The sequence below is a fragment of the Nicotiana tabacum genome, chromosome 22 (assembly GCF_000715075.1).
Source record: "Nicotiana tabacum cultivar K326 chromosome 22, ASM71507v2, whole genome shotgun sequence".
Taxonomy (NCBI): Eukaryota; Viridiplantae; Streptophyta; class Magnoliopsida; order Solanales; family Solanaceae; genus Nicotiana; species Nicotiana tabacum.
This window is the reverse complement of record NC_134101.1, coordinates 5605060-5677148: the sequence shown is the minus strand read 5'-3', so window position 1 is coordinate 5677148 and position 72089 is coordinate 5605060. Positions and strand designations below refer to the sequence as shown.

At 39.0% G+C, this 72089-nt stretch overlaps 1 protein-coding gene across 5 annotated transcripts; it reads right to left on the bottom strand.

Annotated features, from left to right (window-relative positions):
* Positions 1-22780: 22780 nt before the first annotated feature.
* LOC107787993 (uncharacterized) lies at positions 22781-31988 on the bottom strand. Of its 5 annotated transcripts, none has more exons than XR_001648514.2 (8): positions 31721-31988; positions 29977-30912; positions 28489-28660; positions 27649-27806; positions 26706-26772; positions 24750-24851; positions 23196-23492; positions 22781-23021 (listed from the first exon to the last, which is right to left on the bottom strand). XR_001648514.2 is itself a non-coding variant. In XM_016609631.2 (7 exons), exons 3-6 carry the CDS (start codon positions 28618-28620, stop codon positions 24753-24755), a joined length of 456 nt encoding a protein of 151 aa, XP_016465117.1. In that variant the 5' UTR covers positions 28621-28660; positions 29977-30912; positions 31721-31988; the 3' UTR covers positions 22999-23492; positions 24750-24752. The 5 variants fall into 5 exon arrangements, 3 of the variants coding, with proteins under 3 accessions (XP_016465117.1, XP_075100384.1, XP_016465118.1); XR_012705085.1 differs by having other exon boundaries at positions 29977-30909; XM_016609631.2 differs by having other exon boundaries at positions 22999-23492.
* Between the last annotated feature and the right edge of the window lie 40101 nt (positions 31989-72089).

Sequence of the window (72089 nt, the reverse complement as noted above, 5' to 3'; positions counted from 1 at the left end):
TTGCGTTAGGGCACCTATTTGCAAATGACTCAGGTTTACTAGTCTGCGTCACCAAAGATCGGGTAAGGGCTCAAATTACCTCGATTAGAAGGTGTTAGGCACTCCTCGAGGTCCACAATGGTGGGTCCCAGTTGAACTCAAATCATGTGAATTAATCTAAGAGAAAAGAATCAATTTGGATAAATAAAGAACTATTTTAACAGGAATGGGGGGAGGGGGTCCTATGTTTTTTAGCCTAACGGATCACCCCATGCAACATAAATAATACTTCGTAACTCCCTCAAGACGGGGTGTTACTCATATTATTCAGCGGGCACAGACTATCATCTCCTGCTACCTGATTACTATCTTTAAGTTGTTTACCTAAAGCACTCTATTTGATTCTAAGTCGTACCCTATGCGTGCACTACCCGTCCCTTGCCTATGGCCCAGGAGGCGTTTGGACCTCTATTTTGGATAGTTCTAGACTTAACTTAGGTTGCTCAAAATGATAAAACTAAGCGACATACAAAACAAGTTGGACCTTCATGTAAAAGCAAATAAGGGCTCAAGTTACCCTCCACACTTAGGCAGCAAATGCACGCAAACAAATTAGGCGTTTTGACAGTTTCAACAATTAAAGTTGTTAGGTCCTATAGACATGATTTCTATGTGATTCTGGATTTTAATCATGCGAGCAGTTATGCAAAGTATAATTCCTGCGTGACTGCACAATCGCCTACTGATTATGAGTATAAGCGGTTAAAACGTATAGACATGCTATCTAGGTAATTTACGCAGTATTTAGCAGTAATAAACACGAGATATATTCAGAATTACTCTGTTTGTCCCTATAGGCATGCTTTCTACTGGTGTTCATCGAGACAGTGTTTTTTAAAAGTCTACTTTTAGCACTTAGTGCAGATAGGGATTACCCTATAGACATGATACGTACCTTTGATGACTGAAACTGGTTTTAGTTCTTATAGGCATGTATACTAAATGAGCAAGTATGATAATAGCATATCAATCAATTAAGAACCCTATAGGCATGACTTCTAAAAAATGCAGATTTGTAGAGCATAAATATCCCTATGATCATGATGCCTAATGAATATGCTGCAATGCAAATTGAACTTTGGTTACTTTATTTCCTATAGGCATGGTATCTAACATATAGAGGCAAAATAGATTAGACGGATTAAACACCTATAGGCAGGTTATCTACCACACACAGTAACAGAACATATTCGAGTAAAGTAAACACCTATAGGCAGGTTATCAACACACAATAGCAGAACGTATTTGAATAAAGTAAACACCTATAGGCAGGTTATCTAATACATAATAGCAGAACGAGCAATGTAAACACCTATAGGCAGGATTTCTACCCATTCTTATGCAAAATGTTAAAATAAACCCTGTTTCCCAATTTACTAACATCCCAATTATTATTACAAATAACTATTACAGACCATATTTTAATGAATAGATTACAAAGTATATAAAACTATAGGAAGCCTGCAGCAGGCCCAAATGCACCTGGACAGGCCAGGCCTTCAACTCATAGTGGCTCCAAAAGCCTATGTTTATAGATACACCATAACCATCAGTGAATGATTCACCTATATCTCAAGGATAAGCATACAGAACCAAATCTCTAGTGTTTCAGAGTTTCCAAGGGCTTCAAGAACCCAGGGCAGGGCTCACACTAGAGAAGAATGATCAGAATAGTTCAAAGAAGACTAGGGACCAAATCCTAGTGTGTCAGAGTTCACGAGGGTCTCATATGTACCCTGAGCAGTGTTCTCACACTAGGGAGGCCAAGGGACATAACCTAAATTGCTTTAGCTTTCAGCCAGCAAAGAGTGAGAATTCAGGAGAGTAAGATGGGATTAGGGGGTACAGAATCACACATAGAACACAAACAAATAGCAACACATTTGAACCTAGGCAGACTTAATTCAGTTTTTAGAAGTTAACACAGTCACATGCTAATAAGAACAGTTCATAAACATGTTCACAGTGATAACAAAGACTGCAGATCAGACTAAGTCACAGAAAGAAAGCTCAATAATTAACAGTAGGCCAGGAACACACTAATTAGTATTAGGAACTGATTAAACAATTTAGCATAGGTATCATAACATAGTGAGCACAGAACCAAACGAATCACATGGTAACAGGTTCAACAAATAAACTGATGAATCTATTAAAGCACACATAATTAACCAGTCCTTAAGAAAAGGTATCAAAACATTTTTTACCCTAAAAGACAACCCTAAATAACACAGAGGTAGGCAGATTTCACTAATCGATTCAACTAAGTTCAACGCGACTATAAGTAATAGCAATTAGGGTAACATGGTTTAATGGCAGCAACACATTAAACAAGTAATCATAATGGAATAGCAAAGGATTCAATAACTCACCAGTTAAGGTGAAACAGGGAAAAAGGAATCCAACAATGTAGCAATTGTCTCTAACAGAAGCAGAACAATTGAGGATTTCTGGTCTTGGCTTCCAGCCGGCCAGGAATCAAAAGCACAGAATGTTAGTGTCAAAATCCAATTTCATCTATAGGTCGTGATGGCGCCCAACACTACAGCTAGGCAATCCAACTTAATAAATTAAGCATATATTGACAAAATTTAAAACCAAGAAAATAATAAAACCCAAATTCTACCAATGTGTGTGCCAAGACCTGGTGTCACAAGTGTATGAGCATCTAGTAGATTATACAAAACCTCAAATACTGTCTGAAATAAAAATAGACAGAATGAAAAAAATACAAGGAGAGACACTAGTAGCTGCAGAACAGCTCAGAAAGGCAGCTCACCATTATGTCCCTGGATAACGTGGGTGTAAGACGATAGGTCCCCCACTAGTACTTTACCTCAGGTCCTGCACAAAAAGTGCAGCAAGTGTAGTATGAGTACGTAAACAACGTATACCCAGTAAGTATCAAACCTAATCTCGAAGTGGTAGAGACGAGATGGCTGACTTTGACACTCACTATGGGTCAATAAGAATAATTGAAATACCACTAGGATATTTAAATCAGCATGATTTATAGAATTTAAAATAATTTATTTAATCAGCGAAAATAATCAAATTCCTTCAAATGCAACAATTCTCAATATATTAATTAAATTCCTTAAATTCAAATAATTTTTAATTTATCAATTAAATCACATTTATAGGAATGACAATTATTTCCTTAACAAACAGGCATAACAATTCATTAAATTCCATAAATTTTCAAATTTATTAATTGGCTTCGCAAACTAAGGTATCGTGTGATTATTATTATTAAGCACGATTTCTGTCGAGGACGTACGGCTCGATCCAGAGTGTCGTGTACACTGCCGAGGGACGTGCGGCACAATCCATAGATGCATCTATCCTGCCGAGGCGTTCACCCCGCTCCACAAGAAAGGAGGACATTTTATTATGTACCTCCAAGAAGAGAGTATATTTATTAAAGATAAATTCGGGAGGAAGAACCATTTTTTATAACAATTAATTAATTTAAACAGAAAATCAAGCATATGAGATTTTCATCCTTTAATATCTTTATCTAATAATTCACAATATATTCATATATATCAATTAATATTAATTAAACAAATAATACAATTTACACAAGTAATTCATGCTTTGAGTCCTAAACTACCCGGACATTAGCATTTATAGTAGCTACGTACGAACTCTCATTACCTCGTGTGTACGTAGCCCCCGCAATTAGCAACAATTATTTAATTTAATCCCTATGGAGTAATTTTCCCCTCACAATATTAGACAAGAGACTTACCTCGTCTCAAAGTCCACTTTCCGATTATCGCGTCGCGTAAAATTCTCGATTCGATGCCGAAAAATCCGAAACTATCCAAAAGTTATATAAAATAATTAATATATGTTCAATAATTCAAAATTCATCTATTAAATAAATTACCCCATCCAAAATGGTAAAATTCCTAAAATTCACCCCGGGCTCACGTGCTCGGATTCTGGAAATTTTCGGATGGAAACATTACCCATAATCTCAAGAACTTAAATATATAATTTCTATCCAATTCCATAACTTATTTTCGTGGTTAAAATCCCATTTTTATAAAAATCTAGGTTTTTCATCTAAACCCTTGATTTCTAAGATTTACTAGTTATAATCTACCAATAATCTATGTATTTAACTCAAAGGGTGTAAAATTAACTTACCTCCAAGTTGTTAGTTGAAATCTCCTCTCAAAAAGCTCCAAAATCGCCCAAGAATGGAAGAAAATGAGCTCAATATGACTGAGCCCCGATTTTTAACACAATCTGCCCAACAGTCATTTTCGCACCTGCGGACAGTGTACCGCACCTGTGGCTTTCGCACTTGCAGAAATCCTCGCAGGTGCGAGTCTCACTAGCCTTGGCCAAACTCGCATCTGCGCACACTGCTTCGCACATGCGCGTTTGCAGGTACGCCAAAATTCCGCATCTGCGGCAATGGCCTCCCCTTCCCTTTTCCGCTTCTGCGAAGAAATCTCGCATCCACGAGTGCTGCGCCTGCGAGCTTCTGTCGCATCTGCGAATGTCGCACCTGTGACTGGCCAAGCGCAGGTGCGAGTCTGACAGTAGCTGGGAGCTTCAGTTTTGGCTCCCAACTTCCAACTTGGTCCGAGCCTCGTCCGATTGACATTCGGGACCCCTGGGACCAACGCTCGAACTCTCGGAATGCATAAAACAACATCAAATCTAAGAATCATACCCTAAACCAAATTGATTCAAACTTAAGAATTTCAAGTTCTTCAAATTACTTCTAATGTGCCGAAATATACTTAAACTACTCGGAATGACACAAAATTTTGCGTGCATGTCTTAAATCACTATACGGAACTATTCCCAAACTCGGAATTCCAAATGGACTTCAATTACTCGAAAACCTACCCCAAACCAAATTTAAAGAATTTTAAACTTTCAAATAGTTGATTTTTACTATTAAGTGTCAAAACGCTCTCGGGTAATCAAAAACCCGATGCGGACATACGCCCAAGTCCAAAATCATCATACGAACCTATTGGAACTGTCAAATCCCGATTCTGGGGTCGTTTTCTCAAAATGTTGACCGAAGTCAAACTTGTCCATTTAAGGTTAACTTAAGAAACCAAGTGTTCCGATTTCAACCCACACACTTTCGAATCCCGAACCAACCATCCCCGCGAGTCATAAATTAATAAAAGCATGTTCGAGGAGTTTTATTTTAGGGAATGGGTTTATAAAAGTTAAAATGACCGGTTGGGTTATTACATTCTCCACCTCTTAAACAAACGTTCGTCCTCGAACGGGTTTAGAATAATACCTGGAGTGCTAAATAAGTATGGATATTTGCTCCGCATGTACTCCTCGGCCTCCCAAGTCACTTCCTTGACTGGTTGGCCCCTCCATTGGACCTTTACTGCAGAAATCCTCTTGGACCTCGGCGAACTTGTTTATTAACAATGGCAAATGACTCTTCTTCATAACCCAAACTCTTATCTAGCTGAACTGTGCTGAAGTCCAACACATGTGATAGGTCAGCATGATACTTCCGGAGCATAGATACATGAAAAACCGGATGCACTCCCGATAGACTGGGAGGCAATGCAAGCTCATAAGCAACCTCCCCAACTCATCTCAACACCTCAAATGGGCCTATAAACCTTGGGCTCAACTTGTCCTTCTTCCCGAATCTCATAATTCCCTTCATCGGTGAAACCTTCAAGAGAACTTTTTCACCTACCACAAATGATATATCACGTTCTTTCTAATCCGTGTAACTCTTCTATCTGGACTGTGCTGTACGAAGTCACTCCTAAATCAACTTTACCTTTTCCAAGGCATCCTTTACCAAATCAGTACCATATAACTTAGCCTCACCGGGCTCAAACCATCCAATAGGTGAACAGCATCGACGACCATATAAAGCCTCAAATGGAGCCATCTCGATGCTGGATTGGTAACTGTTATTATAAGCAAACTTGGCCAAAGGCAGGAAACGATCCCACTGACCTCCAAAGTCAATCACACATGCCCTGAGCATATCTTCCAAAATCTGAAATGTCTGCTCTGACTGCCCGTCAGTCTGCGGATGAAAGGCTGTGCTGAGCTCTACACGGGTCCCTAATTCACTCCGTACTGCTCTCCAGAAATGTGAAGTAAACTGAGGGCCTCTATTTGATATGATGGAAATTGGCACACCGTGCAACCGAACTATCTCCTGAATATAAATATGGGCCAACCTCTCTGAAGTATACGTAGTCACAACAGGAATAAAATGTGCCGACTTGGTCAACCTGTCAACAATCACCCAAACTACATCAAACTTCCTCAAGGTCCGCGGCAACCCAACTACAAAGTCCATAGTAATTTATTCCCATTTCCACTCCGGTATGGTCATGTGCTGAAGTAGGCCACCTGGCCTCTCGTGCTCATATTTAACTTGCTAGCAATTTAGACACCTAGCCACATACTCAACTATGTCCTTTTTCATTCGTCCCCACCAATAATGCTGCCTCAAGTCACGATACATCTTCGTAGCACTTGTCTGAATAGAATACCGGGAACTGTGTGCCTCTTCCAGGATCTTTTTCCTCAGTTCATCCACATTAGGAACACACAGACGATCCTGGAGTCGTAGAACACCATCCGCACCAATAGTAACTTCCTTGGCACCACCTCGTAGTACCGTTTCTCGAAGAACCATTAAGTGTGGGCCATCATACTGGCGAGCCTTAATCTGTTCAAATAGTGACGACTGAGCTACAACACATGCAAGAACTCGGCTAGGCTCTGAAATATCCAGCCGCACAATTCTGTTGGCCAAGGACTGAATATCCAAAGCTAATGGCCTCCCCTCTGCTGAAACAAAAGCCAAACTACCCATACTCTCCGCCTTTCTACTCAAGGCTTCTGCAACCACATTTGCTTTGCCCGGATGATACAGGATAGTAATATCATAATCTTTTAGTAACTCAAGCCATCTGCACTGTCTCAGATTTAGGTCCCTCTGCTTGAACAAATGCTGCAAACTGCGATGATCAGTGTAAACTTCACAAGAAACCCCATAAAGATAATGCCTCCAAATCTTTAGAGCATGAACAATCGCAGCTAATTCCAAATCATGTACTGGATAATTCTTCTTGTGGGGCTTCAGCTGACGTGAAGCATATGCAATAACTCGCCCTTCTTGTATCAATACACAACCCAAGCCAACGCGTGAAGCGTCGCAATACACTATATACATTCCTGAACCGGAAGGTAACACTAATATTGGTGTTGTAGTCAATGCTGTCTTGAGCTTCTGAAAGCTTGACTCACAATCATCGGGCCATCGGAACTGAACACCCTTCTGGGTTAATTTGGTCAAAGGTGTTGCAATAGATGAAAAACCCTCCACAAACCGACGATAATAACCTGCTAAACCCAGAAAACTCCTGATCTTATTCACTGAAGTGGGACGACGCCAATTCTGAACTGCCTCAATCTCTTTGGGATCAACTTTAATACCTTCGCCCGATACAATATGTCCCAAAAATGTTACAGACTCGAGCCAAAACTCATATTTAGAGAACTTAGCATATAGCTTTTATTCCCGCAATGTCTGAAGCACTACTCTCATATGCTGCTCATGTTCCTCCTTACTGTGCGAGTAGATCAAAATGTCATCAATGAAGACAATGACAAATGAATTAATATATGGCCTGAATACCCTGTTCCTCAAATCCATAAACGTTGTCGGGGCATTAGTTAAACCGAAAGACATTACCAGAAACTCACAATGACCATATCTAGTACGGAAAGCAGTTTTCGGAACATCCGAATCTCGAATCTTCAACTGATGATACCTTGACCTCAAGTCGATCTTAGAGAACACCCTAGCACCCTGCAACTGGTCAAATAGGTCATCAATACGTGATAACGGGTACTTGTTTTTAATAGTAACTTTGTTCAATTGGCGATAATCAATACACATTCGCATTGTGCCATCCTTTTTCTTCACAAATAATACCGGTGCACCCCAAGGTGATACACTCAGTCTGACAAACCCTTTGGCTAGTAACTCTTCAAGCTGTTCTTTCAACTCTTTCAATTCTTTCGGAGCCATGCAATACGGTGGAATAGATATAGGCTGAGTATCTGGATCCAAGTCAATACAGAAATCAATATCCCGATCAGGTGGAATACCTGGAAGATCTGAATGAAATACATCGGAGAACTCCCGAACTACTGGCATTGAATCAATAGCCAGAGTCTCTGTAGTAGTATCTTGAACATATGCTAGATAAGCCAAACAACCCTTCTCAACTATGTGTTGAGACTTTATAAAAGAAATAACCCGATTAAATGAACTAACCGACGAATCCTTACACTCCAGCCTAGGCAAAGATGGAATAGCCAAGGTAACAGTTTTGGCATGACAATCTAGAATAGCATGATATGGAGATAACCAGTCCATACCCATAATAATTTCAAAATTGGTCATCTCGAGCAATAAGAGATCTGCTCTAGTTTCATAACCACATAATGTAATAATACAAGACCGGTAGATCCGGTTCACAATAACAAAATCGCCTACATGAGTGGACACATAAACATGAGTACTCAAGGACTCATAAGCAACACCCAGAAATAGAGCAAATAGAGATGACACATATGGATACGCAGATCCTGGATCAAATAATACCGAGTTATCATTGCCACAAACACAAATAATACATGTAATCATGGTATCTGAGGCCTCTATATCTGGTCTAGCCGGAAAAGCATAGAACCGAGCTGGAGCGCCAACTGGCTGGCCTCTGCCTGGCTGACCTCCACCTCTAGGACGGCCCTACCCACCTGTCCTCCACCTTTTAGTGGTCGGACTACTGGTGGAGCAACTGGTCCGGTAAGCATAGGTTGTTGACACTGCTGTACTGGTCTACCCTGAAGCCTGGGGCAAAACCTCCGCATGTGATTGGACCCTCGCACCCGTAACAACTCTTCGGTGCATTGGGCTGCTGACTAAAAGTCTGGCCCTGGGGACCAGAATACCCACTGGAAGGGTGGAATATATCTGTCCAGGAAGATACGGGTGAACTTGTCCCAACTCATGGGAGGAGAATCTGCTGGTCTGCCAAGAACATAAGACTGTCACCATCTATGGGCTCTGCCCTCTAACTGAAAAGTAGCAAAGTCTACCCATGAGACTCCAATATCCTCATGTTGTACAGTCTGTCCCTGCAATGATTAATGAAGTCATGTGGATCCTCATGTCGCTCACCCCCAAAGACAGGAGGATGTAGTCTAGTCCATCTGTCCAATAGTTTCTGAGGATCAGCGGCTATAACTGGCCTGGGCTCAGGTGTAGCTGCAGTCACTAGTTGGGCTCCTCCTATGGGTAGTGCACCCTGGGTCTGATATATAGCAGTTGCCTGTCCATGAGCCTGCGCGGTAGGGGTCTGTGCTCCCCCGCCCGCCTGAGATGTGGCTGGGTCTGCAGGAAATAAACTGGCCTGAGTCATATTGTCCATGAACCGTAGGATACGACCCATGACATCTTGAAATCCCGGTGTAGATGTGAAATCCACTGGAGCTGGCTCTGCCACAAGCACCTTATCCTGCTCCTCAACAATGGGGTTCTCTGCTGGACCCATTGGCGGCATAACTAGAACATTCCTGGGACGTCCTTGCCCTCTACCATGGGCTGGAGCCCTCCCTCAGCCTCTAGCAACTGGGGGAGTGGCTCTTCCCTGGTCTGGAACCTCATTCGAGCGCGTTCTCACCATCCGAGAGAGAATAAGAGAAGGACATTTAGTACTACATTAATTGCACGATGGAATATGAAGAAAGGTAATTTCCTAACACCCTATAGCCTCTCGAAGATAAGTACAGACGTCTCCGTACCGATCCGCAAGACTCTATTAGGCCTGCTCATAACTTGTGAGACCTACGTGAACCTAGTGCTCTGATACCATGTTATCAACGCCCAATTTCACCTGTAGGTCGTGATGGCGCCCAACACTACAGTTAGGCAAGCCAACGTAATAAATTAAGTATATATTGATAAAATTTAAAACCAAGAATATAATAAACCCAAATTCTACCAATGTGTGTGCCAAGACCTGGTGTCACAAGTGTATGAGCATCTAGTAGATTATACAAAACCTCAAATACTGTCTGAAATAAAAATAGACAGAATGAAAAAAATAAAATGAGAGACACTAGTAGCTGCAGAACGGCTCAGAAAGGCAGCTCACCACTATGCCCCTGGATAACGTGGGTGTAAGACGATAGGTCCCCCACTAGTGCTTGCCTCAGGTCCTACACAAAAAGTGCAGCAAGTGTAGTATGAGTACGTAAACAACGTGTACCCAGTAAGTATCAAGCCTAATCTCGAAGTGGTAGAGACGAGATGGCCGACTTTGACACTCACTATGGGTCAATAATAATAATTGAAATACAATTAGGATATTTAAATCAGCATGATTTACAGAATTTAAAATAATTTATTTAATCAGCAAAAATAATCAAATTTCTTCAAATGCAACAATTCTTAATATATTAATTAAATTCCTTAAATTCAAATAATTTTCAATTTATCAATTAAATCTCATTTACAGGAATGACAATTAATTCCTTAACAAACAGGCATAATAATTTATTAAATTCCAAAAATTCTCAAATTTATCAATTGGCTTCGCAAACTAAGGTATCGTGTGATTATTATTATTAAGCACGATTTCTGTCGAGGACGATACGACCTGATCCAGAGTGTTGTGTACACTGTCGAGGGACGTGCGACACGATCCATAGATGCATCTATCCTGCCGAGGCATTCGGCCGCTCCACAAGAAAGGAGGACATTTTCTTATGTACCTCTGGGAAGAGAGTATATTTATTAAAGAAAACTTCGGGTGGAAGAACCATTTCTTTTAACAATTAATTAATTTAAACAAAAAATCAAGCATATGAGATTTTCATCCTTTAATATCTTTATCTAACAATTCACAATATATTCATATATATCAACTAATATTAATTAAACAAAGAATACAATTTACACAAGTAATTCATGCTTTGAGTCCTAAACTACCCGGACTTTAGCATTTATAGTAGCTACGCACGGACTCTCGTCACTTTGTGTGTACGTAGCTTCCGTAATTAGCAATAATTATTTAATTTAATCCCTATGGGGTAATTTCTCCCTCACAAGATTAGACAAGAGGCTTACCTCGTCTCAAAATCCACTTTTCGATTATCGCATCGCGTAAAATTCTCGATTCGATGCCAAAAAATCCGAAACTATCCAAAAGTTATATAAAATAATTAATATATGTTCAATAATTCGCATTCATCTATTAAATAAATTACCCCATCCAAAATGGTAAAATTCCTAAAATTCACCCCGGGCCCACGTGCTCGGATTCTGGAAATTTTTGGATGGAAACGTTACCCATAATCTCAAGAACTCAAATATATAATTTCTATCCAATTCCATAACTATTTTCGTGGTTAAAATCTCATTTTTATAAAAATCTAGGTTTTTCATCTAAACCCTTGATTTCTAAGATTTACTAGTTATAATCTACCCATAACCTATGTATTTAACTCAAAGGGTGTAGAATTAACTTACCTCCAAGTTGTTAGTTGAAATCCCCTCTCAAAAAGCTCCAAAATCGCCCAAGAATGGAAGAAAATGGGCTCAAAATGACTGAGCCCCAATTTTAAACACATTCTGCCCAACAGTCATTTTCGCACCTGCGGACAGTGTACTGCACCTGCGGAAAATCCTTGCAGGTGCGAGTCTTAATAGCCTTGGCCAAACTCGCATCAGCGCACACTGCTTCGCACATGCGCGATCGCAGGTGCGCCAAAATTCCGTATCTGCGGCGATGCCCTCCCCTTCACTTTTCCGCTTCTGCGAAGAAATCTCGCATCCACGAGTGCTGTGCCTGCGAGCTTTTGTCGCATCTGCGAATGTCACACCTGCGACTGGCCAAGCGCAGGTGCGATTCTGACAGTAGCTGGGAGCTTCAGGTTTGGCTCCCAACTTCCAACTTGGTCCGAGCCTCGTCCGATTGACACTCGGGACCCCCGGGACCCCGCCCGAATATACCAACAGGTTTGAAATCATAAAACGGACTCGCTCGAACTCTCGGAATGCATAAAACAACATTAAATATAAGAATCATACCCTAAACCAAATTGATTCAAACTTAAGAATTTCAAGTTCTTCAAATTACTTCCAATGCGCCGAAATATATTTAAACTACTCGGAATGACACGAAATTTTGCATGCAAGTCTTAAATCACTATACGGAACTATTCCCAAACTCGGAATTCCAAACGGACTTTAATTACTCAAAAACCTACCCCAAACCAAATTTAAAGAATTTTAAACCTTCAAATAGTTGATTTTTACTATTAAGCGTCAAAACGCTCCCGAGTTATCAAAAACCCGATGCGGACATACGCCCAAGTCCAAAATTATCATACGAACCTATTGGAACTGTCAAATCCCGATTCTGGGGGTCGTTTTCTCAAAATGTTGACCGAAGTCAAACTTGTCCATTTAAAGCTAACTTAAGAGACCAAGTGTTCCGATTTCAACCCACACACTTTCAAATCCCGAACCAATCATCCCCGCGAGTCATAAATTAATAAAAGCATGTTCGGGGAGTTTTATTTTAGGTAACAGATTTCTAAAAGTTAAAATGACCGGTAGGGTCATTACTAATATTGCTAGAGATAATAGGAGTGAAAGATTTTATTTATTGTAGTGAGAAATTTCGAACTCTAAAATCTCTTTTTTTTCAGAGCAAAGTGGGAGGGGTTCGAATAGTACTGCCTCCTTAAATGCTGAGGTCAGTGTTTAAATCAGTAGGGTTGAACCCTAAGTTTTAGGTATAAAAATGCACAACACCAGTAGGAAAAATAAGGTAAAGAATCACATCAGGCAGACAAAAGATCATTGTAAAAGAAAATACTCAATCGAGCCAGATTTGATTCAAGTAAAAAAGGGTTGGAAACCCTAAATTAGGTAAACCCCGAAATTGGCAGAGAATAATGGAAAATAATCATGTATTAACACATACAAATGAATGTAGATAGGGATTATTCAAAAAAGACATGAAATTGAACCAGATTAGTTCAAGTAAAAAGGGACTGAAACACTAATTTTGGGTAAAACACAAAATCAGCAAGAATAAAGGAAAAGAACACATATTAGCACAAAATAAACATATATAGGAACTTAAAAATGGAAACTTATAATCGAACCAGATTTGGTTCAAGTAAAAGGGGTTTGAAACCCTAAATTAGGTAAGTCACAAAATCGGCAAAAATCAACAGACCCATAACTAATAGAGCAAATATAGACGAAGAAATGTTAAAAAAAAAAATAGAGTTTGAACCAGATTTGGTTCAAATCAAAGAAGATCTGAAACCCTAACCTTTAAGGCTTAGTGCGAATCAAGAGAGATATGAGAGAATCATCACAAATAATGTACTTGGACTCGAGATTTGTCCGAATTCAAAAGATAAACACAGATTTGGACGGAATCAAATTGGGGTACTTGCCATATTTAGGCAAGTACCTAAGTTATTCCGGAATCTAGCACCAAATAAGGGAAGAACCCTAAAATGGTAAGGGAATCGGGTAAGAATCCCATTAGGACCGGGATTTGGGAGGATTTGGGTGAGGCGGCAGTGTTAGGGTTCAACGGGGAGGGGGAATGAGGGCGGCGGTTTTAGAAAAGTGAGGATTAGGGTAGAGAGGAGGGATATAAGGGAAGGGGGTCGTTAGTTGTGGGCCGTTGATTATTTTTTATCAACGGCCAGGATTTAGGCGGATTAGGGTTGGGTTTAATGAATGGGTAAGGGTAATTGGGTTAGGGGTATTGGGCTTGGGCTGGTTTGGGTAGTTTTAGGTCCGAATTAGTTATAGAATTAGGGCCAGATTTTAAATACTCGATTTTAATAAATAATAATTTATAAAAATAATAGATAAATAACAAAATATATTATTTGTGTATGCAAATGATTAAAAATAATTGTTTAACATTATAAAAAATATAAAAGTTATTTTTTGCATAAATAAAGTAATTATAATTACATATGGGCTACTATTGCAAAATGTACAATTTTAGGCTTTAAAATGCAAATGTAATTATTACAAATGTACTAAAAATATTTAAAACCTAATATGGATGTAAATGATGAGTTTAGATGATAAAATCATCATAAAAATTATTTGTAAGGTAATTAATGGGTATTTATATAATAAAAATGCAAAAATAAATTGATTTAAAGCCTTTAAAAATTATGAAAAATTATGAAAATACTTGTATATGCTTGTAAATCAAATGATGATGCATATGCACTATATATATACATACATATATATATATATATATATATATATATATATATATATATATATATATATATATATATATATATATATATATATATATATATATATATATATATATGGGAAAAATTGGGTATCAACAGCTGCCCCTCTTTACCCGGGAAGGATGAAAGAGTTGTCGGGTAAAGAAATGATGACCAATTTTGACCGAATGGGGTGTTTTGAAAAATATAGGCCGCACCCTGGTCTCTGAGCTTCCTATATATCCCTGGTTATACAGGAATTAGACCATGTGTAGTTCTGGATCCGACGGTGGAATAAACCGATGGAATTGTTGTAAGAACGGACTGAATATTCTGGATATGACAGGTTGAGAATGGTTATGGATATTTGAGTGGGAATCAGGTGAGAATAAGTAACGGATGGTGGTCGATTGCATTTGAAATAATTGAACGATATGAACGTTGAATGGAAACTGGAGCGAAGATTGCTCTCGTTATGAGAACGGTTACTTCCCAGATTACCTGCAAACACAAAATACAATGCATGCATACAGATTATCACATAAATTTAAACATGATGCAAATTCCCTTTGGACCATGGAGATCGTCCTTGGACGGTGAGGATGACATCCTTAGACCATGATGTCCCGGGCCATGAATTGTACGGTAAAGGATTCGCAGGCTATGAAATGATATTCTCGGTCTATGAAGATGGTGCCTCTGAACCATGATGCCTTTGAATAATGATGTGCAAGATTAAGAGATCCTCAGGCCATGACATGGTGTCTCCCGGCTATGAGGATGATGCCTTCGGACTAGGACGCCTTCGGACAAATTAGCTATGTATCAGCCCATGAGATACAGAGATATGACGCTTGATATAAAACAAGACAGAGCTTAGTCCTGTGTAGATTCGGGGGCAGAGCTTAGTCCCGAGAGAAGATAATAATTCAAGGTTTGGAGCATAGAAACATATGTGGTTATGCAAGGATATACAATGCTTAGTCTCATGCAATGAGAAGGCAATGCTTAGCCTTGTGCAGTTGAGGAGGCAGAGCTTAGCCTCATGCAAGATGGAGACAATGCTTGGTCTCATGCAAGGGGAAGGCAATGCTTAGCCTTATGCAGTTGAGGAGGCAGGGCTTAGCCTCATGCAAGATGTGAGACAATGCTTAGTCTCATGCAATGGGAAGGCAGAGCTTAGCCTTATGCAATTGAGGAGGCAGGGCTTAGCCTCATGCAAGATTTGAGATAATGCTTAGTCTCATGCAAGGAAAGGCAGAGCTTAGCCTTATGCAGCTAAGGAGGCAGGGCTTAGCCTCATGCAAGATTTGAGACAATGCTTAGTCTCATGCAATGGGAAGGCAGAGCTTAGCCTTATGCAGTTGAGGAGGCAGGGCTTAGCCTTATGCAAGATTTAAGACAATGCTTAGTCTCATGCAATGGGAAGGCAGAGCTTAGCCTTATGCAGTTGAGGAGGTAGGGCTTAGCCTCATGCAAGATTTGAGACAATGCTTAGTCTCATGCAAATGGAAGGCAATGCTTAGCCTTATGCAGTTGAGGAGGCAGGGCTTAGCCTCATGCAAGATTTGAGACAATGCTTAGTCTCATGCAAATAGAAGGCAATGCTTAGGCTTATGCAGTTAAGGAGGCAGGGCTTAGTCTCATGCAAGATTTAAGACGATGCATAGTCTCATGCAACGAATAAATAATAAGTGATAGTGGAGTATTTCTTAGTTGTGGATGAGTTCGGTAGCCTTGTTGTTGTGAAGATAGTGATTCTAAGGTGCGCATGTACTGGCGACTATCTCTTGTTCCTGCATTCAAAGAAAAATCGTGAATTTTACGGGGGAGGTTGGTTCGTGCCTTTGTCTGCTCCGCTTCGCGTTGGAATCCTTCTTGAGTTACCACGGGTAGCATCTGGCTAAAAATAAAGTTTTTGAAAAATATGCATGCATAGTTATTCAAAACACAGTAATGTGCAATTTAAAAATTGATTCGATGAACCAATAACTGCGACATTGTTAGAGACATTGCGACCTTCTTGCCATAGAATTTTGAGGGTCCTCCTCAAAATTCTGCCCCAGTTACCTAGACGAATCTCTGGCTATTCCGCATACGGTGCCGTTGGCTGAGCTTGCCCCGGAATTTTGAGGGTCCTCCTCAAACTTCTGCCCTAGTTTTTGATTGTGGGGAAAATGAAAATTTTATTGAATTGTGACCGAACCCATAGGGCTGCCTACGTATCCCCTGTTAAACGGGAATCAGGTCAAGCGTAGTTCAATTACATCATATGAAGAAATGCAAAAAGTTTAGACATAGTATCTTTTGACTGCTTCTGAATTGATAGGCTTCGGCCAAATTTCTCCATCCATCTCTGCGAGTATGAGTGCTCCTCCTGTTAGTACCCTGTGAACCATATAGGGTCCTTGCCAATTGGGTGAGAATTTTCCTTTGGCTTCATCCTGATGTGGAAAGATTCATTTCAACACTAGTTGCCCCGGTGCGAACTGTCTAGGTTTGACCCTTTTGTTGAAAGCTCTAGACATTCTGTTCTGATAAAGTTGACCATGACACACTGCATTCATTCTTTTCCCGTCAATGAGAGCTAATTGTTCATAGCGACTTCTTACCCACTCTGCATCACTAAGTTCAGCTTCTTGTATAATTCTCAAAGAAGGAATTTCTAACTCGGCGGGGATCACGGCTTCATTACCTAGACCAATAGGTATGGAGCTGCCTCGGTTGACGTGCGAACTGTGGTCCGGTACCCCAATAAGGCAAATGGTAACCTCTCGTGCCATTACTTGTAGTTGTCTACCATCTTTCTCAGTATTTTCTTGATATTCTTGTTTGCGGCCTCCACAGCTCCATTCATTTGGGGTCGGTATGCTGTGTAGTTTTTGTGCTTGATCTTGAAGGTTTCGCACATGGCTTTTACTAGATCACTGTTGAGATTGGTGGCATTGTCAGTGATGATAGATTCTGGAACCCCGAATCGACAAACAATACGGTCTCTGACAAAATCTGCGATGACTTTCTTGGTTACAGCTTTGTAAGATGCAACTTCAACCCATTTCGTGAAGTAATCTATGGCCACTAGAATGAACCTGTGCCCGTTTGAAGCAGCAGGCTCGATTGGTCCAATGACATCCATTCCCCAAGCGGCAAAAGGCCAAGGTGTACTTGTTGCATTGAGTTTATTTGGAGGTACCCGTATCATATCTGCGTGTATCTGGCACTAATGACACTTCTGGACATACCGGATGCAGTTTGTTTCCATAGTCATCCAAAAGTATCTGGCTCTGAGTATCTTCTTAGCTAGGACGAAACCATTCATATGTGGGCCACAGGTTCCGGTGTGTATCTCTTCAAGTAGTTTGGAGGCTTCGTTGGCGTCAACACACTGTAATAGCCCTAGATCTGGAGTTCTTCTATATAGAATTCCTCCACTCTAGAAGAAATGGTTAGACAACCTCCGAAGTGTGCATTTCTAGGTGTGGCTTGCGTGCTCTGGATATTCTCTTTTTGTTAAATATTCCCTGATATCATGGTACCATGGATTCCCATCTGTTTCTTCTTCAACATGAGCACAGTAAGCCGGTTGATTACGGATTCTTACCGGAATGGGGTCGATGAAGTTCTTTTTTGGGTGTTGTATCATAGAGGACAAAGTGGCCAATGCATCTGCGAAATCATTCTGGATTCTCGGGACATGTCTAAACTCTATCTTCGTGAACCTCTTCATCATCTCTTGCACATGATATAGATATGGTAATATCTTGGTATTCTTTGTAGCCCATTCTCCCTGCACCTGATGTACCAGTAAATCTGAATCGCCAATTACCAGTAATTCCTGGATATTCATGGCAATGGCCAAATTGAACCCCAATATGCAAGCCTCATATTCTGCCATATTATTGGTGCACGAAAATCTGAGTTTCACAGATACCGGATAATGTTGACCTGTTTCTGACACCAAAATGACTCCAATACCCACTCCTTTGAAGTTTGCAGCTCCATCAAAAAACATTCTCCACCCGTCATAGGATTCAGAGATATCTTCTCCTACGAATGATACTTCTTCATCAGGAAAATACATTTTTAGTGGTTCGTATTCTCCTCCTACAAGATTTTCCGCAAGATGATCCGCTAATGCTTGTCCCTTAACTGCCTTCTGAGTCACATAGACAATGTCGAATTCACTCAACAATATCTGCCATTTTGCCAGCTTCCCTATAGGCATGGGTTTCTGGAAGATGTACTTCAGAGGGTCCATCCTTGATATGAGATATGTGGTATAGGCACAGAAGTAGTGCCTCAGTTTCTGGGCTATCCAGGTCAAAGCACAGCATGTGCATTCCAGCAAATAATACTGTGCTTCGTAGGGTGTGAACTTCTTACTCAAATAGTATATGGCATGTTCTTTCCTTCCTGTCTCATCGTGTTGTCCCAAGACACAACCGAAAGCCCCATCTAATACGTAGAGATAGAGTAGAAGTGGTCTACCAGGTTCTGGCAGGACCAGGACTGGCGGTGTGGACAAATATTCTTTGATTCTGTCATAATATTTCTGGCAGTCTTTAGTCCAATTGGTTGCGACATCTTTCTTTAACATTTTGAAAATCGGCTCACAGATCACGGTTGATTATGCTATGAAGCAGCTGATGTAATTAAGACATCCCAAGAAGCTCATCACGTCTTTCTTATTCTTTGGAGTCGGCAAATCCTGGATAGTCTTGACCTTTGATGGGTCTAGCTCAATTCCTCGGTGGCTGACGATGAACCCTGATGTGTGATCTGTACTCCTCTTGGATTTGATGATGACATCATCCACATATACCTCTATCTCCTTGTGTATCATGTCATGGAAAATAATTGTCATGGCCCTCATATAAGTGGCCCTAGCATTCCTCAGACCGAACAACATCATTTTATAGCAGTACACCCCAATGGTGTGATAAAAGTCATCTTTTCTGCATCTTCTTCATCCATCCAGATCTGATGGTATCCCGCGAAGCAATCCACAAAGGATTGGAGTTCATGCTTGGCGCAATTGTCGATCAGTATGTGTATGTTGGGTAACGGGAAATCATCTTTGGGACTTGCTCTGTTTAGGTCCCGATAATCGACGCATACTCTGACTTTCCCATCCTTCTTCGGAACTAGCACGATGTTAGCCAACCAAGTTGGATATTCAACCACTCTGAGTACCTTAGCTTTGATCTGTTTGGTGACTTCTTCTTTGATTTTCAAACTAATATCTGGCTTGAACTTTCTGAGCTTCTGCTTTATTGGCGGACACATTAGGTTGGTAAGTAGTTTATGAGCCACTATGGACGTGCTAAAACTGGTTATATCATCATAGGACCATGTAAAGATATCCTCATATTCCTTTAGGAAACGAGTGTATTCTTCTTTCTCCGATGGTGACGAGTGAATGCTTACACGTGTTTCCTTGACTGTTTCGGAGTCTCCTAGATTAACTATTTCAGTCTCGTCCAAATTGGACTTAGGCTTGTTTTCAAAGTTTTCCACTTCTTTCCTCGGGCATTACATCCCCTTCTAGATCCTCTGAATCATTATCCTTATGTTGCGTTGTCTTATTACATGTCACAGTCGTAAGTTCATCGGGGTAGGTAATAATAATGCTGTAGAAAAAAATGTAAAGAATAATAATAAATACTAAAAACATCAATGCATTTAGATAAATCTTGAAAACGTCAAACAGGTGCGGCTCGATGACCCGAGCAATTATTTCAAAACAAAACAAGCTTAAAACAAAATGCTGAAAACGTCTTAAATGCTCATAAAAATTGCTTTTAAAAATAAATGATGCTAATTGCCAGGCTACCCAGGAACTCGATGGGCCCTTGATGGTGCAGCAGTCCAGTTCTTAAGAACAACTCCCTTCTCCAAGATCTGAATAATGAGGCCTTCCTCCTCTTCCTCCTCAACTATCGCACTGAAATCCATGTCTTCATCATCTAGAAAGAGATTCCTTATACCGTCTAGAAATTCATCTTCTTCGGACTTCCACATCATGTCAGCTTGGTGAAATGATTGGCTCAAATATGGTACTGGTTGCTCTAGAGGGTAATAAGGACCACGCCATGGTGGCGACCAATTCTGATACTCGTGCCAAGTGTATTCATACCCAAGCCCAAAAGTTGTGCCGTGATGCTTTAGCTATATTATTTTGGTGATCCCCTAGAGATTCTTGCCGAGACCTTTGCCAGGCTTATAACCTGTCCATGCCAATATGCCTTCTATCTTAATGCTCCATCATTTGTCCTTTTCAATTGTGTTGATGAACTCGATGCGATGGTATGTTTCTCTACCTAACTTCCTTCTATTCTCGATGACCGGAACAGTTTGACTGGTGTAAATAGGATTACTTCCGTCCCTATGGATGATCACTTCCTGATGGTTCCACTCAAACTTCACGACCTGATGTAGAGTAGAATCTATGGCGCCAACGGCATGTATCCAAGGTCGTCCCAATAATAGGTTGTAGGTAGCAGATATGTCCAACACTTGAAACTCAACATCAAACCAGGTTGGGCCCATCTGTAGGCTGAGGTTGGTTTCCCCAATTGTGGCCCTTTGAGACCCATAAAATGATTTCACATTCATACTTCCTGCTCGTATCTCGTGCAGGCTTTTACCCAATCTTTTCAAAGTAGTTAGTGGACATATGTTATGAAACCATTTCAAACAATATGCACATAGCCAGCATGTTATATATCAACAAAAAAACTAGTAGTAAGAAAATAGAGGGTATCAGACACCAATTGGGTTTTGTCGATTTGTCATTCAAGTGAACAGTTTTACGGCTACTCTTCTTGCCACTAAATGCAAACGCACAAAGAAATCTCGCAAACTAAGTGAGAAAATTTTCAAGAGAACAATTATATTTTTTGTTGATGATGCGATAGTACTTAAAAAAATTCATCGAATATGTTTATCCCCATCTAACATTCATACAACAGGCTGATTAGAGCACAATTCAATAGCCAGGTTACAATTCAAATTGCAGTGTTACACGTTCAAATTTTTGCTCATCGTTAATCCTAGTCAGCTAGGCATTCCCCACTCTGTTAAAACATTGATCATGTTAATCGGGGGATTTGCAGTTGTACCCTATATTTGTGCCACATTTTAACCTGTACCCTATTTTTAAAAATTATTGATTTAGTAGCCAGTTGACAAAAAATCCGTAATAATATGACAATTACACCCCTGATAGTATTAGCATTGGCATGCTACTTTGGAGATGACCTCATTCGCATTAGCATACTGTAAAACAAGCCCTGATAAACGTAGCAGCATGCTAACGTTTGGAGATGACGTCGTTTTATTCATTAGCATGCGAGATGGTATAAAACTTCAGCCAATTACAGTAGCAGCTGAAGTTGTTTTACATTGAAGCTAAAACTTCATGTTAATACATGCTGAAGTTATTTATCCTACGGTCAATAGTTTTGTCATGAGTTTTATCCAAAACTTCAGTCTAAACATGCTGAAGTTATTTAGTTCATTTGCTAAAACTTCAGTTTAAACATGCTGAAGTTATTTAGTTCATTTGCGAAAACTTCAGACTAAACATGCTTAAATTTTTGTCTTGCAATATATAATTTTCTAATGAGTTTTTGCTAATGCATGCTGAAGTTATTTAGTTCATTTGCTAAAACTTCAGACTAAACGTGCTTAAGTTATTTAGTTCATTTGCTAAAATTTCAAACTAAACGTGCTTAAGTTATTTAGTTCATTTGCTAAAATTCAGACTAAACATGCTGAAGTTATTTAGTTCATTTGCGAAGACTAAACATGCTTAAGTTTTTGTCTTGCAATATGTAATTTTCTAATGAGTTTTTGCTAATGCATGCTAAATTTATTTAGTTCATTTGCTAAAACTTCAGACTAAACATGCTTAAGTTATTTAGTTCATTTGCTAAAACTTCAGACTTATCATGCTTAAGTAATTTAGTTCATTTGCTAAAACTTCAGACTAAACATGCTTAATTTACTTAGTTCATTTGCTAAAACTTCATGCCAAAACATGCTGAAGTGTTGTCCTGCAGTCTACAGTTTTGTCAATAGTCCTGAAGGGCAAAATCGTCTTTTTAAAATGCTTTTAACAAAAAAATGGGTACGGATACAAACGAAAAAACAAAACGGGTATAAGTTAAAAGGGGACGATCAAATAGGGCGCCCCATGCAATTTTTACACTACCAAGTACTCTTTTTAACTTTTACCAAAAGAATTCGGAACACCTACTATTTATTTGCACGCTATTTGGAGTAGGTAGACTCATGGGCCTCTTAAAAGAAATTGTAGGCCATACAAAGAGGACAGAAATGGTGGTGACCAGAACCCGTTGGTTGTAATTGTTTGCCATTAGTAGGCCTCACTACGTAATAGCCCGACAATACTTTTATGCAGCAAATATTCTGTAGAACCCAAAACAGATAGCACAGCAGTTATGATAAAGATTTCTTTCGACTAACCTTTCATATTAGCTAAAACAGAATATGACCACCAATGGGTGTGTGACTGTGTGAGATAGATGAGATTCATCCACTCTTTATCACAAGTCTCGGGCTCGAGTACTCGAAATGGAAAAACTCCTGATATGAAGCACTTTCATCTTTAATGGGCCCTATAAAATGCAAATCCGCAATAGTCGGACCAGCAGGTTCCAAATACCATATGGTTATTCCCCAAAAAAGAAAAATAAACCAGAGCATGTTTTAAGTGTCTATACAGTGACAAAAACGTTTTTCTAGTACTGTTTTCCATGACAAATTTATCAGTAGGGAGAAAGGTTCTTCACCTTTATCACTTTGCATCGTTCCACTCCGTCAGAAATTGATGCTTTCTGATTGCTACAGCTTTCTAGCAAGTAAAATATCCAAGTGAAATGTCCTGATATTACATTAATTCAGGAAGACATCTGCACATTTGACTCCTACATCACTGTGCTGCTATCCACTTCCTCACGTTGATATAAAATTTCAATAGAGTTTTCCCATTTCAGTGATAATTCACAACCCACCCAACTTACTCCACAGGTTAGTAATGGTTATATAGTTGTCCATTAAACAATGGCCTTCGGACACTGAGTTTTATCCTGCAGTTCAGTGATCAACCATCAGTAATAAGAAAACAATTTTGAAAAAGCAAATCAGATCAGATCAGTTAAGTTTGGCGAGTTAGATATGAAAGAAAACGTTTTCCGTGAACAATGTTCTATCGGAAAATATTTTCCAGAAGAAAAGTGGTTGTCCCACTTTCTAGTATTTGGTTGGTAAGTTGAAATCCAGAAAATATTTATTAAAGATGGATGATAATGTCAGCAAATTGAATACTATCTTGATGAAATTATTGAGTATAAAGATTGATATGGAGTTATAAATATTTGTAAAAGAAAATGCAAAGGGAGGGAGTCAACTTTCCCCCTTTTGATAGAAAATATTCTTGTAACCAAATACTAAAAATGACTTCTTCATAAGAAAATATTTTCCATGAAATTGTTCTGAGTCATACCAAATATGCATGTACAGTTTCATCGTTTTAGAGTTTAGACTAAACACATCAATTAGCGTTTCAAAAGCACGTAGATTCAACGATTTAAAATTTAGACCAGACAATAAGCGCTTCAAAATATAAAATAGACCACACCAATTTGAAAGACTTGACTGTGATAATATGCAACTTTATTAACAAAAAATGTGAGGAAGGAAGGAAAAGGTTGGAGGAAGTCCAAGCAAAAACAGCTATAGGTACTTAAACATAGAAAGGGATATCTAAGACTTGCATCTTCTTATGCATAAAATGGCAATACAGAGCACAAGAAGATAGAACTAAAAAAACCTATTGGATTCCGTGGTAGTTAATATGTTCTGATGTTAACAATATGAAACATGATACTAAATGAAGTTTGCCTATTTCATGAGCTAAACTATGTACTATGTGAAGATTTCATAAATCAACTGAACCACTATGGTACGAGAAATACTTCGATGGCGTAAATAATGGACTAGTTAACTCAAACATGAGAAGAAAATAAAGAGAGACTAGCACGAAGCATAAGACAAAACATACCAAGTAAGAGCAGTCGACATAAACTTAGAAACAAAGGTTTTCTAGCTAATAAATTTGTATAGCAACTGAAAATTTTGGAATTCTCTCTGGAGGAAGGAGATATGTAACATATTGGTAGCAGAAGTATTTCAATGGCACAACAGTATAAAGTAATTCACTAAAACAGGACAAGTAATTAAGAGAGACTAGCACAACAAGTACTGAAGAGGAAGGGTTGTTCATCAAACTAGGAAAAATGTCAAGTTAGGAACTTGTCAACCTAAAATTACAGACACAGACATACCTCCTAAACATCTTTGTACAGCAACTGAAACTTCGGTATTCTGTCTGGGGGAAGGGGGCAAGTCACTATGAGCTTGCCTTTCATGGCCCCTCTAAATATTGCCTGCTTACAAGTAGGAATGCGAAGCTATTAGAAATGACTCCACAACCATGACTTGTAAAAAAGAAAAATAATCAGAGCGTCCGCTCAGCAGATTCAAAGAAATAGACTGTATCCATCAGGTGTTCAATCAATTGTGAACTAATCGAAAAAGTCAAACACTCTCAAAGAAAATCTCTCTGAAGCTAAAGTCGTTCTCCAATGGTTTAAGTTGATACATAAAATAGTTGCTGGACTCCCAAGAAACACTGCAAATTAGCAGATCATCCTTCAAGATCTCTGCAAGTTAGAAATCTTTACAACCTGGAGACACAGCTGGATTATAACCATCTTTCTTTTATGACCAAGATATCCGTCTGGGGCCAACCCTTAGGACCAATCGCCACCTTCAAAATTCGGGGATAATGGGCCCACCCCTCTACCCTTTTTTTATAAGGTTAATTTTGCCTATTCCGTGGCTCGAACCCAAGGCCACTCCTCTACCCTTCTCCACTTAAATATCAGAATTTGTTCACATGGCACATAGCTCGAACATGTGACCTAAGTCACAAGTCCCTGAACCTTTGCCACTTGAACTAAGCTGCAAGGGCGTTAGATTCAACCAATCTTACCCAGCTATCTTCGACAATTGATGCCTCGAAAGGAGGTGAAGATCCATTCATGATATCCAAATTACAATAAACAGAATAGAAAGAAATCCAAGAATCTCAAAATTTGAGAGTGATATATATGAAGACTTGTGTAGGGACAAAGTATAATTACCTCTATGCAGGTATTAAGACAATGTAAGGATTTTATGAATACAAATTTAATGAACAGATTTTTATGCATTATTAGAAGATCTCCTCCTTGAAAAGAAACTATAGATTTTAACATTTGTTTTCACTTTATGCACACAAAATATGCATCTCGGTGCACCCTTGATGATTTGACAGATCTGGTTGTAGCAGCTTTATAATAATCTTAAGAAGCAATAATGGTTATTTCTAGAGAAAGAATCACAGGAACCTTCTGAGTAAATTATGTAAAAACAACAATTATACAACATATGTATTCATGTCATGCTCGCACATCATTAGAAGGTGATTAAAAGACGCTCTTAAATCCATAGAGAGGAGGTTCTAAACAGCCATGCATTTGAAATTAAGTTGGCACTAGGCAGGAAAAGACAATCCACCACAAAATGAATGAAAACTCTTTGCAGCTTTGATTGATTCAAACTCAAGCTTTCAACCAAAACCCAACATCTTCTCCCTTCCACGTCTTCCAAAACTTGAAGCAAGTTTCATCTTGTTCTAACTTCATGTCTGGAGACATGCAGAGACAAATAGCTGGATAAGCTAATTTTAGACAAACCTCCATACATAAACCTGAAGTTTGAGTCTAGAAGTTAGAAGCTCAAGATATCTTAGCCATTCTTCAAAACCAAATGTACATCACCTTAATTAAAAGCCACAAGAGCAAGGTTAAAATGAAATATACGAACTATTATTCCGCCAAAGTGATTTTATCTTCACTGGCTTTTAGATTCCATCAAAGACATGGCATTGATGGATCAACTTCATGCAGGTATTTCCGGCACACTAGTCACGCAGTATTGGTGGTCGCTATGGTACCGCCATATTTTAGTTTTTAACCGAACACCTTCCTAAGCTTTGTCACCATTAGAACCCATAGAGACTTAAACAACCTAGTTTAGAATGTGCTACTCAAAGATCCTTAAAAGTTAGATAAGCGAGTCGCAAAGATTGAAAAGCTGCACTTTGCAGTAACGGGCAAATAAACTTGATAACTATTTATCTGGATCATAGGAAAACAAATATGCTCCAGAAAGAAAATTGCGAGATCATCCCATACCTCCACCACATCAATGAAGTCTTGTTTCCTTTGAAATGCTCCAACCCACTTGGTGTGATCTGCACTCCTGGAGAACATCCATCACATAAAAGGAAGAGCTTCAATCTCGACAGAGCTCCATATTTAAAATATAGTGAAAAACTACCACATCAAGTGTCTCCAACATATGCATAATACATGTATTCACTTAGTAATTGTTGCAGTCTCCTTATCGAATTCACTATATAAATTAGTCTTGCAGTATGATTATACAATTACCAGACGGAGAGATAAACCCTTTTTTAAAATTAGACCGAGCAAAATTTTCACACTTATGCAGCATAACGTTTGGTAGAGGAAAAAAAAAGAGAACCAAGTAGTGTAAACGTGCCTTGCACATGCTCCAATATCAGACATCCTCTACCAAGGGGAGGAGGCAAGTAGGACGATGTGGCAACTAGATGATTATCTGCAGATATTTGGGCAATAGAATAACACATTCTTTTTCTTTTCTCTTTTCCTTCGAGTAGCCTCGCCTACTCTTTCTTTTTCCTAAAATTATGCCAAACATTCACAGATCTCTCTCCCCCCCTCCACTCAACAGAAAACAGAACAGAAATATGGCTCTTGCAACTTGCAAGTAGCTGCTTGAATTGGGTCAATGTCATTTCACTTTCCCCTGATTGAAGGACCAACGAACTAGTTATCTGAATTGTTGTGGAAAACTTCCAGCATTTGGAACTGGTTTAATTTGCCCACAAAATGTGTCTGATATATGGTCAAGATTATCGGTTACAGTCTTATAAGGACTAAAAATATGTCGTGCTCCCAAAGCTCCACAGAGATGCAAGGGGGTAAGAGACCATGTATAACTCTTACTTCAACAAATTGAATTACACATACAACATAAAGAACATGTCTATAGCAGAAAACTTCAAAATTTTCAACAAAAGAGAAGGCATACCCAGAATCCATCTTCATATGATGGGCATTGAAGAAGAAAATGGTTGATGGTACTAAGGTTATATCAAAATACTTGACATAAACTTGAACGTCCTCTGAATCAATATCAACTAAAGCCACAGTCGCAAACTTGGACACCTCTCTCACAGATTTATACAGCTGCAGTCAACAAGAAGCAATTAAGTAAGCAAACCACTCCAAAAAGGATAGTAAAAACTTATTCAGTGTTAAATTAATGACAACGGAGGGCAAATCCACCTATTCCATAGCTACCTATAGCTTTCAACTAAAACTATATATTAGTTGTAATTTCTAAAATATACTACCTATGTCTCAACTTTTCAGAACTATTACTATATGTGGAGCCAAATAACTTTTTTTCCTTCCTAAAATTTCCCAATCTTCTTTTAAATACTTTTCAACTATAAAAATTGTAACATGTAGTCAGAGGCAGAGTGTAGCCTATACTCAATGAGTTCAACTGAACTCACCATTTTCGACACGGAACATATAGCTTATGAACAAATAATTTCAGAACTGCAATAAGTTTAGTGCTAAGAATCCTAAAAATTGAACCTATTAACTTCAAATCATGGATCCACCTTTGCACACAAATATCAATAAATTTTTCCATACAATTATATAATTATACTAAGTTACACTCGTGGTCATAAATCAAAAACAAAAGAGTATATTGAGGTGGTAACTTTTGCCCTAATGGCTTCAAATCCTCAATTGGCCTCTGCTGGCCAAATATTCAATTCTCTAAAAAAAGAGTAGCGCTTCTTTCGATGAAAATTCAAAGGAACTGGAGCAGAATAGATTAGGAAGTAAGACTTACGATGTCGTCGAGCTGGAGACAAAAAGGATCAGAGGATCGGCCAAAGCGGAGGACGAGAACTTTGTCGATCGTGTCTCTAATTATAGAATCCACTTCTTGCTTCTTTGTTAGCGTCCTCAATATGTACTCCATCTTCCCTCTCTTTTTTCTTCTGCTTCAGAATACGGCCAAACTGTAACGTAACATTATATACATTAGAAATTTTGACCAAAGTGTATAATTTTGGCTTGAAAAATCCAGTAGTGTCACACCCCTTTTTTCACCTTAACCCCTCTTTAAAATAAATAAAGTGACTTCAAAGCTCAAAAGGGTTTTCAATCAAGAAAGTGACAAGAGTTGTGTTTCAAAAGATTTTTCAGAGTCGCCACTTGACATTTGGTTTCAGTGTGCCAAGTCACCGATCAAAAATAATTTTTCTTTCAAAACCAGTTTGACTCTAAAACTGACTGCACCAGAAATTCCGAGTAAGGTTGTTCATTTGACTCGGGGAGAAGGTGTTAGGCATTCCCCAAGTCCCTTGAAAGTCACGGTTGCGTACTTGATCTAGTTGGCTTTTTAAGATACTCGAGTTGAGGTTAAACACACAAAAGGAAAAATAAACACAAAAGAGGTTCAAGGTTGTCCCCCACCTAAAAGAAAAATCCAAATAAAAATAAAAATAAAAATAGGACAAAAGTACTAAAATTCTATACTATGCTTCCATGATGATGTCCCCAGAGGTGGATCCAGGATTTAGATTTTGTGGGTTCAACTTTAAGGTTTTTAACATTGAACCCATTGTATTTTTAAAGTTATGGGTTCAGACCTACCATTTGTTGCAATTTTTATGAATTTTTATACATAAAATTATGCTCCGCGACTAAAGTAGTGGGTTCAGATGAACTCGGTGGCCATACTCTACATCCGTCCTTGGATGTCCCGTCTTTTGGCCTCCAATTACACAATACTACGGAAATAAAAACATTTACTAGTTACTCGGGGCATTCTCCGGATAATATAATAAAGCAAAGGGACAACCTCTAACCTCGACTGAAATAAAGATCCTAGAGCTTGCCTACCCAGGTGACAACGGCCTAAGTATGCTACTAGCGGAGAAATAAAGAGCTAATAATAACTAAATAGAAATACTAAACATTAAACGCAATTCTATTTTCTTTCAATTTTCAATTTTCAATTCCACGGCCCTTTTGATTCAAACTTAACTAATGAAATAATGATCCAATCACTTTCTTTTAACAAGATTCCACCCCACACTACACAGCCCACACCAAATTAAGATTAATGATCCTTTCCTAAAATATTAACCAAGTTAAACAACTTAAAATCTACTTTTAACAAAAGAATACATAAACTAAATGATGAACTAATCAAACGGAAGCAGTTTTAATCAAGAACAAAAAGTAATAGGCAACCAAATCAAGATTCTATTCATAGCATCAGGAGAAACAGATCGTAAAATTGAAGAGCAAATAAAATTTGGAATTGGACCTTTATAGCTGCAATGTGTTTTCGAAACAATGGACAGAAAAACTCCAGGCCAAAGCTACGGTTGACGACCTCGACAGACCGGAAACTTCGACTGGAACCTTGACCCCAAGCTTAAACAGAAATTGAGCAATTCGCCAAAAATACCGAACAACAGCTCACATCGAAAGAGATGTACCAAGACCTTTACCCCATTAGCTATGAGTTCAGTTTTCAATTTACAAAGGGAAGCCAGCAAAGAAATTAGATCAAGGGAACTAAATATTTCTTTTTTTTTTCATTTTCTTGGTAGAGTATTTAGAGTAGTTTTATTTGGTAAAAGAAGATGAGAGCTTAAAGGTGAAAATGAGCAGTGAAGTTATGGCTGGAGAGGAAAGTGAAGTGCGGCGGACATGGAGTTTCGACGGAAAAAGATGGAGGGACTGATGGGTCTTTGGTGGAGGAGAAAGAATTAAGTGGAGAAGAGATTGAGTTTATACGGTGGTGGTTTCGTGGTTGAGATGCGGCGGTGAAATCAGAAGATTTTCTAAAACTTCCTCTCTCTGTCCGTTCTCCCCTCTATTTCCTCTGTTTTTGCTCTTGTGCTTGGAGAGGAAGAAAGATATTTGCTAGCAAAAACCTTTCCATCTCTTTTCATTTTTAAACAAAAATAGCCAAGTAGAATACTACTACTTGTTATGAAAATAATTATATTATGGATGTTCATTTATTACTCCGCTATAGATAATCTTCCTGAAGAAGATTATCCATTTAGTACTCTGTTGAAGTTTATCTACAAGCAGCTGATACAGGCAGGTTGCAAGCAGCTCAATGAAATGATTTGCAGCAGTTTCTTATTAAACAGGCAGGTCGCAAGCAGCTCATGCAGACAGCTTACAAGCAGCTAAAGAAAAGCCTTGCAAATGCTTCCAGAAAAGCCTCGCAGCTGCTTCCTTTCTTCTATAAATAGAGGAGTTTTCAGTTCATTATGTACATGAATTTGAAGTTGAATAATATATCAGTTTCTCTCTATACTTGTCTTCAGTTTATCTACTTTATAGTATTTATTTTATAACACGTTATCAGCACGAGACTCTGAAGTTTTTTTTAAAAAAAGATTAACATTACTATATTAAAGAAGTATAACATATTACTCAATGTTTACTAGATATTTACAGTGCAACTTAAAATCAAGCTAAACCAAGTGAAAAATATATATTTTTTGAAACTTTTTTTTTATCTTTTGTAAAAATAAAATAAAACTATCTAGACAAAATACCAATAAGGTAAAAATAAGGAAAAATATTTTTGTTGTTTTTAATTTTAAGATAATATAAAGCAAAAAAATTGAAAAACAAATAGTGAAAATAGTATTATTATACCTGAAAGAAATATATAAGCACTAAGATGCGTAAAATCTTGGGCAATGTCAAAAATTAAATGTCTAGAAGTAGTGTGTAGTTGTTGCCAAAAATAGGCAAATCGCAGCTCCGAAAGTAAAATTGAGGTAACAGAAGGTTAGTAACACGCCGTTTGCAGTTTGTTTATGAAAAACTCATTTGAAAAATGATACTCTAAATGCACCTTATAAGAGTGAGCTTAAACCAGTAAAGAGGAAGAAACACTTGGAATTATAATATGTCTACATCTAGTACTAAGAAATACTACTTCATTAGGTTTTGCACAAGTATTTCTGTCCTAATGAAGCCAGAAAATTAACGAAAATGCAAATATAATAGAGGCTTGAAAATTAAGTCCATTGCCATACCTGTTCACTGTTAGGGATTTTTCGATGATACCGCAAAGCCTGGGATGAGGTTGAATGTTTAGATAATCTTTGATAAAGAGAGCAACGCGAAGCCGCCGACGATGGCGAACTCCTCCGCCGAAGAGGATTTTGATGGGAAAACTTGAATTTGTATTAGCAATCTGAATGTAGAGATTATTCTGGACAAAGAGCACCACGAATCCGTCGGAGTTGGCGGCCGGAGGGTTTTTTATCGGGAAATAGAGGATGGGTAGCACATCTAATTCTAATTCGAAAATGTGAATTAAAAAAAATATATATGTGACTCACACCTCGTATAAAAAATATAATTTGAAGTATTTGGCCAAAATAAAAAGTGTATTAAAGTAGAAGTAGCAGTTTAAAATTAATTATTTAAGACAAAAACTTCCTTATCAAAAAAATTATATTTACCAAACTATATATTACTAATTTAACTCATATATCTCTCAAATATAAATACGAGCTTTTCTCATCTTTTTTTTCCTGTTTAACTATATTATATTGATTAAAATTTTAATATTATGTCTTTATTTTATGTTTTAGATTTAAACTAGCATATAAAAATAAAAACTTAACTAAAACCTTTAAAAAAAGATATTTAAAATTATTTCTCTATTTAGTAATAGTACTAGTTATAAAATAAACCTTAATATTATTTTCTTGTAATTTAATATTCAAAAATATTTCTTACGGAAAGCTTGACCAAACAAAATATGTTTATCAAATCAAATAATAAAAAATACTTCTCAAACTATACATTAGTGAAATTAGAGGATATTTAGCCAAAAAGTGCACACAGTTTAAAAGAAATATAACAAATTCTTAACATAAAATCCAATATTACAGTTGTGATTGGAAAATATTTATATTTGTAGCACACAGTTCGATTAAAATAGGAATATTAATTACTAATCCCTAAACATAAGCAATTTGAAGTGGAAAGTCAATAATTCTTTGTACAAAAATCATGTCTTTCTTTTCTTCTCTTTATCTATTAGCTTACCTTCTTTTTCTTCATCTTCTTAATTTTATTTTCTGCCGAAACCAATATATTTTCTAAATTTGTTCCATTCGTTTTCTTTTTAATTATCTTTCTTAAGTTTTTTTTCTTCCTTCTTTCTTCCTTTCTTAACATAAAGATCTTACTTCGATAATAATATACGTTAATATATACAAAACGTATATATAAAAAATATACATTGAATTAACACATATAAAATATACAAAAAATATATTAAAAAAATACATCTTCAATTAAGATGACACTTAGACATGTGAAATATACATAAAAATATATATCTTAAATTTAATTAAGATGGCATATAAATATACAAAAAGAACATATAAAAAAATACATTATGGATTAAAATGGCACTTGATATATAAAATGTATTTGAAATATACATTAAAAATACATCTTAAAATAATATGGCACTTCACAAATAAATATATAAAAATTATATACATAAAAATATATTTTGAGTTAAAGTAATACTTGATATACAAAGTATAAAAGACGTATAAATCAATACATCTTGAATTTAGGTGGCATTCAAATATGCATCAGATTTTCAAAAATGGAGTGAAGAAGATGAATGTTGGAAAGGGAGAATGGAGATGGACAAAAAAAACTACTTTTTATGATTGATGAGTCAGTTAACTTATTAAATGTTGAGCTTAATTTTTATAATATGCTAATAATAAAAAAAAATGCTCTTTATGAAATAAACAATAAATGATGTCATTCTTTTAAATAATAGTTAAAAAATGATTAAGAGGGCAAAGAACTCCATTTTTATTTTGTTTTAGTGAAAAATTCATCTATGTACGTAGGGCGAGGGCTTTGCCGGGCGGGTAACTGTTCTGCGCAAATTTAGGTAACTCCGCACATTAGTTTTACTCTTACTATTATTTGAGAAGATTACGTAACTTTTGGCATTAACTTACAAAAATAAATAAAATATTATCCTAAATACCTTTTGAAGAAAACACCCACTACTTCGCTAATATGCTTATCTTTTCTACCCTGAGACTTGAGTTTAAGTGATGCATGGATTGAGTAAATTTTGTACACTAAATGTCTAAGTTAACATTGTTTGACCAAAAAATGTATGACTTGATTAAACTAATTAATTTAGTATGACGAAGGGCTAAACCTAGTTAATGATAATAACTTCATATCTATAATTGATTAACATAAATAGCGCAAGAACATTGTTGAGAGAAGATTAATAGTCTGTTTGGCCAAGCCGGAGAAATCAGCTTATTTTGAGAAGTATTTTTTTTAAAAGTGCTTTTGAAAAAAATACTTTTGCAGAGAAGCAGTTTGTGTTTGGCTAATCACTCTGAAAAACTCTTTTGAACAATAATTTGTGTTTGGCCAAGTTTTTCAGAAAGTGCTTTTAAGTATCAAATTACGAATAAGGAAATGAATAGATTTGCTTAATAGTTAATATTATAAGTAAATAAATAATTTTAAAAATTTGTTATTACAGGCAATAATTAAATCTTTTCATTTTATTTAAGTAAAATATGAAAATAAAATTTAAAACTACTTAATTCTTTTAATATAAGTTAAATATATTAAAAATCATTCAACAAATATAAAAGCATTCACTCCTAAAGTCACTATATATTAGAAAGTTATCCTAAAAATAATAAAAAATATTTATACATTAATATCCTAAGTATTAAGTTTAACGGTTATTTTGGTATATACTATATTTTTGTTAAGGGTATTTCTGGTAAGAAAAAAAGTCAAAAGTGCTCCTACTTTTACTTTTGGGAAGAAACTACTTTTTTCTGCTTCTCAGAAACTGTTTCTACTTTTTCCCAAAAAGTAATTTTTTCCCCCAAAAAAGCTTGGCCAAACACCTCAAGTTAGGGGGGGAAAGTACTTTTGAGGGAAAAAAATATCTTTCCCTCTTGAGAAGCTTGACCAAACAGGACATAAATGTGATGTACATTCAATGTACATAGATCATTAATGATGGGGGATATCAAGCAATAAATAATTGATAAATGACATTAAAGTAAATAAGGAGAATGATTCACCCAATATTGAATGAGGTGGATGATTCCTCCTTCTGACAATGATGAATGATAGACAAATACTAAAATGTTGGGATCCTTCTCGGATCTAACGGAAAAAGTATGGAATAGTAGACAATCAAATCTCTTTAGAAAGGTAGTGATGTCTTTAATCTAGAGAGAAAGTCTGCTTTTTAAAGAATGTTCTTATTAGAGAATATTAAATACCTATCCCACTATCTCTTTTTCTATTTATATGGGACATTCCTCACTGAACCCTAAAAGTACATACACCAAGAATATTCAATAGAATATTCTCCTCAATATTCTATTATAAAAACTAGCCGTTAGCACTGCCTTTGATACTCGACCTCGGCCGTTATTGACTACTCGGCTAAGAGCCCCGTTATCTACTAATCGACCTCGACCATATCTCTTTCCACGATACTGCTTCACGCTAAATCCCACTGAGGTAGATTTTGACCCATACAGTTAGTCCCTCCGTTTATTGATGTCGACCCTTGGCGACCTTGATGAGCGGATTCTGTCAATTAGGGTCAGGTTTTATGCGAGCAGGTCGAGTAGTAGCGCTTCGGACGGGAAGGAAACATGGCCTTCCGTGAGCCACAACCTAGGGTCACGTCGTTTCAGAGTGACGTCATGTCATCATACGTTATTATTACGCATTTTTCCGATACCCTGTATCATTTCCCGCGCCTCTGCCTTTTCGATTCTTGAGCTGGGCAACTGTGGTTTGCTTCCTCGATATTGATGCACCAACTCTTATAAATGGGGATACTTAATCCTTCGATTCATTCTTTGCCTTCTAAGAATCGGATTTCCATATCTTCTTCTTCCTCAATTAGAATCTCTGCTTTCTTGACCTTACTTCATACTCCTGCCTTCATTGATTTCGGTGGTTCCTGCCACTCGACTCTTCTGCGTTTACATTCCCTCTATTCATAAACTGAAATGGTTAATGTGTCTTCCAGTTCTGGGGGGGGGGGGGAGGGGTACCTGACCCTGTTCCTTTGGCAGTGTGCATGCCTTCCCATGAAGGTGGGACTACCATTGCTGCAGAAGGTGAAAGCTTTCCTACGGTGGAGGAAATAATTCTCCGTAGCGAGAAGGCTAGAAATGACTTCTCAAAGCTGCCCGAGGATGACCCTGAGGCCGTAGAGTCTGAGACGGACACGACGACTCTTGCTAATTTCAGGGCGAAGTTCAAAATTCCAGTCCACATCGATCTGGTCCCGGCTGGACGCGATGTGGTGCAGATTCATCGCCCTAGATATTGCGCGTTCTACGCATATCCATTCTACGTGGGCTACTCTTTTCCCATTCTCCCATTGGCAGAGGAATTCTGCCGCTACTACGGCGTCTGCCCGGCTCAACTTTCTCCTTATATCTACAAGTTCATCCTCATGCTGACGAAGTACGTAGAATTGGCTGGCCGCGGGGTCTCTCTTCGCTACCTGATGCACCTTTTCGAGCCGAGTTTCCATAGAGGGACAATGTTTCACCTTCGTCATCGTGGAGGCAAAAGCTTGGTAGTAAAGATGGACAATAAAGCACATAGTCAATTCTGGTTTAATTACTTCTACATCAAGATTGAGGACGTGGTGGCGAACGCAAATGGATTTCCTAAGGCGTGGAATTACGCCCATAAGTATTTTCACTAAGTGCTCATTTTGCTCATTATGGTCGTAGTCTAACCGTTCTGTCTTTTTCTCCAGCTGAGACCGAGCCCCCTCATTTGGTCACAGATATTTACGAATGGGTTAGCCAGATCTTTCCCCACACAGTGGGGATCCGTGGGTGGCAGGCCTTTTTCCAAAAGTTCGGGCCCAAGCTTTCAGCGACCGATGAGTTTGTTTGTCCATATAGTGACTTTTTACGTATGCTGTCCTGACCTTGTGGTCGCGTGTTCGTCATAACTTTGAGAGTCTCCGTTCTAATCACTTTTGCAGGCTAAAGGTCTTCGAAGAGGCAAAAAGCTTATGCTCCGACATTCCGTAAGAGGAAGGCCATTTGTGTTCCTACTACTGTGGTGAGACCTGCTTGGTCGTCGACTACTGCGGCGGGTGTTTCCACTTCTCCTCTACGTCTAGTTGACGAGGACGATGAGGAAGGATCGTCGTCGATTGATGATAATCTGCTTCCCCGCAAGAGGCGATTTGTCGGTATCGCCGAGGGAAGTGTCCACGTGGGAAGTTCGGTGATGGATGGATTTGTCATCAGAGAAATGACGACCATAGATCTCAGAGTTGGTACCGAGCTGCTGTCTATGATCCCATCGCCGTCGGGGGCCGAGGGATGTACGTTGCTCCTTGAGGTCGAAATGGGTATTGAAGGGTCGTCGACGCAAGTCCCTGATGCCTTACAAGGGGGTGAGACATCGACCTCATTACCGATCGAGGATCCTTCCTCTCGAGTTGATACCAAGGGCAAAAGTGTTGCCGAAGAGGATTATGAGACGGGCTCCGATATGGACTTCGAGGAGGTTAGGATGATGGGGGGAGGACTCACCCGGCTTGAGGTGAGATTAGAAGGGAGCACGCGTACTATTGCGATCCCTCTTGACCGGAATCTATTAGTTGACACGGAGGACGTGGTCCCTTCTCTTGGTCCACTCTGTTCCGATGTGGAGGGTAAGACCCTCGAGAAGCTGAAGGATTCCACTTTGTCGAAGAGCATAGCCGGCCTTGCTCTTAGGGTATGTTTGGTATTCCGTTTCCATATTCGTTTTTTATGTTGATTCTGACTTTGTTCTTACCCGCTCTGGCTTTCATTTCAGACTGTGATCTTGGAGATTGAAAGTTCCCGTCGAGAGGAGAGGCGTAAGACTATCTTCCAAAAGATGGAGCGGAAATATCGCGAATATCGTGATAAGAACCGTGAGCTTTGTCAGCGACTTAGTGGTAGTAGAAACCTCTGGGCCCTTTGAAACGAGCTAAAGAAGAAGGATGACGAATTGGTGAAGGTCATCGGAAAATGTAGTGAGCTTGAGGGGGTGTTGAAAGATAAAGAGGAGGAGCTCGAGGTGAGTAGGGGGTTGAGGCCCAATGCGCCGACCTTCAGGCCCAAGTGGTCTCGCTGCGTGCCAAGCTGGAGGAGTGTCAATTTTGAGCAACCGTTTTGAGTGGCGAGGTCACCGAGAAGGTAACGAATTTGGAGAAGGCGAAGTCGGCCCAGTTATCAGTTGCATGCAAAGCGGCAGCTTTAGAGGATATGATCCGTGTTATCCGTTCTGAATGGGATTGCACCATGAAGACGGCTAGGCTTAAAGAGGAGCATCTTGATAAGTGGATTGGGGAGTTAGAAAAAGAGGATGCAGACCTTAATGGTTGAGTTGTTTCCCTCGAGGCCGAGAAGGCACAGTTATTGGCGTAACTGTCCTCATCCCATACTATTTTTCCTGATGTTCCTCGGGATCTATATGAGGAATGGATTCACACTGAGGCCCAGCTGGATATATTCAGGGATCTGATGAGGACGGGGGCTATTTCGGAAGCCGACTTAGAGAATGCCCGTGCTAAGGCACGTGAAGCTCGATTTGCTTGCAGCTATGACCCTGCTACACCACAAGCTGGTGATGCTGAGGAAGATATGGAAGGGAGCAGGATGCCTGGTATGAGGATGAGTATCCCGGCGCCGACGACGATGGTGGAGAGACGGGTGGAGATGGTGCTGTTGAGTTAGGTAGCGCGTAGTTGCTTTTTCTTTCTTTTGCTTGTAATTCTTGTACATACGTTTGCTGGCATCTGCTTTAGCCTTTGTAAGGGATATATTTGAAGTAAGAAATGTCGTTTTCGCTATTTCGTATCTAATTCTTTTCTTTCTGTTTGGGCTTGCATGCTTCTTTCTTTTGTTTTGTCATTTTAATCATAAAAATTTGGTTTTGGTCATGGTCAGGGATCAGTAGGTGTTAATTCGAATGAGGTTAAATGTGAGTTAATTCGGGCGAGGTAATTCGAACTAGGTCGAATGTGAGTTAATTCGAGCGAGGTCGAATGTGAATTAATTCGAGCGAGGTCGAATGTGAGTTAATTCGAGCGAGGTAGAATGTGAGTTAATTCGAGCGAGGTCGAATGTGAGTTAATTCGAGCGAGGTCGAATGTGAGTTAATTCGAGCGAGGTCGAATGTGAGTTAATTCGAATGAGGTCGAATGTGAGTTAATTCGAACAAGGTCGAATGTGAGTTAATTTGAACGAAGTCAAATATGAGTTAATTCGAACGAGGTCGAACGTGAGTTAATTCGAACGAGGTCGAATGTGAGTTAACTTGAACGAGGTCGACTGTGATTTACTTAATTGTGGCCGGAGGCCGTATAGATATTGAGATGATGTTGTTTTGGCAAAAATATGGGCGAACTTCATACACTTGTATTTTGCTCATATACTTGGAGAAATTTACATGTTTTTCGGGCTGGCATTCCCGTTCCAGTCTATCTAGTCCCTTCATTGGGTGAACTGGAGACGTGTTGAGAGGTTGAGCAATGAACTAACCGTCTGGTGTCTCTTTCCGCTCGTATTTAGACTTGGAAGTGTCCCCCTTGTCGCCTCGTTAAAAACCTCCTCGAAAAAATCCAATTGGGACAAAACTCAAGTGAGGGAAAAAGTGTGCGACTTGGAGGACGTTTTTTCTTAAAAGTTGAAGTACTTGTGGTGGATGACGTTCCAGTTGTTTGTTGTCATTGTTACCTAGCCTTGAACCTTTGACCTAGTAGGTAGGAGAGAAGTCCCCAACCACTATGAATAAGGATATGGCATGTGGGGCGGCTTCATCACTGTAGGGTTGCTCAACGAACCGACCTGCGTCTCTTTTTGGCAAGAGTTTTGGGGCACCCGGTATTTTGTCGACTCTTTCTTGGTGTTCTCTCATTTGATCCCGAACCATTTTGTTTTCATTTTCTATTTCTTCCATTTTCCTCAGAATGGACGTGAGGTTGTCGTTACCTGCATTATTAATATTGTGAGTGATACTATTACTGGAGGGGGAGGGCCGTGCTGCATGGCCGTTGCTGGTGCAATGCAAGTCCTTGCATTTTCTCTGACTGCCTCCTGAGTGAGCTTGTCGAGGATGCCGGTCAGCGTATTTGTCAGCCAAGCCTTGAATAGCTTCTTTACCGCTGGTGGTGCCGCTTTCACTGTGGACGTGGAAGCTCCTTTACCAGGGGATATTGTGATACTGACATGAGGGAAGGGTGACCCACTTTGCCGGGGAGAGGTGTTAGGTGTTATGTCTTCGCCTTCTGTTTCGGAGACTTCATTAATGGTGTTTAAGAGGTTGGTAGTGAGATCGGTCACTGCCTTCATTCTTTCTTCTCCATTACCTGCCATGTCAGATTCGTGTGTACAAGGAAGTAGGAGCTCTTTTTTTTATGGACTGTTCCAGTTATAGATCTAGAAGAAACTAACAACTTAACTAGATAGTCCCCACAGACGGCGCCAAATTGTTTGACCAAAAAATATAGACTTTTGATTAAACCAATTAATTTAGTATGACGAAGGGCTAAACCTAGTTAGTGATAATAACTTCAGATCTATAATCGATTAACATAAATAGCGCAAGAACAGTGTTGAGAGAAGATTAAATATGATATACATTCAATGTACATAGATCATTAATGATGGGGGATATCAAGCAATAAATAATCGATAAATGACATTAAAGTAAATAAGGAGAATGATTCACCCAATATTGAATGAGATGGATAATTTCTCCTTCTAACAATGATGAATGATAGACAAATATTAGGATATTGGGATCCTTCTCGGATCTAACAAAAAAAGTATGGAATAGTAGACAATCGAATATCTTTAGAAAGGTAGTGATTGTCTTTAATCTAGAGAGAAAGTCTGCTTTTTAAAGGATGTTCTTATCAGAGAATAATACATACCTCTTCCCCTATCTCTTTTTCTATTTATATGGGACATTCCCTAGTCAACCCTAAAAGTACAGACACCAAGAATATTTAATAGAATATTATCCTGAATATTCTATTACAAAAACTAGCCGTTAGCACTGCCCTTGATACTCGACCTCGGTTGTTATTGACTACTTGGCTAAGAGCCCTGTTATTTACTAATCGACCTCGACCATATTGCTTTCCACGATACTGCTTCACGCTAAATCCCATTGAGGTAGATTTTGACCCATACAAACATATAACAAAAAAAAGGTCTGATAGATAACCTAAAAATTAAATAATAACCTGCTACTTTATTCAAAAATGATATCGAGTATGTATGTGTTTGATCTTCTAAAATTTATGTTTCGGGATGATTCGACACGAGCATAACAATATTTTTGGAAAATCAAAATAACATAGACTAATACACTACTTTCTTTACCTTCACTCCCCACACAATTGGAGTAATCATTAACTTGAGCACAAGATCTAAATGTAGATTAAGCAATTAAGAAGTTATATTATACCTCGTATGTGGTAAGAAAATGAATATTTAAGTCTAATTTAACTCAAAAAACTAGTTTATGAGGCAAGTATTCTATTGATATTATATATGGGGATATATAACAACTTATTCCTTAATAAATGTAAGACATTATAACTCTCTCGCAAGCCCAAGTCTAAACATTTATAACGTGAACATCCAACATTGGGATGAGTCTGTTAAAGGTGTCACATGAATAAGGAAGCCAGCTAGCACTTAGCTGGCAAACAATTTGTTAGATTAGTTGGTAATTATATAATTAGGAGTTAGTTAGAGTCAGTTGGTTTTACACTGTATATGTATGTGTATAGGTTGTTAATCAATACAACAGAGAAAATACTCATCATCTTCTCTTCTTTCCTCTCTAAGCTCCAAACTCTCTTAGCTCAAGCTAGAAGCATCCATGGCAGATGTTTGACATGGTATCAAAGCTTTGTATGATCACTGCTCTCGTCTAATTGTTCTCTGAGTTCATATGAATGAAACTTCATCTCATTCGTCCTCACCTCCTTCCCTCGAGAACATCGAATCGACAATGCCAAGGGAGAAAATTGATCATACTCATCCTTTGTTCATTCATCCCTTAGATACTCCAAGCTTTGTGTTGATTCTAGTCCAACTCACTAGAGATGAGAATTACGGATTATGGCGGAGATTGATGAGAATTGCACTTCAGGCCAAATGAAAGCTAGGGTTTGTCAATGGAACATGTATTAAGAATCAGTTTAGGTCAGAGTTGCATGAAGACTGGGAGACTTGTAATGCGATTGTGCTTTCGTGGATTATTAATACAGTATCTCCAGATTTACTTAGTAGAATCGTGTATGCTTCTAATGCTCACCTAGTATGGGAGGATCTAAAGGAGAGGTTTTATAAGGTGAATAGAATGAGGACTTTTCAGTTGCATAGAGAAATTGCTACAATTTCCCAAGAAACAGATTCAGTATCCATGTATTTTACGAAATTGAAGGAGCTCTAGGCTGAGTATGATGCAATGGTACCCTCAACAAATTTGAAGGAGTATGTAGATCATCTTCAGAGGCAGAGGCTATTACAATTTCTAAGTGAACTGAATGATTCCTATGCTCAAACTAAAAGGCAAATTCTAATGAAATCAGTGGAACCTACTTTGAATCAGGCTTACGCTCTAATTGTTGAGGATGAAAATCAAAGGAGTACATCAGGAACCTTATCACACATTGGGATGAACTCAATAGTTGAGGGAAATGACATTACAATATTGTGGAGTTCAGTAGTAAAAGGAGGTTCACTACAGAAGAATAAGGAATTACAGTCTATTTTATGAACATTGCAAGATGAAAGGACATAATAAAGAGAACTGTTACCAGATCATTGGTTATCAGACAGACTTTAAAGGAAGAAGGAAACAATGAGCACCTACTGCTCACCAAGGAGCATCTATTGGTCACCAAGGAATAGCCGGTGGTCATTCTCATCAAAGAGCACATACCACACAACATGGAGCATTCACAACTCAAGCTAAAGGAAGTTACAATGCAGGGCAAACATGTATGACTGAAGCTTTTGGGAACCTTTATGCAGGCACAACACATGGAAACAACAACCATATGCAGGTGTAAAAACAAGGGACTCATAATCCTGTGCAGTTCCAAGATGCACCATCTCAGGGACAGTCTCAAGGATCTACATGTAGTGTCACTGTTACATTCTGTCACGACCCCAAATTTCCTCCGTAGGATGTCATGATGGCACCTAGTCTCTAAGACTAGGTAAGCCTATCAATGCGGAATAATAATAAATATCTAAAATAAATAAACTACAATTCAAACAATTTCAACTCCCAAAACCCGGTAGAAATAAGTCACAAGCTTCTAAGAATTTATTCTCTATGTATCTATACATTAGAGTCTAAAGCAAATAAGGAAGACAACATAGTAAGATAGAAGGGGACTCCGGAGTCTGCGGACGCTGGCAGATATACCTCGAAGTCTCCTCGTACAATTAGTTTACTGATGCGTGGTCTGATAAGATGTACATGGATCTGCACAAAAAGATGTTTAGACAAGTCACTTACCTCGACTTGCTCTAATTTAACCAAGTATTATGCTTTTTCCTTGATTTTTCGACTCCGATCGATTCGTATCTAGTCATAATTAATTCGATACAGTCAACAAAAATTATAGTAATCAATTTCATAAGAAAATATTACATTTTTCAATAAAATTCGAAATTAGCTCAAAATTTACACGTGGGGCCCACATCTCGGAATTTGGTGAAACTTATAAAATTCGATAACCCATTCAATTACGAGTCCATCCATACCAACTTTATCAAATTCTGATAACAACTCGACCTCCAAATCTTAAATTTTCGTTTTTGGAAGATTTTGATAAAATCTTGATTTTTCTTCCATAAATTTACGGATCCATGATGTAAATGAGTATAGAATCATGAAATATAATCAATATAGGATAAGGAACACTTACCCCAATATTTTCCCCTAAAAATCGCCCAAAATTCGCCCAAGAACCGTGCTCCAAAAATCCAAAACAAAATGAAGGAAATGACCATTTTTGGTCCTTAAGTTTCTGCCCATCTGTCACTAAAAGTCTATTTTCCGTCACTAAAAGTCCACTAGAACTTGCTTGTACCAGCCTTTCTTCAATCGATCATAACTTTATGTACAAATGTCCAAAAGATGAATGATTTGACTTTATGGAAACTAGAATCAAACAACTATAACTTTCATATTTTGAAATTTTTTTGATTCCTTATGAATTATGAGATATTAGCTTCCAAAGTCGGTTCTACGCATCAGAAATTTCTGGCGAAATTTCTGACAAAACTGCTCTACCATCCTTCATTCAATCCATCATAACTTTCTGTACAAATATCCAAATAATAAATGATTTAACTTTCTGGAAACTAGAATCAAACGACTACAAATTTCATGTTTTGAAAATTTTCTGATTCCTTATGAATTGCGAGATATAAGCTTCCAATTTTGACTCCACGCACCAGATATTTCTGCAACAGAAATTTCCAGCAACCCTCTTTGTCCGAAATCCATTCCGTTTACCTTTCGAAATTCACCCGAGACCCTCGGTATCTTAACCAATTATTCCAACATGTCCCAAAATACAATACGAACTTAGTCGAGGCTTCAAACCACATCAAACAACATCAAAACGATGAATCGCACCTCAAATCAAAATCTATGAACTTTGAACTTTCAAATTCTATATCTTGTGCCGAAACACATCAAATCAATTCGGAATGACTTTAAATTTTGCACACAAGTCATAAATAACCTAACAGACCTATTCAATTTCCAAAATCAGATTCTGACCTCGATATCAAAAAGTCAACCCCTCGGTCAAACTTCCCAAAAATTCAACTTTTGGCATTTTAAGCTTAATTCCACTACGGAATTCTAAATAAAATTCCGATCACGCTTCTAAGTCTAAAATCACCATACGGAGCTGTCGAAATCATCAAAATTCTATTCCGAGGTCGTTTGCATATAATTTGACATCCGATCACTATTTGAACTTAAACTTTTAATTTTTTATCAAAATTCCATATCTCGGGCTAGGGACCTCAGAATTTGATTCCGAGCATACGCCTAAGTCCCAAATCACGATACAGACCTACCGGAACTATCAAAATACTAATCCGAGTTAGTTTGCTCAAAATGTTGACCAAAGTCAACTCGATAGAGTTTTAAAGCTCTAATTCACATTTTAATCCATTTTTCACCTGAAAACTTTTCGAAAAATTTTACGGACTGCGTACGCAAGTCGAGAAATTATAAATAGTACTTTTTGAGGTCTTAGAATACAAAATTAATTATTAAATTTAAAGATGACATTTTGGGTAATCACATGTCATTCACTCCTGTAACGATCAGACCGGTCGTTTTGAGTATTTGCACTTTGCTCGGTAGTTTACGGGCTTGAGTAGCTCCATATGATGCATTATGACTTATGTGAATCGTCCGTTTTGATTTTCAGGTTATTCGAAATCGAATTGGAAGAATGGATTTCATTGTCGAAGCTTTAAATTGGGAAAGTTGACCAAGTTTTACTTTTTGTGAATTTGAACCCGGAATGGAGTTTTGATGATTCCTTTAGCTCCGTTGGGTTATTTTGGACTTAGGAGCACATCTGGATTGTGATTCGGAGGTCCGTAGTGGAATTTGGCTTGACATGGCGAAAGTTGAAATTTTGGAAAGTTTGATCGAGAGTGGACTTTTTGATATTGGGGTCGAAATCTGATTCTGGAAATTGGAATAGGTTCATAATGTAAAATGTGACGTGTGTGCAAAATTTGAGGTCAATCGGACGTAATTCGATAGGTTTCGGCATCGATTATGGAAGTTGAAGTTTTAAAGTATATAGATTTCGTTTTGAGCTGTGATTCGTTGTTTTGATGTGGTTATGCATGATTTGAGGCCTCGAGTAGGTCCGTGTTATGTTATTGGACTTGTTAGTATATTTAGACGGGGTCCCGAGTGGCCCGGATGAGTTTTGGACGAGGTTCAAATCATTTTTACTTCATGTGCAAAGCATAGGCTGCTGGTTCTGGTATGATCACACCTGCGGTTGGTTTGCGCAGGTGCAATGGCCGCAGAAGCGACAAAGGCGTCGCAGATGTGAGAATAGTGCTAGGTGAGGAAGACCGCAGAAGCACAGATTTGGGCGCATATACGATGCCGCAGGTGCGGAGTTGGAGGGTGTCAGCAGAGGTCGCAGGTGCGATGGGATTTACGCACCTGCGATGGCGCAGATGCGGGCAGGGAGTCGCAGAAGCAGAAATGGTGAGGAAGCCGGGCAGCGCAGGTGCGAGGTGTTTCCGCAAAAGCGGTGGTCGTAGGTGTTGATACCATATGTGTTTTTCTCATAATATATATATATATATATATATATATATATATACACACACACACACACTCTCAAAATAGCACATATGCATCATCATTTGATTTACAAGCATATACAAGTATTTTCATAATTTTTCATAATTTGTAAAGGCTTTAAATTAATTTATTTCAGTATTTTTATTATATAAATAACCATTAATTACCTTACAAATAATATTTACGATGATTTTATCATCTAAACTCATCATTTACACCCATATTAGGTTTTAAATATTTTTAATACATTTGTTATAATTACATTTGCATTTTAAAGGCTATAATTGCATATTTTTGCAATAACAGCCTATATGTACTTATAATTACTTTATTTATGCGAAAATAAACTTTTTATATTTTTTTAATGTTGAATATTTATTTTCAATCACTTTTATGCACAAATTATATTTTTATTAATTTTACAAATTATTTTATTGGTTAAATTTGGGTATTTAAAATCTGGTCCCAATTTTAATTGATCCTAATTCTATAACTAATTCGGACCTAAAACTACCCAAACCAGCCCAAGCCCAATACCCATAACCCAATTACCTTTACCCATTCATTAAACCCAACCCCAATCTGCCTAAATCTTGGCCGTTGATAAAAAATGATCAACGACCCACAACTAACGACCCCCTTCCCTTATATCCCTCATCTCTACCCTAATCCTCACTTTTCTAAAACTGCCGCCCTCATTCCCCCTCCCCTGTTGAACCCTAACGCCGTCGCCTCATCCAAATCCTCCCAAATCCCGGTCCTAATGGGATTCTTACCCCATTCCCTTACCATTTTAGGGTTCTTCCTTTATTTGGTGCTAGATTCCGGAATAACTTAGGTACTTGCCTAAATATGGCAAGTACCCCGATTTGATTCCGTCCAAATCTGTGTTTATCTTTTAAATCCGGACAAATCTCAAGTCCAAGTACGTTATTTGTGATGATTCTCTCATATCTCTCTTGATTCGCACTAAGCCCTAAAGGTTAGGGTTTCAGATCTTCTTTGATTTGAACCAAATCTGGTTCAAACTCTGTTTTTTTAACATTTCTTCATCTATATTTGCTCTATTACTTATGGGTCTGTTGATTTTTACCGATTTTGTGACTTAGCTAATTTAGGGTTCGATTATAAGTTTCCTTTTTTAAGTTCCTATATATGTTTATTTTGTGCTAATATGTGTTCTTTTCTTTTATTCTTGCTGATTTTGTGTTTTACCCAAAATTAGGGTTTCAGTCCCTTTTTACTCGATCTAATCTGGTTCAATTTCATGTCTCTCTTGAATAATCCCTGTCTACGTTCATTTGTATGTGTTAATTCATGATTATTTTCCATTATTCTCTACTAATTTCGGGGTTTACCTAATTTAGGGTTTCCAACCCTTTTTACTTGAATCAAATCTGGCTCGATTGAGTATTTCCTTTTACAATGATCTCTTGTTTGCCTGATGTGATTCTTTACCTTATTTTTCCTACTGGTGTTGTGTATTTTTTCACCTAAAACTTAGGGTTCAACCCTACTGATTTAAACACTGACCTCAGTATTTAAGTGAGGAATGCTTTAACCTCCCACTTCCCTCTGAAAAAGAAAAAAAAGAGATTTTAGAGTTCGAAATTTCTCACTACTATAAACAAAATCTTTCACTCCTATTATCTCTAGCAATATTATTCTGTGTTTTTGATTCCTGGCCGGCTGGAAGCCAAGGCCAGAAATCCTCAACTGTTCTGCTTCTGTTGGAGACAATTGCTACACTGTTGGATTCCTTTTTCCCTATTTCACCTTAACTGGTGAGTTATTGAATCCTTTGCTATTACATTATGATTACTTGTTTAATATGTTGCTGCCATTAAACCATGTTACCCTAAATGCTATTACTTATAGTTAAGACGTGTTGAACTTAGTTGAATCGATTAATGAAATCTGCCTAACTCTATGTTATTTAGGGATGTCTTTTAGAGTAAAAAATATTTTTATACCTTTTCTTAAGGATTGTTTAATTATGTGTGCCTTAACAGATTCATCAGTTTGTTTGTTGAACTTGTTACTATGTGATTTGTTTGGTTCTGTGCTCACTATATTATGATACCTCTGCTAAATTATTTAATTAGTTCCTAATACTAATTAGTGTGTTCCTGACCTACTGTTAATCATTGAGCTTTATTTCTGTGATTTAGTCTGATCTGCAGTCTTTGTTATCGTTGTGAACATGTTTATGAACTGGTCTTATTAGCATGTGACTGTGTTAACTTCTAAAAACTGAATTAAGTCTACCTAGGTTCAAATGTGTTGCTATTTGTTTATGTTCTATGTGTGATTCTGTACCTCCTAATCCCATCCTACTCTCCTGAATTCTCACTCTTTGCTGGCTGAAAGCCAAAGCAATTTAGGTTTTGTCCCTTGGTCTCCCTATTTTGAGAACTGCTTAGGGTTCATATGAGAACCTTGTGAACTCTAACACACTAGGATTTGGTCCCTAGTCTTCTTTGAACTATTCTGATAATTCTTCTCTAGTGTGAGCCCTGCCCTGGGTTCTTGAAGCCCTTGGGAACTCTTAAACACTAGAGATTTGGGTTATGTATGCTTATCCTTAAGATATGGGTGAATCATTCACCGCTGGTTATGGTGTATCTATGAACATGGGCTTTTGGAGCCACTATGAGTTGAAGGCCTAGCCTGTCCAGGTGCATTTGGCCTGCTGCAGGCTTCCTATAGTTTTATATACTTTGTAATTCATTCATTAAATTCTGGCCTGTAATAATTATTTGTAATAACAATTGGGGGGTTAGTAAATTGGGAAACTGGGTTTATTTTAACATTTTGCATGAGAATGGGTAGAAATCCTGCATATAGGTGTTTACATTGCTCGTTCTGCTATTATGTGTTAGATAACCTGCCTATAGGTGTTTACTTTATTCAAATACGTTCTGCTATTATGTGTTAGATAACTTGCCTATAGGTGTTTACTTTGCTCGAATATGTTCTGTTACTGTGTGTGGTAGATAACCTGCCTATAGGTGTTTAATCCGTCTAATCTATTCTGCCTCTACATGTTAGATACCATGCCTATAGGAAATAAAGTAACCAAAGTTCAATTTGCATTGCAGCATATTCATTAGGCATCATGATCATAGGGATATTTATGCTCTACAAATCTGCATTATTTTTAGAAATCATGCCTATAGGGTTCTTAATTGATTGATATGCTATTGTCATACTTGCCCATTTAGTATACATGCTAATAGAAACTAAAACCAGTTTCAGTCATCAAAGGTAGGTATCATGTCTATAGGGTAATCCCTATCTGCGTTAAGTGCTAAAACTAGGCTTTAAAAAACACTGTCTCGATGAACACCAGTAGAAAGCATGCCTACAGGGAAAACCGAGTAATTGTGAATATCTCTCGTGTTTATTACTACTAAATACTGAGTAAATCACCTAGATAGAATATCTATAGGTTTTAACCGCTTATACTCATAATCAGTAGGCAATTGTGCAGTCACGCAGGAATTATACTTTGCATAACTGCTCGCATGATTAAAATCCAGAATCACATATAAATCATGTCTATAGGACCTAACAACTTTAATTGTTGAAACTGTCAAAACGACTAGTTTGTTTGCGTGCATTTGCTGCCTAAGTGTGGAGGCTAACTTGGGCCCTTATTTGCTTTTACATGAAGGTCCAACTTGTTTTGTATGTCCCTTAGTTTTATTATTTTGAGCAACCTAAGTTAAGTCTAGAACCATCCAAAATAGAGGTCCAAACACCTCCTGGGCCATAGGCAAGGGACGGGTAGTGCACGCATAGGGTACGACTTAGAATCAAATAGAGCGCTTTAGGTAAACAACTTAAAGATAGTAATCGGGTAGCAGGAGATGATAGTCTGTGCCCGCTTTATAATATGAGTAACACCCCATCTTGAGGAAGTTACGAAGTATTATTTATGTTGCACAGGGTGATCCTTTAGGCTAAAAAACATAGGACCCCCCCCCCCCCGGTTCCTGTTAAAATAGTTCTTTCTTTGTCCAAATTGTTTCTTTTCTCTTAGACTAATTCACATGATTTGAGTTCGGCCGGGACCCACCATTGTGGACCTCGAGGACTGCCTAACACCTTCTCCTCGAGGTAATTTGAGTCCTTACCCGATCTTTGGTGATACTGACTAGTAAACCTGAGTTATTTGCAAATAGTGCCCTAACGCACTTAATCCGTTAGGTGGCGACTCTCTCTTTTAATAACCCTTCCTCCCCATTTAAAAGAGTTGTCAACTTCGAAGCCTGATTTCGCGAGAAAGAGGGGCACGACAGCATGTCGACTCTGCTGGGGATATCCTTAGGCTCTTACCATAATGAACTCGGTCTGTGTGAATTAGTCTCCCTCGATAAGCGTGTATTTATTATTTTATGCTCAAATTCACCGTTTATTTGCTACATGCACACCCTCTTCCCTATTTTCCCTTTTACATGAACTTACATGCAGCTTTTCGTTTAACCTTGTTCACTTGCTTCAATCTTTATGTCTTTCCCAATCCCTACCCCTTTTACCGCTTTATTATAATTTTTCCATTATGCGAACTAACTCCTTCTTTGTTTTTCTTTCTTTCCTGTCTTTATATTTATTAAATACCGCATTTATCGCTTTCATCATGCAAAATACTTGACAAGGTGTTATTTTATTTTTTTGCATTATTACATGCTCTGCATCATATTCCACTCGTGCGCAATTAATACCATAGCAGCACTTGATGAGTGTCCGCGCTCTTCCTATATTACCCTTTTTAAATTTGGAAAGGCTTATTTGCGGTAAAACTAGTCGATCAGCGGTGCAGTCGACGGTTCCATGCCTTTCCCTCTCAAGTTGTCCGCTTGAGGGTACCGGTCTAGACTTCTATAGAAAAACCCTACTCTGATGTTAACTGTGCATGCATCATGTCGAAACCTAGAATAAGTTAGAATGTTGTCCGCATAATAACTCTCCAAGGAAAGCCTTGTCCAAAGTCCATCGAGATTTCCATAATCCCAACGGGCATGATCATGATATGTGCATTATTTGGAGAAAACGTATTGATATGCTAATCATTAATGTGTAAGTAGTCAAACTCGGAGGGGGAAAGGGCTAACTTTATTTGTTTTGTAGAAATGAGGCACGAAGTCCCCAGGTTCAGCATGGTCCGAAGTATCTCACCTCTATTGCTAGACTGGTGGGAAAATCTCTCGCCAAGCGACAAGAACCATGTGAAAAGAATTCTTGGAAATTTACCTTCTTTGCTGGATATTCAGCCAAACAATGTACTGATCGATGCCGCTACTATGTTCTAGGAAGAAAAGAGGGTTGTTTTTCGTTTTGGTAACATAGAGATGACTCCCCTTCTTGAGAAAATAGGAGGTTTTGCCGGGCTACCCTGGGATAGCCCTGGTCTGCTGGTACCGAAAAATCGTACTTCTATGGGATTTCTGAAACTGATGGGTCTTAGAAAGAATGACGAGTTAGTCTGCCTGAAGAAGTCCTACATACCTTTAGACTTCCTCTACGTGCGTTATGGGCACACCACATCCTACCGTGTCTATCATGATGAGTTTGCCATCACTTCCCTGGGCTGGACTCATCGTCGGGTTTTTGTGTTCATCGTCTGTTTTTTGGGTATGATAGTATTTCCAATTCAAGGAGGCAGGATTCATACTCGTTTGGCTATGGTTACCAAGACCTTAATGGAAGGGATTGAGGGACAGACTTACTCTATTGTCCCAATGATCATGGCAGGGATATACCGAGCTTTGGACCGTTGTAAGAAGGGATTCAGACATTTTGAGGGTTGTAATTTGTTACTGCAAATATGGTTGTTGGAGCATCTTCAAAGAGGACAATACCGTCAGAAATTTTTGCGGCGACCTTGGAATGACCACATAGCCTTTCACCATCCAAAAAGAATGACTTTCATCCCAGACAGGTTTGCACACCGAAAAATACCGTGGATTGGGTACACTTCTTTAGCAATTTGACTGATGACAAGGTCCATTGGATATTCGAGTGGTTCCCTACTAGCGAGTTCATTATCAAGTCCAAGGATGTTCCTCACTTTGTATTGATCGGGTTGAGGGGTATCTATCCTTATGCTCCTATCAGGGTCATGAGACAGGCTGGGAGAAAACAAGTCATACCATGAGTTTCTAAGATGGTTCACTACAAAACAGACTTTCAGGGTGGTGCCATTCCATTCAAGTGTGAGGCCCAACACATGTGGCACCTGAAGATTATTGTGAAAAAAGATACCATCGAACCAGATCGGTACCACACCGGTCATGTGTATTTCTACCTATCATGGTTGGATGATGACATAGAAGGAGAAGTCGAGCCAGGGATCGATCGAGGAAAAAGGGTCATAGACGATATTGCTGAAGCACAAGTAAAATACAAGAGGTTGCGCAAGAGAATCCTTGAGTCTGAAGCTAGAAATTTGGAACAACACAAGATAGACATGGAATCAATCAATGAATGAAGGGAAGTTGCTACAAAATCAACAGAGAGGTTGGAGTACTTAGAGCAGGGTCTGATGGAACTTGAAGGGAAGATGAGGAAAAGGATCGTGGATTGTCAGAATGCAGAGGGCAACGAAAGAGGACACCTAGCAAGGGTGTATATACTGCTGGACATGCGCGACCTGGGGAATCTGATCGATGGGGCCAAGAAGGCCAAGCTTGGAGAGGGTCCCTCCGGGACCAAATAGAATAGAATTGTTGTTTATTTTCTTTTCTAGAGTCATTTTAGAAATTGATTGTAATAAGGCAAATGCCACTAGCAACTCTTTTAATTATTGTCATTTTAGAGTTTTGATCTATTTATTACATTAATGAAATGAGGCGGTTATTGGCATCAAGTTTCTCCAAATCTATGTGTCGCTAGGCCTACCTCCGGCACAATGAGGTCCCCAGAATTAGGATTCAAATTTATAATTCCGTAATACATGTTTAAATACTGTAAATATCCTTCAAAAATCCCCTACTGACTTGTTTACCTTTTTGCTTTTCTTTGTTTTGATTATTCCCATCCCCTAAGGGTTGGTTCTTGCATACTGGCATCATCAGCGTATCATACCAGATCCAAAGGCCCTCCTCCTCCTCCTCCTCCTCCAAGTGATCCTAAGAGTAAGGTAAATGCTAAGATAGATGACATGAGTGGTATCAGGAAAGATAACGCTGCGCATGCGGAAAATGTTGAAACTTCAAATGGTCGGAGTACTCCGACACAAAATGATTTGGTTCTACGGTTGGAGCAGAAAATACTGGAATTGCAAGGGGAACTTGAGCAGGTCCGCAACTTGGCAAACCTATCCCTCACCTTAAACGTCCCGGATATTAACCAACAGAACGCCCAAAACCCAGCACCTCCTCAAAACACACTAAACCAACATCCACAAAATCCTCCCGCACCTCATCAATACGCCACACCTCCTCAAAATCCTAACCCTCCACCAGTGCCAACTCCTCCTCAACACCAACATCTTCTGACTCAGTATCCACAAACTACTACCTACCATACTCCTCAAAATACACTGCAACCTACCCCCGATCCGCAGAACTCAACCAATGATCATCACTACACCCAAATCCCCGGTATCCACCAAAGTAACCCTATATACGTAGAAACTCTACCTCACCCCACTCAACAAACCTCATACACACCAGAATCCGTTGAGAAGGACCTGCTCATCAAGAATATGGCAGAGGAACTTAAGAAGCTCACAAGCCGAGTCCAGGGTGTCGAAGGGGGTAAAGGTATTGAGGGTTTGAACTATGAAGATCTGTGTATTCAGCCAGATGTAGAACTGCCGGAGGGTTACAAACCTCACAAGTTCGAGATGTTTGACGGAACAGGTGATCCGAAGGTGCATTTGAGAACATTTTGTGACAAGCTTGTAGGAGTTGGCAGGGATGAAATAATTTGCATGAAGCTGTTCATGAGAAGCCTCATTGGAGATGCCCTATCATGGTATATCAGCCAAAATCCAAAGAAGTGGGTTAGCTGGGTAAGCATGGCATCGGATTTCATGGATCGGTTCAGGTTTAATATGTAGAATATGCCAGATGTCTTCTATATCCAAAATCTCAAGAAGAAGACAACAGAGACTTTCTGCGAGTATGCTACTCGATGGAGATCGGAAGCTACGAAAGTAAGGCCGGCATTGGAAGAAGAGAAGATGAACAAGTTCTTCTTCCGGGCCCAGGATCCACAATACTACAAAAGGTTAATGGTTATCGAGAATCACAAATTCTCCGACATCATCAAATTGGGGGAAGGATTGAAGAAGGGATCAAGAGCGGAATGGTAACTAATTTTGAGGCATTACAGGCTACGAATAAAGCTTTGCAGTCAGGGGGTATATCCAAGAAGAAAGAAGTAGGGGCCGTGATGGTAGCCCAAGGTCTGAAGTTTCCTCTCACATACCAAACACCTCCACCCACATATCAGCCTTCACCTCCCAGATACCAACAACCTGCTACCATTTACCATACCTATAACACCCAACCCGCATACTACCACTCACCACCAGCCCGCCAAAACTACCAAAAACCTAGACCAACTTTCGACTGCAGACCACCCAGATAATACACCCCAATTGTTGAACCTGTAGACCAATTGTACGAGAGACTGAAGGTTGCCGGTTATATCATTCCCATTCCCGCTGTCTCCATGGAAAATTCATCTCAATGGGTCAATCCAAATAAGACATGTTCCTATCACTCAGGCATGAAAGGTCATACTATTGATGAGTGTCGTACTTTGAAGGACAAGATTCAGACATTAATTGACACCAAAGTTGTACAGGCAAAGGAGGCTGCACCCAATGTTCGTAATAATCCTCTCTCGGATCATAGGGGTAGAGGGGTAAACATGATAGAGACCGATGAAGAATGGGACTCAGAGGGGTCAATTTGACTCATTCGAGAAGGGGATAATCCTGAAACATCTCCAGTCACTCTCACACCTATCATGATACAAACTCAGGCCCCAATTGAAGTTGAGATAGCTGCACCAACTCCGTTTGAGGTTGAAGTAACAACACCCTTCACCGTGATGGTAGTACTTACACCGTCTTATAAGTCTAAAGTTATACCATGGGATTATGTTGCAGAAGCTAGAAGGAAAGGAAAGGGAAAAATGGAAGAAACTGGTGCAGCACAAGGTATGACCAGAACTGGAAGGGTTTACACGCCCGAGCATTTGGGGGGAACAAGTAAAGAAGCCGCTTCCAAGTAGCCCATCATTGAAACCGGCCTGGATGATCTTTGGAGAAAGGTGAAAGCAAGGGAGTATTCTGTGGCTGATCATTTGAACAAAACCCCTGCTCAGATATCCATTCTATCACTACTGCAGAATTCTGAGGCACACAGGAACGCATTGATGAAAGTGTTGAATGAGGCTTGTGTACCCAACAACATTACCAGTGGAGAGATGGCCAATATGGTAGGACAAGTGTTGGAAAGCCACAAGATCACTTTTTATGAAGACGAGCTAACACTAGAAGGGCCGGCACCTCGGAACACGACAAAATTTACAAAATTCAATAACCCATTCAATTACGAGTCCAACCATACTTTTTTGGCTTTTTGGTCTCGTGATTGGGATTGGCTGGCTGATTCTATCAAGATGTTACGATAAAAAATGTGCCACGGAATCGTGCGTCTTTCTCTATCGCCTGCAGCTCTTTTTATTAGCCTACCTTGTGAAGATCTCTCGGCTGTCTACCGCTAAATCTATCAGCCACATGATTATATTAAAGTAGGTTGTCTATATCAACATTTTTTGGGGTGCGATCCTTTTTCGGACCCTACGTGAACTCGAGATGATTCGTGCATTGATTACCCTTTTTCTTCTCTTCAAAGTTTTTTTTTTTTTTTTATTTTTATGGAGAGAAGTCTTTTCCGTTGTTGAAATGTCTTGACCAACTTTTCTCGTCTCCAATTAACTTTTGAAATTTCTATTGATGATAGCTACTCATACATACCAAAGATAACTTATTACATGGTTGTGAAGAAACAGACACGAGCAAACATGGACCCAATGTTTCACATGGAGGTTTGTATTGCTCTACATGCAATTATATATTTGCCAGAGAGTTCTTATTAGGATGAAGAACCCCATGTGGGCTTACATTAATTATGGATAAGTCTTTTTTCTTCTTAAAAAAGGGCGAAATAATAGACATAACATGCAAATCATAGAAACCAGGAAGCACATCATCAATCTAGTTTTCAAGAATATCATGCATTATTAATCAGTTGTTTATTTATTTATTTGTTTATTGATTCATTTTTTTCCTTAATTCGAACTTCAATATTTTATTATCATATTCATAATTTTTGGACGACACATATTGAGTTGTACAAAGTGGATATGACAAAGAGTGAAGTCAAATAATTGAATAAGCCATTATATGTATATACTGTATAACAGTTAGCATTCCTAGATTTTTTTTCACCGTCCTAGATTTAGTTGGGGTGGTGAATTAAATGTATTTTGAGTTTTTCTATTGAACTGTATCATTTCCACTGTACTTTCATGACCATGACATGTATACTAAGTACATTAATGGTATAAAAAGATTCCTAATGAATTGTAATGCTTGGTTTTGAGTTTTAACACCACAATATTCCTCATTGCTGCCAATATCTCCATAAGAAAACTCAAGAAATTAAACGCAAACAGAAGGATAATTGAAATGTGAAGTAAAAAAGATGAATTGAATGCAAAATGAATCTTCACTATCAATATATTTTAATTTTTCACAAGAAAAAAACTTGTTTTATTTTTTAGATTACGAATTCCCTTTTATGAGCAATTATCCGTATTTATTGTTTTAAAAGTAAATAATTGATAATATAAAAATTCTCTTAAATTTGAATTGGATAGAAGTAAAACTCCTACAGTAATGAATAAAAGGACATTCTTTGGAGTAAATATAAACAGTCTCTTCTGTACCCAAAAGGGAACAAAGATGTGATGGCTAAATTAAGCCTTTCGGCCTTTGTCCCGATAAATGGATCACACTGTACGATCCTTGACATTGAGTAACAATATAATTCCAGGTGTGGCGGGGTTAACTTTGACCAGAATAAGAAAGTCGTCGACTCATCCTCAGCTGAAACCGTGGGAAATCTTATACGATTATCATTTTATCCAATCCATTAAGCTTGTATACGGGTAAAATCGAGCTCTATGATTGATCGAGGCATCTGGATCAAAAGGTCAAGGCTCGGCACCTATGTAAGAGATCGAAGTTACAGATGTAACTGAGCTCGAACTCGAGGATCGGAGTTCGAACAAGACCATCAGATTTGCCCTCGAGTTTATCGGGGACACGACCGACCCCGCTTCTAACGACCTCGAAGAAAAGCTTTGCCAACTCACACGACAAGTATCCGTGATTCTCGCCATTGACCAATCATTATGGCAAAAATTACGGGATTAAGTAAAAAAGGGAGCCAACGGTCTACATAATTTCATATAAAATAATGTCTTAAAAGTTTCATCTCCCTGTATATATAGAGGGAATGGAATAAGTCATAAAACACATTGTAACATACTTAAGAGAACAAGATACTATTTTTTCCAGCTTTGTTCATATTATTCTGGCTTCAATAATATCATATCTAAATTCGAAGGAAATTAACCTTGGGAGGCTTAAGTTGTTCAATCTGCATGGTTTGTATTTATTTTTCTACTTATTCTTCCTTATTAAATCTGATTTCTCACTTTGTATCAAATTAGATCACATATCCTTAAAACCGCGTATAAATTCAATTGTTATCCGATTTTTAGGGTAAACAGTTTGGCGCCCACCGTGGGGCTAAGGATAATAGTGATTATTTGATACAAATCTTCATAACACACACTACTTTATACTTGCTTTATGAAGTATCTTTGATCTCAGGCCAAAAATGACAAACTCTCAATTGGCACCTCTGACATATCGACAACGAGGCTCGTCATCAAGGTGAGAATTAGGTGTGTACATGGGTCGGGTTGATTCAAATTTTTTAATTACCAAACCAAACCAATTGTATCGGATTATTAAATCTAAATACCAAACCAAACCAATAAAAGTCAGATTTTTTAATCTCGATTTTTTTCGGGTTTTTTTTTTGTTGCATAAAGTCTTCATAGCACAAAACGTAAAATTTGTGCTCCAAATATTTCTTTAATCCTAGTAAGACAGAACTATATAAAGTGTTTTTCAATAAAATAACATAAATATGAGATGAGTCATAGTATTATACTAAAATATTTAACAATAAAGATAATAAAATCGCATAAAATAAATATTATTAATAAGCCATAATGAAAACATACATAATTTAAAATTATGACTAATAAGTACTATTATTTACATGACTAACCACTAAAAGAAAAATAAGTTATACATTTTATCTAAACCATGAAAAAACTAAAAAATAGATATCCAACACTATTTTCATTCATAGTACAATTGAATTGAATGTCTTTTATTAGCATTAGTATTGATTTGATTTTGGTTTATGATTTATTTGAGTTACTAACATTTATGGACTAAAAATTATAAGCCCAAACTTAAAATAATATGTTAAAAGATAAAACTATGAAAAAGTTTAAGAAATATTTATAAATTACACTACCATAAATATTTTTATATATTAAATATATTTAAAACTTCTATACATATAATGTCGGGTTGGTTTGGTTTCAGTTTGACTTTTTTTAGTTAAAACCAAACCAAATCAAATATGGTCGGGTTTGTTTTCAAACACCAAACCAAATCAAACCAAATCATAGTCGGGTTATTTTTCTCGATTTGACTCGGATTATCGGGTTAGTGCGGTTTGTCAGTTTCATTTGTATACCCTAGTGAGAATAACAACATGGTGCCCGCTAATGCGGGGCCACCCGCTGATGTCGTTGGGATTCAGACTACAGATCCAATCGATGTAAATTCACATGTGGCCATCGACGCGAATTTGTGTACCGACCCTGAAAATAGCGTCTGTGGTGGAGCCCCATCTGCAGCTCGAAACACACAGAACATTGAAGAAGACGGAATTAGCCTACGCATGATCTTCGAAATGATGCAAGCTCAACATGTGGGATAGCTCAGTTGCAGAGCCAAACCCAGGCACCGAGCATGGTTGAACCCGATCCACCCCAAGAAGTCACCCATAGAACGTAACCGGCCGTGGTAAGGTCTAATGAACAAGAGTCGGGGACTAACCCCGAAATTATAAAAATACTCGAGGAGCTGACAAAACGGATAGAGTCAGGGGAAACTAAGATTGAAGCAAACGATAAAAAGGTTGAAACCTATAATTCCAGGGTAGATCAAATCCCAGGAGCACCCCCGATATTGAAGGGATTGGATTCCAAAAAGTTCGTGCAAAAATCTTTCCCTCCGAGCGCGGCCCCAAAACCGATCCCCAAGAAATTTCGTATGCCCGAAATACCTAAGTACAATGGAACGACCGATCCAAACGATCATGTAACGTCTTATACATGTGCCATCAAAGGGAACGACTTAGAAGACGACGAAATCGAGTCTGTTTTGCTGAACATTTTTGGGGAGACCCTATCAAAGGGAGTCATGATATGGTATCACATCTTACCTCCTAATTCTATTGACTCATTTGCTATACTTGCAGACTCTTTCATAAAAGCACATGCTAGTGCCATCATGGTTGAAACCAGGAAGGACCTTTTCAAAGTCAAACAGAAGGAGAACGAGATGCTCAGGGAGTTTGTGTCCCGTTTTCAAATGGAAAGAATGGATCTGCCGCCGGTCGCTGATGATTGGGCTGCTCAGGCTTTTACTCAAGGAATCAATATTCGAAGCTCGTTGGCTTCGCGACAATTAAAGCAAAGCCTGATAGAATACCCTGCCGTTACCGGGACCGATGTACACAATAGGTATTAGTCAAAAATCAGAGTCGAAGATGATCAACTCGGGGTACCTTCGAAGTCTATATATCCCGCCAGGACTCTCGCTAAATCCAAGAGGGACATCGATCGTGGAACGGGGATCGATATCGGCCCTATAATGGAGATCGAAATAGTAGCGGGTCGGGGCGGAACCCCGTAAGAAACGACATGAGAAGTGATCGAGGTCGAAGAAACCGGGGGTCATGACCAAAAATGGCTTCGACAGGTCCCTCGGGGGTAAAGAAGTATCGAGGCTATTAGAATACAACTTTAATATCGATGTTGTCGCCATCGTATCTGCTATCGGGCGCATCAGTAATACCAAATGGCCTCGACCTCTACAATCCGATCTAGCTCAAAGGAATTCTTAAGCAACCGAGCCAGGAATCACTTTAGAAACAGGGATTCTAACAAACAGACAGGACAAGAAGATACTGAACCTCAACACGTCATAAATATGATCATCAGTGAAATCGACATCCCACAAGGGCCAATGTTGAAGCGCACCAGAATCTCCGTCACCAGGGAAAAATGAACTCGAGACTACATACCTTAAAGAGCCTTATCCTTCTGCGACGAGGACGCAAAATGGATCATACAACCTCACAATGATGCATTGGTAATATCTGTACTTGTAAATAAAACTAGAATCAAACGTGTGTTAGTTTATCCAGGTAGCTCGGCCAACATTATTCGATCGAAGGTCGTAGAACAGCTCGGTCTACAGGACATGATCGTGCCAGTAGTCTGAGTCCTAAATAGGTTCAACATGGCATGTGAAACCACCAAATAGGAGATAACGTTACCGATCAATACCGCCGGAATCATACGAGAGGCCAAGTTTTATGTAATCGAAGGGGATATGAGGTACAACGCCTTCTCGGAAGGCCATGGATCCACCACATGAGATCAGTACCCTCAACTCTTCACCAAGTGTTAAAATTCCCAGTCCCTGGGGGGATCAAGACAATTTACGGGGAACAACCAGCCGCAAAAGAGATGTTTACCATCGAAGAAGTGGTTCCTATATCAACGCTCACAACACCGAAGGAACCGAATTCTGGCGCCGACCCAGAAGCCAAATAATTACCGATTCCGGTAACGATCCGATTAGATAAGCAAAAGACTTACGAAGACGTTGATTACGGGGTTCCCCGATCTTTTATAATCCCTGATGACTCCGATGCAACCAAATCGACGGTCGAAGAGCTGGAACAAGTTGTATTAATCGAGCATTCGCCCGATCGGAAGGTATACCTCGGCACGAGCTTAACTCCTGAGCTCAGGAAAATATTTATTCAATTTCTTATAGTTAACATAGATTATTTTGCTTGGTCCCATTTTGATATGACAGGGATCCCACCAGAGATAACCACTCACAGACTAAGCATGAACCCAAAAATTAATCTAGTCAAGCAGAAGAGGAGGCCCTAGTCTGAGGTCAAACATGCTTTCATCAAGGACGAGGTATCTAAATTCCTAAAAATAGGGTCTATTCGAGAAGTTAAATACCCGGATTGGTTATCGAACGTAGTGGTAGTCCCTAAAAAAGGGAATAAACTAAGAATGTGTGTAGATTACAAAGATTTGAATAAAGCATGCCCCAAAGACTCTTTTCCTTTGCCCAACATCGATCGTATGATCGATGCCACGGCCGGCCACGAGATCCTCAGTTTTCTCGATTCCTATTCCGGGTACAACCAAATACGGATGGACTCGGGTGATCAGAAAAAAACCTCATTCATCACTAAAAACGACACATATTGTTATAACGTAATGCCGTTTGGGTTAAAAAATGCCGGAGCCACATACCAACGCCTAGTAAATCGGATGTTAAAAGAACAAATAGGAAAATCAATGGAAGTTTACGTTGACGATATGTTGGTTAAATCATTGCGAGCAGAGGACCATTTAAAGCATTTGTAGGAAACCTTCACTATATTGAAAAAGTACAACATGAAGCTGAATCCGAAAAAATGCGCGTTCGGAGTCGGGTCAGGTAATTTTCTCAGGTTCATGGTATCCAACCAAGGAATCGAGTTCAAATCCGACAAGATCAAAGCTATGGAAGATATCATGATGGTGGATAACGTGATGGCCGTGCAAAGGCTAACTGGGCGCATTGCCGCCCTGGGGCGATTCATCTCGAGGTCCTCCGATAAGAGTCATCGAATTTTCTCGTTGTTGAAAAAGAAAAACAACTTCACATGAACCCTAGAATGCAAATGGTCCTTGGAAAAACTTAAGCGGTACTTATCGAGCCCGCCACTTCTTCACACACCGAGGGAAGACGAACCACTATACTTATATTTGGAAGTATCGAAGATAGCGGTAAGTAGAGTCCTAGTTCGAGAAGAAAAAAGTACGTAATTTCTGATTTATTATGTTAGCCGGACCTTGGGTGAGGCCGGAACTAGATACCCTCACTTAGAGAAATTGGCGCTCGCTTTGTTGAGTGCCTCTAGAAAGCTAAAACCATACTTCCAATGTCACCCCATATGTGTCGTGACTACTTACCCGTTAAGGAACGTTATGCATAAACTCGAACTATCGGGTCGATTGGCCAAATGGGCGGTGGAGGTAAGTGGGTACGATATTGAATATCGACCTCGGACCGCCATTAAGTTTCAAATATTGACGGACTTCATGGCCGACTTTACACCAGCCCTGATACCTGAGGTCGATAGAGATTTACTAGTTAACTCAGAGGCAACTTCAGAAATCTGGACCCTCTTTACAAATAGGGCCTCGAATACCAAAGGGTCCGGATTTGGTATCATACTAAAGCCACCAACAAGTAATATAATTAGACAATCTATTAAGACTGTGAAATTGACTAACAACGAGGCTAAATATGAGGCCATGATTGCAAGTCTTGAATTAGCCAAAAGCTTAGGAGCAGAAGTGATCGATGCCAAGTGCGCTCCCTCCTTGTTATAATCCAAGTTAACGGAACATTCGAGGTCAGGGAAGAACGAATGCAGAGATATTTAGACAAGTTACATGTGACATTACATCGGTTCAAAGATGGACTTTGCAACATGTACCCCGGGATCAAAACAGCGAAGCCGATGCCCTCGCTAACCTCGGATCGTCGGTCGAAGATTACGAGTCCAATTCAGGAGGAGTCGTGCAACTTATGAGATCGGTGGTGGAACAAGGCCACGCCGAGATCAATTCAATAAGCCTAACTTGGGATTGGATGAATAAGTACGTGGAATATACCAGGACCAGAAAACTACCCTCGGACCCAAAAGAATTGAGGGCCCTACGTACTAAGGCAACCCGATTTAGCTTATCCGAGGACGGAACATTAGTCAGAAGAACGTTCGATGGCCCGATGGCGATATGTTTGGGACCAGGGGATACCGAATAAGTTTTGAGGGAAATCCACGAAGGTACCTGTGGAAACCACTCGGGCGCCGAATCATTGGTCCAAAAAATAATCAGAGCCGGTTACTACTGGATCGACATGGAAAAAGACGCGAAGGAGTTCGTTCGAAAATGCGATGGATGCCAAAGGCATGCTCCGATGATTCATCGAGCAGGAGAGCCGTTACATTCGGTCTTGTCACCATGGCCGTTCATGAAATGGGGGATGGACATCGTCGACGCCCAGTAAGGCCCAATTTATTATTTGTGACTAACTATTTTTCTAAATAGGTGGAAGCACAAGCATATGAAAAGGTCAGAGAAAAAGAAGTCATCGATTTTATCTGGGATCACATTATATGTCGATTCGGAATACCGGCCGAGATTGTGTGCGACAACGAAAAATAGTTTATTGGCAGCAAAGTAAGCAAGTTTCTTGAAGACCATAAGATCAAAAGGATCTTATCCACTCCTTACCACCCCAGTGGTAACAGACAAGCAGAATCCACCAACAAAATCATAATTTAAAACCTCAGAAAGAGGTTGATCGACGCCAAAGGAAAATGGAAAGAATTGCTACCTGAGGTCCTATGGGCGTACCGTACAACCTCGAAGTCCAGTACCGGATCCACACTATTTTTCTTTGGTTTACGGTACCCAAGCTTTAATACCGGTCGAGGTCGGAGAACCAAGCATCAGATTCCGACATGTAACAAGGGAATCGAATGACGAGGCTTTGAGTACGAGCCTAGAACTATTAGATGAAAGGCGCGAAACCGCCCTTGTCCGTTTGGCAGCCCAAAAACAGCGGATCGAGAGATATTATAATCGAAGGGCCAACCTTCGATATTTCAATATTGGGGACTTAGTATTAAGAAAAGTTACACTGAACACCCGAAACCTGAACAAAAGGAAATTGGGTCCGAACTGGGAATGACTGTACCAAATTATCGGGATCACCGAAAAATCATCCTATAAGCTCGGAACAATGAACGACGAGCAATTACCAAACAACTGGAATATATCTCACTTAAAACTATATTATTTCTAAGGCAACTTACAAAGGATGATACGAGATCCTAGGTCTGAAAGCACGCGTTGCACTCTTTTTTCCTAGAATCGGTTTTGTCCCAAATTGGTTTTTCGGCAAGGTTTTTAATGAGGCAACAAGTAATCGTGCTAACTTAGAATCAAGGCAGATTACGAATCGATGACAATGATCACGACAACATTCAAGGCTTCTCATCGATCAACCTCGAACACTGGGGGCTATGTCCTCGGGTATCGGATTTTACAAGGCATCTCGACTTCGTGATTAAAGGGCCTCGACCAACAAGATTTATTGTAAGGGCCAAACAGTAAAATGAACCGTGCCCGCTCAAATCATTCAACTGTCAAATGAACCGTGCCCGCTCAAATTATTCAAGCCTTGATACAAAACGTGTATACATGTACAACTATTATGCATAGGAATTAAAAAAAGACTCTTCTTTGCATAAAAATATCTCATCTTCAAAAACGTCACTTGCATTTTTCAAGGAATTTCCTCGAGGGCCACCTTAATTCGAGTTCGAACATTCACTTCACTCGGGGACTGTAGGCATTGCCTTACTTGAAAGGCTAAGGCCAGTTCGAGTTAACAAAACTCGAGGGCCTGAAGCTTATTTGGCATTGCCCGAATTTAAAGGCTAAGGCTAGTCCGAGTTAATAAAACTCGAGGGCCTGAAGCTTATTTAGCATTGCCCGAATTTAAAGGCTAAGGCCAGTCCGAGTTAATGAAACTCGAGGGCATGAAGCTTATTTGGCATTCCCCGAATTTAAAGGTTAAGGCCAGTCCGAGTTAATAAAACTTGAGGGCATGAAGCTTATTTGGCATTGTTCGAATTTGAAGGCTAAGGCCAGTCCGGGTTAATAAAACTCGAGGGCATGAAGCTTATTTGGCATTGCCCAAATTTAAAGGCTAAGGCAAGTTTCGAGTTAATAAAACTCGAGGGCATGAAGCTTATTTGGCATTGCCCGAATTTAAAGGCTAAGGCCAGTCCGAGTTAAAAACACTCGATGGAATGAAGCTTATTTGGAATTGCCCGGTTCTAAAGATTACCCTCGGCAAGGCTATAAACTTAAAATATTTCGGGGAAAAATTATCGGTAACACCTTACCCCTACAAAGCCTTAACCCAAAAAGACAATAAAGGCAAGGTTTGTTCGAACCTTCAAACACAACCTAATTATTTCATGCTAAGACATATCGACCTTTGTGAAAATAAATAATAAAGCAAGGAAGAAATTTGAAAGCTATGAAAGAGGCCTTATATATATATATCAAAGTTTTTTTTTACAAAGGCTGAATAGACCCGTTACATGTCATATACAAAGGCCAAGTCGCCTCAACAAAAGAAACAGTACAAAATTTGAACGACCTAATCTTCACCAGGAGCTGCGTCATCGCCTTCAGAGTCTCCCTCGCCACCGGGCTCGCCCGACTCTTCAGACGCATCGGAATCCTCCTCGGGAAAAGATAGCCTTTGAGCATTGGCTTCGCATGTATTGGCGTTTTCAATTTCGTTCAATATGTCAAAGTTCTGGGCATGAACTCCCTTGAGGGTCTTCCTTCGGGATTCCTACCACGCATGCTTCACCATACTTTTTGCCTGTTCTTGTATAGCCTCGGCATCAACTTTGAGCTGGGCCACCCTTTTATCAGCTTCGTTTCGGTCCGTAATGACTTCTGATTTGGCAGCCTCGAGCTCCTTGGCTAGATTCTCTTGGCCAGAAACAGCTTAACTCAGCTGAGATTGAAGTTCCTCGATCGTTTTTTCCTGCGCTGAGTTCTTCTCCTTTACAGCCTGAAGCTGGACCTCAGCATAAGCCAATTGTGCCTGGGCAGTTTCTTTTTTCGAGGCCCGACGGTCCATACTTTTCTTCCATTTTTCGGCCTCGGCCTTCACCGCGTCCACCTTTGCCTGAAGCTTCCCGACCTGGTCAAGTATCTTTTGAGCCTGTAGTTTCGGGTCGTTAGCCAAAGTATCTGAATATTCGTATTACCTACTCGAGCAAATCGGCATGCTCCTTCCGAGCCGCTTCTAACTCGGCCCGAAGCTTCTTACTAAGAAGCTTGTAAGTATCCTTCTTCTCGACAAGCTCCCAAATCTCGGCCTTGTGACGCTTGAACTCCTCCCGGTATCGGAGAAAGGCCTCATGATGAAGCACCGATACCTGTAAACACAAAGGAAGATGTTAGGATTATTCACTATTGAATCTAAGTATAAAACAAAGGGATATGCGAAACTACCTGATTCAGCGCCTGTTGAGCTTCGTTGAAAAGGCAAGGCGCATCTACCTCGTTCATTTTGATTTGATCCTCTTCGGTCACCAAGCACCGAAGGTAACTAGCAATTCCCACCGGGACGGAAAGAACCCAAGCGTCCTCCGGGATGGACATATAAATTGCTCGTCTCCGAGTAGGATCAACACTCGAAGCAGGGAACTGATTCGCTAATTTTGGGTTCGAAGAGGACCCGCCAGCTCCCGGGGACGGTATCTTCCTTGTTGCCGGTAGGTCGCCCAAACCGGTAACATCCTCCGAAGCAGTGGAATCTAGGCTGTCGAAAATATTATGGAAAGAATCGGCTACTCCTTGGGCCCCTTCGCCGAGGTTACCTTTCAACGCCTGGGCCTCGTTTATCATAGAAGTTGTAAACGAAGGCGACCCAGAAAGGTCAATCACCCAAGTGCCTCTTTGGGTACGTTATCTTCTAATCGGGATGTACCAGTCATATTTCCTTTCTCGACCTCACTGGCTCGGGCCAAATCGGTCTCGACCCTCTTGGAGACTTCAACCGTTGTTTCTTCTATGACCTCCATGGCTCGAGGCATTTCGAAGCCACTTCTCACGTGGTCCACTAACTTAGAATTTTCTTTTTCCTCGAACTCATCCCTCAACCGATTGAGTGAGTTCGATGAAAGTTCTCGGGCACTGGTTTTCTTAGGTTTCTATGCAAGTAGCTTCCTCGGCTTTTCCTTTCAGGGGCCGAAGGATTCAAAGCTTTTCTTTTCCTCTTCTCTTTGCCCTGTTTCGAAGCAGGGGGATCGGCGTGTATATCATCGTCAACTGATGAAGGCGTCATCTCGACGTCCTTTCCTAAACCTACAAAATGAAAATATAACGAATCAGAGACTGATGATGAAAAAATGAGATCAGATATATTATTAGGGAAAAACCCTTACCATGATTAGGGACCTCCCATCGGACCTTCGAGAGCTCATGCCATAAACGTTCGGAATAAGGTCTCTGTGTCGTAATGCCCTCGACCCACTCTTTAAGTTCGGGAACAAGGTTCGACATCTGGGCAACAACTGCATCACATAACATCGATGAGAAACCAAAATGAAAAGCAATAAAAGGAATACTGAAGGCAAAGCTAAACTTACGTTTCATGTTCTATTTCTCAGAGAACGGCATGTCCGCAGTCGGGATTAAGTCCGAGGTTCTCACTCGAACAAATATATCTAACTAGCCCCGGTCTCGATCCTCGTCGATACTCGAGAACAAGGTCTTGGTGGCTCGACATGCAAGCTTAATTAGCCCTCCTCGATAAAGTTGAGGGTTGTACATGCACATGAGATGGTCGATGTTGAATGGACATCCCTCGACCTTGCTCACAAAGAATCGAAGCAGAATAATAATCCTCCAAAATGAAGGATGTATCTGCCCAAGCGTTAGATCATACCTTTTGCAAAAGGCTATGATAACGGGGTCTAGAGAAACCAACGTGAAAGGGTAAGTGTAAACACTCAAGAAACCCTCTACGTAAGTGATAATTGATTCTTCTTGCCTACCCAGTTGCAATCCTCTTTAACCTTATCGAGGATGTTGTATGTGATCGTACATATGTACCTTGAGACCGGTTCGCATCGACCCGGTACAATGTGCGTATTCTCAACCTTGAAATCAGCCACAGTAGGACACCCAGTAGGGATGCATGATCTCAGAGGAGGTTCCTCAGTAGCAGCGTGAGTAGCGTTTTCAGAAGGTTTTGAAGAAGAAGGTGTTTCTTTATGAGGAACAGACTTTGAAGTTTTTGCCATTTTTATAAAAAATGAAGGAAAGAGATTGTTGATAAGGGGAATCTTTGAGGTTGGCAATGAGAAAACCAGAAGATGAAGAAGATGATGTTCTTAGAATGCAAGAAGGATGTGGGCGTAAAAGTTCTAACAAACGGATTAAAGGGTATTTATAGGTTCCTCAAGCGGCGGTTCATCTCCCGAGGTAGCCGATCGTCAACTGACATACATTTAGTGCCTCGAATACCGGACTGACGAGACGTTTCCACTATTCTTATCACCTACGTCATGTACCCGTCGTCATGATTTATCGAAGTAAGGACCGAGGGTTCATATCGTTACTCTCCAAAAAATTAGGGGACTATCTGTATACGGGTAGAACCGAGCTCTATTCTTAATCGAGGTATCTGGAACAAAAGGTCAAGGCTCGGCACCTACGTAAGAGATCGAAGTTATAGATGTAACTGAGCTCGAACTCGAGGATTGGAGTTCGAACAAGACCATCAGATTTGCCCTCGAGTTTATCGGGGACACAACCGACCCCGCTTCTAATGACCTCGAAGAAAAGCTTTGCCAACTCACACGACAAGTATCCGTGATTCTCGCCATTGACCAATCATTATGGCAAAAATTACGGGATTAAGTCAAAAAGGGAGCCAACGGTCTACATAATTTCCTAGAAAATAATGTCTTAAAGGTTTCATTTCCCTGTATATATAGAAGGGATGGAGTAAGTCATAAAACACATTGTAACATACTTAAGAGAACAATATACTATTTTTTCTAGCTTTGTTCATATTATTCTGGCTTCAATAATATCACATCTAAATTCGAAGAAAATTAACCTTGGGAGGCTTAAGTTGTTCAATCTGCATGGTTTGTATCTATTTTTCTACTTATTCTTCCGTATTAAATTTGATTTCTCACTTTGTATCAAATTAGATCACATATCCTTAAAATCGCGTATAAATTCAATTATTATCCGATTTTTGGGGTAAACAAAACCAAACTAGTCCTCATAGTTTTAGTGGTTAATTCCAAAGTTAGCTCAGACTCTTCACTTTCGATACCGCATTCGTGTCGACACAACGTGGATCAGAGTGTGGGTGTGAGTGAGTGATCCATACCGGATATGATCAAACGATTTTGGGACTTTGACCAACATCGGCAAAAAATTTCGGGACACAAAACATATTTTTATAACTGTACTTTTATTTATTTGAATTATTTTTAGCCGAACTCCCACCCACATCCGTACCTAGATTCTTACCCCCAAATATTAAAATTTAAATCATGAATAATCCAACATTTAGATCTTCATCTGTATCGAACACTCGCACCCGAGTCGGAGCAACTTACGTTAATTCATATTGACATTCCGTATTTGCTCACTTAGAGTCAATGACTTGGAAGCAACTTCACCCTTGCACCACTTAGATAACAAATTCTCTGACTTCAATAATTCAATCAAGCGTCTGAACAGCAAATTAGCTACTGGTATATCTTTTTCCTAAAAGAAGATAAAAACACAAAGTAAAAAAAAATTCCCAGGAACTTATTCTCTCTTTTATTTTGTTTATTTTTTTGGGAGGGGAGGAGAGGTCCCTCCTCCTTTAATATCGTACTAACCCATGCACAGCATGGTAAAAATTAAATTTAACTCATAAAAAAAGAACGAGATAATTTCTCAAAACTCCAAAAGTATTGCCTCGTCGGCTCCCCCTTTAATATCATACTAAATATATAAACCCATAATTCTAAAAGTACAATGATTTAATTCTAAGAACTTTCGATATCGAATCCAACAAATTAGAATTCTGGATTCACCTTAATTTATAAGTGTATGTTTGAATCTAAAAATTGTGATGATTATAAGGCTTTACTTCGTGATTCAAGTTAATATTTACTTTCTAGTATTATTTTCTAGTGGGGTTTATATATATATATATATCGAATGACACAAGGGTATCTCCTCTACTACATCGAATTCAATATGGAAAATGTTCAGACAACGACTTTTGGCGAATTGATGAAGCTTTGAATGAATGAATATATTGTTCACCGTCTGATTCTCCTAACTAAGTCTTTTATTAGCAAATCTGAAAATATCTATAAATTATAATATTCTCCATTCACTCCCAATAAATTCGAATTTATTAACTAGAATTAAAACAGATCTGGCATTTCTCTGCGTATCGATTATCTTATAACCACAAAATCTACTTAAGAATTAATTTTAGACTTTAATATTGAGTGGATTGCGCAAATTTGTCAGTATTTTTTAAATGCTCAACTGAAGTGTTCCAAATAAGAAGGAAGTAAAAGCTTTTATCTTCTTCTTAAAATACAAGCATGTTACAATTATCTTTTAGGCTGTGTTTGTTATCATTTCTCATCTAAAATTAAACTTACGTGTATCAAATTCTTTAACTTTCTAAGTGAAAACTAAACTAAAATGGCAAGTTTGGCATTCCTAGAAGAAACAAGGGGTGAATTTCGACATCTATCAGCATTACAAAATTTTAAACACTATCGATACCATTTAATCTATCCAGAAAAATACACAATCATCCGCATTATGATTGACCAAGGAGCTCCGGCGTATACCATAAAATATTTTAAAAGAATGATAAGTATTCCTCGATTCTTAATCAAAAGTTTAGATCGAACCCTAAAAATGAAGTTGACTTTGATAGAGAATCTTTCGTTCCAAAGTAATATTTTCCAACACGAATTCAATAATCAAGCACTAAAGTGAACATCAGACATCGGAATGAGAAACAAAAAAAGTGCTCCGGTAAATAAATGGTTGAGGTGGAGGTTCGTGGTGGTAGGGGCAGATGTAACCGGCTACGGGTTTAACTGAATCCATAACTTTCGATACAGAGTATGAATTTATATGTAAAAACTTACTAAAATTTCAACAAGCATTTGATTTGAATCCATAATTTTAATAGTATAATGCAATGTTAAAAATCTTAAAAGTTGAACCGGATTATCTGCCTATGTATGGTGGTCCCACAGCTGATGCGGTGAATACATTTAAGTAAATATGGTCAAATTTAATGTGTCAGACAGCTCGCGAGGAAGAGAAATGGAACTGTGTAACATTTGCAGTGTCCGGCACGTGAGTGACCGACGCATTGACACGTGAGAGAAGACTACAGTCAAACTGGATATAATGTAGAAAGTTGAAAAGGAGTGACTTAAGTCAGTTTCTGGCCGTTAGGTTTAAGGTAACGATTAATTAACTCTAATCATAAACATAAACTTTATTTGGAAACTGACATACGAATTTAAAATTAATCATATATGAGCGGAATGGCTGTTAATTGTCCGGGTCAATTTCGAAGAAGGTTATCGAACATATAGTATTATTGCAGAAAAGCCTAATCATAAAACAAATCAATTTTCACTATAAGCAACTGAATTCCAACAATGTGGAGCTTATATTGCACTAAGCCAGTAATTAGCTTAACCTCATTAATGGCAAACACACAACGTCAAGGCAAAGGGTGAATATGGCGAGTGCATTTTGGATGTCAGTGCGGAGATCGCGTCAAAGCAGAGATTGATGTTCAGATGC

Bases quoted from the DNA above. Each gene is read 5' to 3' on its own strand.
- LOC107787993 (XM_016609631.2), bottom strand. From the start codon at position 28,620: ATGGAGTACATATTGAGGACGCTAACAAAGAAGCAAGAAGTGGATTCT. The intron at 27,807-28,488 runs GTAAGTCTTACT...TGTTGACTGCAG, and splicing joins GTCTCCAGCTCGACGACATC to CTGTATAAATCTGTGAGAGA. The intron at 24,852-26,705 runs GTATGGGATGAT...ACTTGTAAGCAG, and splicing joins ACTTCATTGATGTGGTGGAG to GCAATATTTAGAGGGGCCAT.